Source organism: Stegodyphus dumicola, chromosome 2 (genome assembly GCF_044657685.1).
Source record: "Stegodyphus dumicola isolate Sdum_Otavi_A_Nest chromosome 2, ASM4465768v1".
Classification (NCBI taxonomy): domain Eukaryota; kingdom Metazoa; phylum Arthropoda; class Arachnida; order Araneae; family Eresidae; genus Stegodyphus; species Stegodyphus dumicola.
Genome location: NC_140769.1, coordinates 186,302,729 through 186,356,843, shown reverse-complemented (window position 1 = coordinate 186,356,843; position 54,115 = coordinate 186,302,729). Strand labels below are relative to the sequence as shown.

At 33.1% G+C, this 54,115-nt stretch overlaps 1 protein-coding gene across 1 annotated transcript; it reads right to left on the bottom strand.

The window, feature by feature from the left end:
• Positions 1 to 6,192: 6,192 nt before the first annotated feature.
• On the bottom strand, positions 6,193 to 52,966 carry LOC118200551 (uncharacterized). Its single transcript, XM_035372513.2, has 2 exons — positions 52,621 to 52,966; positions 6,193 to 13,570 (listed from the first exon to the last, which is right to left on the bottom strand). The coding sequence occupies exon 2, from the start codon at positions 13,568 to 13,570 to the stop codon at positions 11,588 to 11,590; it is 1,983 nt and encodes a 660-aa protein (XP_035228404.1). The 5' UTR covers positions 52,621 to 52,966; the 3' UTR covers positions 6,193 to 11,587.
• Between the last annotated feature and the right edge of the window lie 1,149 nt (positions 52,967 to 54,115).

Here is a 54,115-nt window from a genome sequence, read left to right as displayed (position 1 = left end):
AAACACTACTCTCAGTGTGCGAAAAAGTCTTGAAAAGGGAAAATTACTCAGCCCCGAAATACACCCCTTGGTGGAGCACCACTCTGACTGCTGAACGTAGCAAAGTCCGTGCCCTAAGGCGCAGAATGTAAGCATGCAAAGATCCCATAGAAAGAGAGGCACACTCGCTAATTTTTCGAAAGCAATAGACAGATTGCAATGAGATATAGTATCATAATAGACTAATAGACAGATTGCAAAAGCGAAGTTTTCATCCTGGAAAGAGTACTGTACAAACACTGCGAATAAGTTCGGAACTGTCTTCCGTATCGCACATAAGATGTTTACACCTACTAATCTTACTGCCACAATAAGCCACGGAGCAGCAACTAGCACAGAAGAAGTCGCGCACATTCTGGACAATATCTTCAGACCTGATAACGCAGATACAGATAATCACGCAAAAAGAAATATCAGAGCCAGTGTTGAGAAATATTACAATACCAAGAAAACAGATTTTGAACCGCTGCCAAACGCCAAAGAAATGAGCGACATTGTTAAAGCATTAAACACCAATAAAGCCCCAGGTCCTGATGGGATAGACAATGGCAGTCTGCAAGCCATTAACAATACGCATCCGGTGTTACTGTATGCCTGTCTACATTACTGCGTGTTGGCGCAATATATATTTTCCAGCCGGCACGAAACTTGGTGATGGTGCTCTTCCTTAAAGCGAAAAAAGACCCTAATGTACCAACGTCTTACCGGCCTATTTGCCTTCTTCCTGCCTTGGGTAAAGTACTAAAGAGAGTCTTCCTTCGAAGACTTAAACACTATATCCTGTCTGGACAAAGTATAAGTAACAAGCAATACGGCTTCATTCTTGGCAGATCGGTGGATCACGCGCTGCAGCACCTACGAAAATTAATAGCAAATAACAGAATAAATAACCAACATAGTCTCATTATCTCTGTGGATATACAGGGCGCTTTCGACTCGTTGTGGTGGCCCGATGTACTGAAGAGATTACAGAACATGGGTAGCCCTAAGATTCTCTTTGACCTTATTTACAGCTACCTAAGTGATCGCCGCTTACAAGCCACTACGGACGCAGGAGTGCACTCACGTTCCATCAATAGAGGCTGTCCTCAAGGATCCTGTCTGGGTCCACTGCTCTGGAATCTTGTAGCGGACACAGTGCTGACTCTCTTTAACACAGATCCTCACACGGAAATACTGGCTTATGCCGATGACTTTTTGTTGGTAACCAAAGGGCACAGCCGCAACGCATATGAGACTAGGGCACAACAAGCAATGGACAAGATGGCCAAATGGGCTAATGACCATAAGTTAACTATTGCCAACTCAAAAACCCAAGGTATGCTTATCTGTCCAGGTAAGCGCCATCGAAGAACCCCGTGCATCAACCTTCATGGGAAAAATATTAAAATAGTCAGAAACTTGAGGTACCTTGGAGTTATAATTGACGACACATTGACTTGGATGCCACATTTAAAGGAGGTCAAGGCACGACTTCACAGGATATTTCATTTCATGCTCAGAACAGCAGCACCAACATGGGGAGTTTCTTCGAGGATGCTTAAGACGTGGTACTCTGTAGTTGCTGAACGTATTGCACTATATGGAGCCTCCATGTGGGGCATAACGATCACTACTAAAATGGAGAATCTGCTACGCTCAGCACAAAGACCATTCCTCCTGAGCATTACCCGAGGATATAAAACCTCGCCCACTAATGCTCTAAACGTGATTTCAGGACTACCGCCTCTGCATCTCTTAGCTCATCGCGAGAGTGCAATAGTGCGAGTGCTCCGACTCAAAGAGACAATAAGTTTATGGGATAGGACTTATGTTTATACTGACTATGAGCAAAGCATTCCCGAGCCACCTTGCCACCCGGCCGAATTCAATATCTCGATTAACTGCAGGTCACCAACGTGGTTCAACGCCGCGCAATCTACACCGATGGTTCCAAAGGAGAATGTGGCACCGGTAGCGGATACTGTGTTCTACTTGGGAACCAGATCTTAAAGACCTGGGAAAGAAAGCTTAAGCACCACAACTCAGTTTTTCAGGCTGAACTGATTGCATTATCAGCTGCACTTGTCTACGCACTGGGAAATAACTATTCCAGTATATATTCAGACTCAGCCCCTAGCCTCCAGGCAATCCAAGGCACATGTAGTAAAAATCCAGTCATCAAGGCCATACAAAATCTCTTACTAAGAACACCAAAATACTATAGGCCTGAACTCCAGTGGGTACCTGCTCACATTGGAATACTGGGTAATGAAATTGCAGATGTAATAGTCAAAAGAGCAGCAACTGCCCCCACGTTCGCACACTTGACGTGCCTCTCCCGGGCTCGTTCTTAAAAGCTGAGCTCGAGAGAGAATTGTCAGCTGCCATCCTCGTCACCAGCTCTGCCCCTGTATGCTCTGGACTTGTAATGAATTAATTTTATCTTAAGTTAGGTTTTTTTGACTTTTCTTATTCCCTGTATATACTTATCTCCTTGAACTGTAAACCCTGAATTATGAACCTTAAAGTATTTTACCTTATTTTATGTATTGTTTTCACTGTTTTGCCTTTTTTTATGTATTATTTCGCTTTTTAGTATTTTACTTATTATTATTTTTAGTATTGCTATTTAGTATTTAGCCCTATTCTAGATATTATTTTTACTGTTTTATCAGTCACTTTGTTAATTGCTCATATATTGCACTGTACTCATTTATTGTTCATGTTGTGGATGCCTTTTGTAACCATCTATCCATAACTCTGTAAATGTGTAAATGGAAATTGTTCATCTCACCCGCAATGCACCCTTCTTCTATCACTGCACTACCGTCTCATCCAACAATTGTTTGCACTGCCCCCAGCACTCGTCTTAAGCACAAAATGTACCTAAGTGTGTTATGTTGATCAAGTTATTTCCGTCAGCGGGGCTACCTGGCCGATATGCTAACTGCCCCAGTGGACCGGATGCCTCGCTGTCGGTGAAAAGAAAGAAAAAAAAGTATATTTAAGCAAAAATAAAAATGTTATTCTTTTTCCACAGAGTTCATTGATCATATCCGAGAGATAAAGAATTCAGTTCTATTCTACAGCATTTTTGTTATCATTCTTTTCATTTTTGAGATAATCCTCTACGGGATAGCAAACAATGCTAGTGCAAAACCTACCAGGTATAAACCGTTTTCCTTATTATCGAAACTATGCAACAAAAATTATTTTTGTTAGCTTAATTTTGTTTTGTTGCTTAATTAGAATAGGAAGTATAGTAATTAGATTGAAGGCTGTTCTCTAGCATATCACCTCTTATTTATTAGCTATTCTGTGTCATATCGCCTGCAATTAATATACATATTGACAATATTAGTATGTCCCCAATATTATAAGGAAAGCGGAAAATTTTCTGTAAACCGCTTCTTAAATAAACTGACTTCGTAAAATGACATTTTTAAATAAAATATGATTCAATGAGAACTGATTCATAAAATGCATGAAGCTCTTCTGCACAGACCATACACTTAAAATGAGAAAAATTGCACATATCCACTATATAGCACATATACAAACAGCACATAAATAGCACATATACAAACAGCGATGAGCTTTAGGAGGCTTGAAAGGCTCATGGAAGCTCTTTGTTAAATTGTCTCTACTCTCTAGTCCTCCCTTTTTTCCCTTGTTTATTTATTCCAAGTAAAATCGTCTACTTGGTGCAGCTGCGCTTGAATCTGTTCTTCGTCCAGACTTTTATTGGAGGCAGTTGCCGCTACTGAAACTGGATATGCTAATTTTGGGCCAATATTCGGCAGCATAGGTTCTTTCAGATTCTAGCTAAATTAACTTTACTTTGCTGGCTAGATCTTTACTTGAAATGTAAAGCGACTATTCGCTAAGTTCAAACTGTATCAATGACAAAAGACTCTTTTTATTCAGTCAAGACGAAATTTACAGACGACACTGCTGGTGCTTACAAACTGAGCCAATAGTTCTGGCTGTAACTCAAAACAGAAATATAAAAATAAGAAAGAAGTTAAATATCAGCCGAAGCTGCACAAAAATAATGAACGCGAGTTGGCTCTTAGCCCTACCACCGACGTAGACAAACCGGCAATTAATACGCACGGCTGTAAAATAGCAAGCTTAAATCAGGGAAACAAAGTGGCAGAACACGCTCTGTCGGAAGTAACTCAGAACACCAGCTTAAATAGTATCTTTCTACCCTATAAGGTATTTCTCTCGCCTTCTTAGCGTGCCTTCGTGGTGTGGTGGTCTGCACGCTGGGCGCGTATTCCAGAGGTCCGCGGTTCGATTCCCTGCGAGGGCGTTGCTATTATTCATCTTTCCTGCTTCCAAAAAATACCTAATGTCTCTACAGTGGTGCCCGAACTAAAAAGGTGGTGGATGATGATTCTCCACACCCAGGATTTCTCGATTGGGTGCCCTAAAACAACAGTCGCTCTTTAAAAGGGGGAGTATATAATCTATTCCTCCCTCCTTCTTGGCATGCCTTCGTGGTGCGATGGTCTGCAAGCTGGGCGCGTATTTCAGAGGTCTGCGGTTCTATTCCCGGCGAAGGCGTTGCTCATTTTTCATCTTGTCTGCTTCCAAAAATACCTAATGTCTCTACAACCCTACTTGGCATATCATGCAAAACTGAAATATCATTCTGGCAGGAAATAGAAATGAGGGAAAATAGAAAAAAAAATGTAGCTAAACAAAACTGGTTAGTTTAAAGCTTACTTGCAAGGGATATTCCGCGCTTTCACAACCATTCAGGGAAAATTAATGTGTTTCTTCAAATTACTATTATACATTATAAAATTATTTTCATTCTAACGAAACATAAAAGTAAAACATATAGCAAAGAATACGAAAGTTGGTTTTATTAGATAATATTATTATAATGCTAATTGAAATGTTTCATTTTGTCAGACTTAGAGCTGGCCATCACAGAGGATTGAAAATTGAAAAACAGAGTAGGAAAACCTACAGGAACTGTGATAACTGCACGGACACAACTGATAACTGCACACATTTTTTATTATCCGGCCATCCTTGCTGAATTGCTAAAAATTTGTGTCTTGTTTAAGAGACTGAATCTCTATGATGATAACATTTTGAAAACTGGCAAGGCTGTCATCTTCGCCCACGACACTATTTTAGTAGGCTTTATCATAGACACGAGAACAATAACAACGACATTCTAATGTTAATTGAAATGTTTCATTTACGCCGATTACAATATTGGGTATTTAGTCAAGTCAGGCAGAATAAGGCGTCAGGTTTGTGCTGACTTTACACAAAAGCTTTATTCATATAGGGTAAGCCTGATATATGTTCTTGTTCTCCAAAGACTAGAATGCACTTTTTTAAACGTAGTTTAGAAGCATGAATTAATTTTAAGAAATCTGAAAAATGTTTCGTAATTTATGGCTCAAGAATAAACGTTTTAGTAATAATATAAAATTTCTTTTGTCTGTTTTAATTTTTTATGCTATTTTTAGGTATAACACTACTATGATTTATAGATCCATTTTGTCTGATTTATTTATTACAGTTATAAGGTATTTTTCCCGTCTTCCTAGTGTGCCTTCGTGGTGTAGTGTTTCTGCACGCTGGGCTGGTATTCCAAAAGGCCGTGGTTCGATTACCGGTGAAGGCGAGTGTTCATTTTTCAGCTTGCCTGCTTCCAAAAAGTACCTAATGTCTCTACAATGTTTCAAAAATTGAAGCAACATTAGCTGGTTCACGAAGCGATGACAGTTATTTTAAGAATGCTATTTAGGAAAGATTTTCTGAGTGTGATAAATCAATTTTTCTTTCTGTAATCGAACGATTAAAGTCGAAAAGAGCTATGTTGAAAATTTAGAAAGAAATTTTAAAACATTTATCTTGTGTAAATATATTAGTTTTAAAACATTTTGAATTCCATCGTCCATAAAACATTGGAATAAACTTTAAATAGCTAATCTGTTTTACAAGAAATGCCAGACTATTTATTCCTGTTTAAATTTGTGAGCTATTAATTATTTTTCCAGTTTTTCAGTTTGTTTGAGTTAAGATAAAGATATCATAATGATAGCTTAGTTTGACTCTAAAGCGTATACAGACCGTATGCAATTTTGAGCTTTATGTATCGTTTGTTAAATGTTAATATTCAACAAAACAGTAAAATAATAAAGCAATGAAAAAAATAATTTTTATTTTTACAATACAAAAATTATTCATATAACATAAACTTTTAATACTGAAAATTATTACAACCGTAGCATGTTTCTATTTACTCGCTAATGAGTTCTACAATCATTTTTTTGTCATATTTTTTATGAAAATAATCTTTACTGTACTATACTATTAAAAAAATTCAGACAAAATACTCATTGTGATTCGATCTGCAATACAAATATTGCAGTATAAATCTTTAGTACAACAGAACTCCAGTTATCCAGGATCTTAATATACTCAGTATAGAGTTACCCTGAATTAATTGAGAGTTTGAAAATAAATGTGCTTTTAATTTTTTAATTGTTTTCAGTAATATGAATTGAATAATATTAATCATTTGAACTAAATAAAATAAAATAAGATCTGGCTGTAAAAGCGGATTTGAGCAACAAAAGAGAGCATACATTTTTTTAAATATTTGTCTTTAAAACATAAATTTATCGGAAACTGTAAAGAACAAAACTTTAATAATGAATATTATATCATTAATTTGATTAGTTCATCATGTTACTCATAGAAAATAATGATTTAGTTTAATTTCTGTGCCTTTTATTTTATGCAAATAAAACATAATTTCAAATGGAACACGCTAATGTAAAATTTAAAGTTACTTAAAAAGCCATCTTTGTTTCGTGCAGATTTGGAATAAAACATTTTTGATTCTGATAGCGAATCAGGTGCAGGTCCTTCTCCTTTTTCCTTCTTTATTCAAAATCTCTGTCAAATTAAGGTTGCTTTTCTTTTTATTAAAAAAGTAATTTCTTTATTTGCACGGAACACTCAATTATCTGTGCTAAGTAAGTAACAAAATGATAACTGAAACGTGCGACTGATCTAAAACTTTTTTCTGGATGTAGAAAATATAAACTCTGCAAAACTTTCAGTGTTATAAATGAAGAGAATACTTCGTTCGAAGCGTTCTCTTCTTTTAAATATGGGTTTAATTAAAATAGTAATATAACTTATTATATATTTATTATTTATACTTTATTTATATTTTGAAAGCCTTAAACTATATTTTCAAATATAGATCGATTTATGTGCAATCCGAGAGGTAAGATTTAGCTGCAAAAATTAAGCTCAATTCGAAAACCGAGAATAGGCTGAAATTAAATTCCGCCTATAAATCCACCCAAATAGAAGATTGAAGAAAGAAAAAAAAAAGTTAATTGATTAAAATATGTTATGATTTTATTTCAGCTAGAGGGCCTCTAATGACTGAACACTGTCGCCTTCTTCAATTGCACTGCAGCTGAAGAAGCCTAAACCTACTATATGCTGCTAAACTTTCGAATAATTGATCATCTATACCTCTCATTTCTTCTTAGCTTTCTTTCAGACAAGCTAAAGGTCAATACCAAATCCTCATTCGTTCGAAAAGCTGGCCAGAAATCAGCGCCCGGTCGTTCGCAATATATTGCACCAGTAATGCTATAGACGAAACTGAGAATGATATAATTAATGAAGCGGATGATGGCGATGTTAATTGTAAAATGAAGGACGACTCTAGGTCACTCGGACTTGCTTGCAGCAGAGAGAGGTTTCCGAAGACTGGTAGAAAATTTTGAGTTCATTTTCTGATATTGAGAGGTTTGATTAATGTATTACGATTATATTAAATATATTCGTAATACATTATCAAACCTCTCTACCCTGTAAAATAAAATAAAAATAATTTTTACAGGCTATTTCAATTATTACTTTTCTTTCCTTTGTTCGTTTTTTTGGGATCGAATTATTTGTAAATCATTCTGAAAATTCAAAATTTTAGTTGCAAAAACTGTTAAAAATGCATATAGATGATAAGCATTTAATTTCATCCCAGGCGTTAACAATGAAATTTATTGCATCAAAAATATTCTGTAAAATTCATAACTTTATTGTCTTCTTAATATCCAGTCCTGGAAGCTATTATTTTTGTTTAAAGAGCGAAAAATCAACAAAAATGTATAAACCTCACGCGGATAATGAGGATTTTAGCATCAGTATTTCAAAACTATAAAAATTAAAGGAAGATTATGTGTTTAGAATCAGCATTTAAGAAAATCAAAATTAAATTCGTATATTTTTTTATTAAAATATTCTTTTTATTATATAAGGTATTTCTCCCGATTTCCTAGCGTGCCTTCGTGGTGTAGTGGTTCTGCACGCTGGACCGGTATTCCGTAGAGGTCCGCGGTTCGATTCCTGGCGAAGTTGTTGCTAATTTTTCATCTTTCCTGCTTCCGCAATACCTAATGTCTCTACAATTATAATTATTTTCGTAATAATAAAATATAAATGAGTTTTAATTTTAAGCGAATTATTGAAACTTGATTTCTTAATTTTATCAAAACAGATCGAGTTTCGTAATTTATTTTATCGAAATGAAAATACACTGAATGTAAAATATTTTTGAAATGCTCGTAAAATGTCATAAGCGTAATAACAAAAATTCTTTTTAACTTTCTATTTAAGAAGGAAATTTTGCTCTTCTTCTTTAATTCTTCTTTAAATAAAGTTTTAGAGTGATAATTGGCCTGCAGAAAAAAAAGCTCTCTTTTCAGAATTTTTTTTAATTCGAATGGCCCATTATTTCAGTTGTTTTGACTATTTAGAGTTCTACTGTATTTAGTGTATATTATGCAGTTAATTTACATATCAACAAAATCTTGAATTACTCTAGAAATTATAACAAGAAACAAATAATTTTTTCAAATTTGGTATGTCAAGAACATTAAAAAATTAAAAAGCACATTTTTTTTTAATATCCATTTAGGTATCTGAGGTTGATTTTATCATTTTTAAGCATAAGTATCAAAAGTGATGAAGCATTAATGTTTTTATGATGAACATTAAATGAACATTTTAGAAACATGATCTTCAAAATCTGTTATTTCAAACACAGCATCTCCTTCCCTTTTTTTTTTTTTTTTTTTTTTTGATATTTTTGAAAAATAATGGGACGTAAACTTCATGCACATACTACATTACATCTAATACATATATAAATCAAACCAGCAAATATATATATATTATACATGTGTGTAATGCACATGCGTATATACTTATATATGCATGTCTAATGTAAAAATAAAAATTAAAAAAACTTCTTGAGATTAGATATAAAAATGAGAAAAGACATAAAATATGATAAATTAAATGTTGCAAATATAACAAATATACACATTACTTCAAAAGAGACTCTTGCAAGACAAAAATACTGCTTATTATAAAATTCTCAACGCGTATCAAATTATAAATAAACGACATAACAAACACTTGATATATACTACTTCAAATAAGAAATCACAACCACAGCAATTACTTAATGCTGATAAATCTTCACTTGGAGTAACTACAAGTCTGGCGTCTTTTGGCAAAATATTTATTTGGCAGTAGTTATAAAAACGGTAATAAATAGAATACGGTAACTTGCTTCAAAATTAAATGAGAAAACTTATCATCTAAATTTTACAAATGTCTCCAAGTACCCAAATTATCCGAGTATCTCCAACTGAAGATTACACTAAATACTGTATATCGTTTTCAAGTAAAAAAACTGAAATCGATTGACGATATTCATATTCATGCTGATTACATATGGATACATTCGTATGCTATCTTAAATAAGCTGATTGCTCTGGAAAAGAATTGTCTTCTTTTCTACATTTATTTAATAACATAATGTCCAAAATGAAATATGCGTTTTATGAAGCTCAAAATATATTCCGGAATACAAATGTAGCTTTATTCTTACTAAACCTCGGAATTATATAATAGCGTTTGCCAAAACAAAATATCTGTAAAACTGTTAAGAGAATTGTAACAACTCCCACCAAAGTAGAATGATGTATAAGAGAATTGTAACAATTCCTATCAAAGTATAATGATGTATAGGGGCATTGCCTTATTAATTATTTATTTCTGAAAGGCAGTAAACTTTAACAAATTTTTTGCTGTAAAGTTGCCTTCTTATACTAGTTTAGAACGGTTTGATTTCATTTCTCTGAAAATGGAGTCCTCATTTTGATTGATATATCTACCTGAATGGTAAAAACTGTCTGATTTGCAATAAACCTGTAGAACTCTCAGTAAGACAGATTTTTTTAATTAATTGTGTATGGAGGGATAGAAATAATGTAAAAAGTGTATGGCACAGCAAAAAAATCCTGTGTTTTTTCCTAACTAGCAGTAACTAACATTTTACGATCATAAATTTGCTGCTCGCTAAAATTTGTGCACTTCGCAGCCATGATTCCTACTCAATCAGAAGATTTACTTGGTAGATTCACTACCAAAAACCATCTTTTTTTCTTACGAAGCAAAGCATGTTGAAATAAAGGTAATTCGCTCTGACAGCAGTTTTAAGATCCACTGTCTAGCGAGTTATTAGGGAAACTAAATTTACATAAGTCCACTCAAAGTCTTTTAATAGTAGAAACTAATAATAGATGCTTTCTGCTAATAGTAAAATGCCAAACTTCTCAGCTGTCACGACTATTTGAGGCACACGACTTTGTCACAACGCCATATTGTGAAAGCATTCCTTTACTGTTTGACATTAAATAAAATCCAAAAATCGCACAAGAAAGAGTGTTACACAATGAATGTTTCTACCAGACACCACAAAATCTGAACAATTCTGAGGAATTATCGGTTTATTCGGTTTTCAGATAGTATCTTAGTTTCTTTGTAATTACAATTATCAGTAGTCTTTTTTCATTCCAGCTCTACAGACATTTTCTTTCGTACATGAAAATATGTCTACTATTAATCTTCTATATGGATTTATTAACCCCAATTACAGCCGTTTTAAAGACATCATAGCTAATAATTATAAAAGAAATCATTCCAGATTTTTTTCCCTTTCATGTTCCATTCTCTGAAATTTGGGTACAGGTAAAACTATTGCAAAAATATTTCATATACAATAAAAAAATGAAGAAGCATGCGATTACATGTATCTATCTACACATCAGATTTTTTGGGGAATCGTAACCCAACACTAATATGAGTCTTGTCACTGATATGAAGTACACCGAATTCTTGTCTATCTTGTTTAGTGCCAGCTGCATGATGTATATATTATTTTTTTAATTCTCAACTATCAAGCGTTTAATTTAAAATACAAACTATTTCTATTGACATACAATGGCCAATGGAAAAGAAGTATAAAGTATTAAAGTTTTTAATTATTGTGTACGATTTCACTGGACATTGAATATTTCATAAAATAGTTTCCTTAATATACTTCAGTGAGCTGATAATAGCATTCTTAAATTTAAGTAGAGGACAAAATTGCACGTTTCCCGCATGTAATTTCATCAAATAAATACAAACTGGGTTATATTTGCGACAAATCGCGTTAAGGAAGTTTCCTCAGAACCGTTTGTAATACCCTCAAACCAGCTGGTTGATTTGAATTTTCATTAGTACTGATGACTGGCAAAGGTCGTTTTTCTACATATCCATGACTACTGGTTACTGGAAGCCACAAACGACCAACATCGTCATCAACTAGCTTATTTGGATCAGCCTCGGTTTCTGGTGGATGAGGAAGCGACTGAGCTGGTGCATAGGAAGGTTGTTTTGGTGATTTTCGTGAAGCATCGGGCTTGGGTTTTGTTTGGAAATTCCGGTAAATTGCAATCGGAAGCTTTCGATCCTGAGGTGCGACTGTTGGATGCATTAGGGGCACTTTATAATTAACAGTTGGCTTTTCTGAATTTATACTCGATTGCTTTGGCCCTTGGGTTTCATTTATCTTATTATCCTTATTCGCCGTATGGGATTTTTCGGGTCTAATTGTTCCTAACGGTAATGCAGGAGCATATGATGTATTTCCCATTGTAGATATTTTCACATCTTTTAAGATTTCCTTATCACTAGAAGATTTCATGTTTTTATGATCTTTAGCACTTACTTCGGGTTTCTTTTTCATTTCGTCTTCCATTCCGGGCTTTACTGTCATGAGTGGTACTTTCTTCATATCATTTGTTTTCTTCTCATCTTCTTTCTTCAGACTTATGCTTGATGTGGTATTGGTTAAGTTCATTTTAATTTTAAATTGTTCGGTGATGTCTTCGTGAAAAATCGGAAAATCTTCTATGTCATCTAAATGAGCCTGATTGCCGTAACCTGGATAAAAATCCAAAGATCTTGCTCGCGGAACAGAATCCATAGCTGCTAAGTCTGCACCTCCTCCAAATCCACCACCATCATCCATAGTAAATCCATCAGATGCTCCAAGACCCATCATTTTCAAAAAGTTATTGATGGAATGTCCAACGGATCCAAACCGCTGATTAACTTCAGGTCCGTGTTCTGGGGAATCTGCGAAATCAGCAAAAGCATTGCTAATTTCTAAGCTGGCAGCTTGAAGACCTTCAACGTTATTAAACAGAGGCTTGTGTCGTGGAACAGAAGAAACGTACCGGGCAAAGTTGTAATGCATAGGATGTGGAATTCGATGGCGAATGGGATTTAAATGTGGAATCGCTATATTACCCCCAAAATATTGTTGAGGTATTACATTATGCCTAAACGGATTAAACGCGGGGCGATTTCCATAAAATATTCTAGTTGGGTGAACATAAGATGCAGCACTCGAAAAATCCATAATTGGGGGTTGGAAGGGTCTCCTGATATTTCCAAAATGATGTGATTGAATCTGTTGATTTACACCTGGGTAATGATTCAGTGCCCCATTAAGCGGATTTGTGAATGGATAAAAAACTGGGGTATTAGTCGACGGCATTGCCGTGTGAAAAAAATTCGCATGCTGGGGTTTATTTAATGGTAAAGCATTGGAAAACGAGTTTTTGAATCTGTGAAACCAACCATCTGTTGAAGGACTAAGGAGAGATCTTGGTTCTTGGTTCACAGGTATTTTCTGAAATCTGTGGGAGAAGCTTTGATGATTGTTGGAAGGTAACGTCACAGTTGTTTGATATGGGTGATTTGCTGCCAGATTCATATTTCTGTTTTGTCTTCTGGTCTGTCTCGGGAGTGGATTGGATACGCTTGTTGGCAAACTGGATGTTGCAGATTTCAAAAGTTCCATAATTCTGTTAGGATTCAAAGATTTCTGCAAGTTAGATAAGTTGTCTCCGGGTAGGAGCTGGAAACGTATAGGAGTGTTTGGCTGCAGAACAATTAGAGGCATATTTCTCAAGGAGTTGATGTCCAGATGTCGAGGAAACGGTGACTCCTCGTTATGGTGTGATACAGTTCGTAATTTCTTATTCTCGATAGAATTGGACCTAATATTCACCTTTTCATTCCGTTCCCTCATTTCGGTTGCAAAGACACCAACCCACAACAGGACAGCAAAGACGTACAATTTCATCTGAAATTAAAGAAAAGAAAAGTTAAGAATGCTATTCTTAATTTATAATTTTATTTTTATTTTATGACTAATGCATATTTTAGTACAAGTTACGGTTGTAAATATCTCTTAAATGTCAAATTCAGATGAAAAGAGAAGCTTGAATCTTAAATTCAACTGAAAGCTCTAATAATTTTATATATGAAGATATGAGCTTAAAACACCTTCAGGAGGAAAAACATGCAATATTAAAAATTATTCATAACATAAGAACGGATACCACAAGGTAGGTTCTTTAAATGAAGGATAACTGCTTTTGAAAATTTCCGTTTTCAAAATACGAAACCTAGATTTGCTGAACCGTTAACAAAAATCGCTAAGTACTTAATCAAAATTAAATCATCTTGAATCACTTTAGACTAATTCCCAGTTGAATAATTGCTTCCATCACACTTGTGTTCATACAAAAGCCCAAGTGGATTGATAATGGCAGAACATAACTTAAAAATTCCATCTTTGAGCTTCTAAAATAGGCTTTAGCTAAACTTTCAAGTCCTCTTTATGAAAAATCATTAAATGTTGCTTTGGCGACAAAAATCGTCGGTTTTGCATGGTATAATTCAGTAGCCCATACCTTTAGTTCTTCTTAAATACTTTGCTTAATTCCAAGGTCTATATTTGCACATAATTACAAGTACTACAAAATAAGAAAACAATTAAACATATAAAAAAACAATTTGGAATAACAAATTGAAGACTGTACAAAAAACACAATAAATAGACATAAAATTGCTATTGAAGATTATTAAAATAATAAATAAAAACAAATTCACAAAAAATACTAAATAAAGAAATATCTCTATGCAAACACATATGTTTACATTAACATAATCAAAGGCTAAACACAAATGAAAAAAGGAACAAATCGCATTCTAATTATAGTAAAAAAATAATTGTAAGTATGAAATTATTTTAAGTATTGAATTAATGGAGAATCTAAAAACAGAAATGAACTGGCAGCAATGAGAAATTTAAATTTATGCGTTGCGCCCAGCAAAGAGGTTAGAATAGATGGAGTAAGCATCACGTTTCAAAAATGAAGCGCAAGAAATGTCAACAACGTGACATCACATCTTATCATGGCCGCCACACAGTGTAAGGATAAGACTACGAAACATATTGTTAAATAAAAATTACACTGACTACTATAGCAGATTTCAAATATGAACGTCCGGAGGCTCAGAAAATTGTCTCTAGGCGTAATTTGCGCAAAATATCGTTAAAATTTCCGCTGGTGTTCTAGGTTTTACTATGTCGTATACTTATCCTTTACAATTTTCGTGTGCCTTGATTTTATTGAATCTGAAACAGTTATTTGCAATTCTTGTGATTTTTTTCTGTACTAAGTAGCAAAATCATTTATGTTAAATATGAAAGTTAGAATAGGAGACTTATAAACATTCAATAATGAAAGCTAACTTGTAGACAACGCCGACTGGAATGTAAAGAATAAGTCGTGAAGTGATACCGTGACGTTTCATCGCTGCATTTTCATTGCACGGAGCGTACGGAGGAGGGGGGGGGGATCTTACTCCATCTATTCTAACCTCCTTGGTGCCCATGAAGTCCTTACGTGGCCTTTCGTGTTACGTTGTCATAGATATACATTTCCAGTTACAAAGGTGTTTTAAATAACGCAAATATTCATGTTTTTGCATTTTTAAATTTTAAAAAAAATGTATTTTATAAAAAGCATGAAATCTAGTTTTCATACTACCTGGTATCTATAATATTTAAGAAATTATATAATATTAATGTAATTTTTAATTTTATAATAATATTAATTATTATAATATTAAAAATTACGTACCATTGCAACAAGTTAATTATCTAATAAAGGTCTGAATATTATCAACTAATTCCAACTTCAACTGTATGCCGAGATTAGCATGAAAAGTTCATGCTGTGTTCCGGCTGTCAGAACTTCGTATCCCATAGATGGGCGCTTCAAATAGAATGTATCTCCAGGAGGACAGGATAGAAGATGGCGAAGGGGAAAAGACCTGCTACCTTGGGATAGTTGATATCAAGATAGCAGTTTTTCCCCCTAATAGATAATTTCTCCCTAATAATTTAGATAATTAATTTGTTGCAATCGTTTGCGAGGTTGAGACCTTGCCAACCAAAGATGTGCATTTGAGTGTTTTGCCATCAAATTAACACAACGCCACGTTTTCGGTTTCATCCGTTTTGTGCGCTCTTTGAGTTTTTCACTAAACTGATTGTGCAACTTTTGGTATCGTTCATTCGCTTTCCCAACACTGTTGTAAATTCAAGTTGGAATTCCAATATTCCTCTTTTCTGCCTTTCAGAGTGCAATACGACCCTAAGTTCTATGATAATTATTGCTCATCTGGATGAGTACTATCACCCCTTTTAATTTGTAAAAACAATTTAGAATCACCCTGTACATTGGAAATGCATTCGCATTAAATTGCTTCGCAGAGCACTAGTTTTAACCACTCCTGTGCAGGTCGCCATAAAATCGCACGAGATGAATGGATTCTTTACTCTTTTTCAATTTCTTCCTTCCTGACGTAAAATTTTTATCGCATACAGAGAATATAATGCATTGATTTTTCACTGCGTATTTTAATGATAAAATGTGGACATTTTATTGCAAAAAAAAGTTTAATATATTCGTGATAAAAAATTTTTAACATTCCAAAATAAATGGCATAAAATATCATAATACAGCTGGGTTGTTTCATAAGAATAAATTGAATTTAATTAAAAAAAATAAATTTAAATACATATTAAATTAAATTAAATTAAATATTCTTTGCGCCATTGCTGCAAGGAATGAAATTTAAATTTAAACAAATTTAAATTCTTAAATACGTATAAAAGTAAAAAAGCAAATTTAAATTATAAAAAAAGGAAAAAAGCCAAAATAATTTAAAATAATTTTAAAAAGTGTGCAAACATGTAAAAGATTTAATTCTCGAACTAATCTACAATATCATTTAAATTCAGAAGCATAAGCAAATCAAGTGCAAAATCTATTCATGAAAATAAATCTACTAATTTAATAAATTAAAATTAAATTAAACATTTTTTTTTAAAAATGCATATGTGAATGACCATAGAGTAGGCAGGAGACAGACTTATCAACGGGAAGTTGCCTCCAAACCTAACTCTCCAATCATTCAATTCGTGTTTCGTCATTCATGCAGGCAAGGGTAAAAGTCAAAACCAAAAGTAATTCCAATAAAGTGGTACCCTTAGAAATTAGCATTTAAGTATTAACATTTAAGAATTGAAGTTCAAAAAGGAAAATACTAATGAAGTCTTTTGAGTAACAAGCAAGTAAAGTCAAGAATTAAACATTTTCTTAAAAAATTAAATTTTTTAAAACTTAATTTTTTATAAAATAATAAAAAAATCTAGAAACCAATGTATTTTAGAAATCCTCGTCTACAGAAACTTCCCCTACACGAATATACATTTTTTAAAATTATTTTAAATTATTTTGGCTTTTTTCCTTTTTTTAGAATTTAAATTTGCTTTTTTACTTTTATACGTATTTGTTAAGAATTTAAATTTGTTTAAATAATACAGCTGGGTATATTTTCTTAATCGCCTTTAGGCAACATTACCACTTTTCTACTACATGACATTATACGTTAAAGTTATGAGTAAGAAACAGAGCACTGTGTAAAATGTTGTTATAGCCATTTAAAATATGGGATTGGACGGTACACACTCGAGCACTTAGGCATGTTTTTCGACTTCTCAACAACTATGTTATTTACGATATGCTGCGTCTGTTATCTCTCCTCTCTACAACTGCATTATTATCTCTCTTCTCTCGACTTCCAAGTTTCGGGGTGTTTTGTACTCTGTGTTGTGTCATAAATGATTTAGAGATTTTCTGTTCGCCTAAATGCACGTCAAAACCGCTGTACGGAGAGCAGAAAATCTCAGTTACCCTTGGTTCGTCGAAGATCTAAGGTTTTATTTTTACTCATTTCAAATTCTATTAATCATCATACAGGAAATCCGATTTTAGAGAAAAGTTAAGCGCAGGGAATGAAAATTATAGGAATTCTCGCTGAATTTAGTTAGATTTATTAGTGAGAGGTTAAAGCTTCAGGCCATTTTTTAGGTATATTACCGGCAGTGCTTAAATTCAGCCGTAACCAGTGTTGCCAAAAAGTTTTGGTTTATGACTCTGATGGCATTGAAATTACAGTATTCTTGGATTTCGTGACGAAAGCTGGTACAAAGATGGGGTAAGTGTGGGGAACAAATAAAAGGAGCACATAAAATTCAAAAATAAAATAAGTTAATTAATAAAAAAATAATAATAAATAAATCTGAAAGGTTTCAGATTTTAAATTACGTCTAAAGGGGCTTTTTTTAACATTTTGTGTGTTACCTTTATTTATTACATATCATGTTCTTCGCACTTAAACCATAAAATTCAGTTCAAGAGCAATATCGCGAAATAATTTTAAATTGAGCACATCTTTAGAATTTCCGATACACAGTCTTACGCGCTGGTGATATAAAGGTTTATTCTGTACAGCTTTGCCATTGCTCGCTTTGAAATTCTTGAGTTTGTTAATCAAAAATTCGTTAAAATTTTACAAAATATAAAATCGATAATAAAACAAATTCCAAATTTCAAATTTGGGCTTCCAGATGCTCATATTCGCAGTAAGATTACGTCATTCAAAATTGGATGGCTCTAGGTACCGTTGTTTTATGACATAGCGAGAAACATATATATATTTATGCAGATTCTTCATTATTTAATTTCTTCAAATATAATACAGGGCGATAATATTTGGTTGCAATAGTTTGAAAAGTGAAACGAACATTCAGAGTGATTCGACGCAAAATCGGAAAACGAAAACAATAGTCCCTCAGGGGCAAAGCTCGTTTGGACTAATAAGGAGTAAAAGTTATTTAAATGCGACATAAGTAATTTTTACCCTGTTCTCACAGATTTTATGAGCAGAAGTCAGCTTTTCTAATATATATATATAAGTATAAAATATGATTGCTACCCTAACATAATAATAATAATTGGCAATCTCTAAATTAACCCTTATATATTCCCCTTTCTCCCAAATTCCAGACCATTCTGATGTCATATGACTCTTACATAACGCTGGTTGCAAATGGTACTAAAAAGCAGTCAATAACAGCTTAGCTTTGCATACGCACACGCTCATTATAAATGCCGCCATTACTTTATATAATTTTCCTGCTTCTGCTCTCTATCTAGTATATTCTGATGTGGAGGGAAGTGGTTTTGAACCATAGATACTCCGTAAAACATAATCCTTGGTTACATCGCATTAACTTTCCTTGGCTCTCTTCAAATAGTCTGTGTCGCTCTGTTCGCATTTTTATTCCTTTTTTCATCGCATATTGTGATGCAGGTAAATTTTATAATGTGTGTAAAGCCCTGAATGAGTTTATATTCTAAATTACTCCAACAAGCTGTGTCATAAGAAAGCAAAATAAAGGAATGTGAAAAAAAAATGCTTTTTGAATCTTCAATGTCAGCTTCAGTTTCTCCACCACTCTCGCCGCCTGACTGCGTAATGTTAAAGGAATATATCCTCTAGAAAAACGTTTAGCTCAGCAGCTCCTTCCATCGGTCATCGCTTCCAAGTTCATCTGCTTCGAATAAATCACCATTACCAGAAATATATATGTATATATATAGAATTGTTTTTCCCACATTAATTGAGGTTTATGTTTCTTTTAAGTTTCGATTCATGACATGTTATTCTGTGAGTCGGTTCTTAATCAATGCTGAAAAATGAGTACTCATGCGCTACGATAGCAGGAAAGCCAATTTTCAACACTTATTTAAACCTAAATAAATTATTCCACGGTTATTCTAAATTAATTTTAATATATGTGTATTTTAAGATTGATAAAATGTGTTAAAGCAGAGAAAGCGGAATAAGGAAACGATGGAATCGAAAAAAATTCGCGAAATCGCATAGACATAAATTTTAGTAACACAGATTTATCCAAAGTAGCAAAATTTACACATTATTTTTTTTTTTTTTTTTTTTTTTTTTTAGCCCAAACGGCTGTTGTTAATTTCATTTTGGCATTTTGGGTTGGTTCACTATAAATGTCGGTTCACTTTTCAAATTGTTGCCACCAAATATTAGAGACCTGTATTATATTTAAAGAAATTAAATAATGAAAATTCTGCATAAATGTATGTACGTTTCTCGCATTGGTGATAAAACAAACGGTACCTAGAGCCATCCAATTTTGAATAACGTAATCTTCCACCGAATATGGGCATCTGGAAGCCCTAATTTGGAATTTGAAATTTGTTTATATTCGATTTCATATTTTGTAGCACTTCAACGAATTTTTGATTAACAAACTCAACGATTTCAAAGCGAGAAATTGCAAAACTGTACTGAAAAAAAAATATTTTTTTTTTCATCTCCAGGCGCGCGAGACTGTATCGGAACTTCTAAAGATGTGCTCATTTTAAAATTATTTTGCGATATTGCTGTTGAATTGAATTTTATGGTTTAAGTGCGAAGAACACGATGTTTAATAAATAAAGGTAACACACAAAAGTTTTAAAAAAGGTCCCTGTGGGCATAATGTAAAATCTAAAAGCTTTCAGATTTTATTATTAATATTGTTTTCTCCTGTCAAGCGCAAATCTCATGCCGCCAACCCCACATGGCCGCTGGTGGTCCGCTGGCCTGCAGGGAACAAGTGTTCTTTATACTGATTGGTAGAATTTAGTCGGTTTACAATAGCTCGGCAGACTTGTTGTTGTTATCTTGTCCATGTATTTCATGGAAGAATGGTTGCAGAGCCTTAAGAAGGTTGGTGAAGTAGTTCACCCCAATTTTGAGGGAGAGCAACCCGAGGGGGGAGGTCCGGGGGTCTCCCACCCCGAAAAAGCCCTCATGCCGCAAAGACACTATACATTTACAAACATCCATCCCTTCTTCGAAATTCGAACCTTGGTCCTTCTGTAGCACAGTAAAATCCCGTAATCACTATACCATCTGGGCGGTGTTCGGCAGAATTGCTTCCTAGTATTATTTTAGATAAAAAAAACGGTTATTAAAATTAAATTATAGCATTTATTCAAATAATTTCTCATTGCTTAGTTAGTAGCTAATTATTGTTTGTTTACGCATCAAATTCTTTTTTAAATTATGTAAATCCTACCGCTGACGATATCTCCAGCAATAATATAGTAACTTCTTACATCTTGAGTGTTAGTCGAACGGTTGCATTCTCACAATCTAATCAAAAGAATGATTCATTCTACAGTCACAACTTTCCTTGAATATTATCTTTCTTATCAGCATAGTACTTTATCCTGTAAGTTTGAGACACTAAAGTTTATTATTTATTTCATCGTGCATCTTCTATATTAAAACATTTTTTTATGCTGCCCTAGAGTTAACTAAAACATATGTAGTTAGAAGATGCAATATGAAATGCATATACTATAAGACTAGTATTCATTATAAAATATTACCAAGAAACCTGGCTAAGAATTGAAAGAAGAAAAATTTTTATATAAAATGTTAATAACAAAGTGTTGAATATATCAACGTAGGAAATACAAAACAAAATGGCAAAGAAAGTTTATCCTCATTTAATATTTTGTTGTCCCAGAATATTTTATACAAATAAGTCAAACTGATATATTAACTTCAAATGAAAATTTAAGTATGCATAAGAAGAAATTTATTGCCATTTATTTCGGTTAATGTTATGAGTGTTGGTTAATCAGTGCTAGTTAATGTTTCATCTACATTCTTCCGAAAGAAAGAATAGAGCATTTTTATCATAGCATGTAGTATGTTCTTTAAGAGCCAGTATGAAAAAAATTTAAAACAGTAATCAAATTGATAATAAACATAATAATGTATGATAAGATTTTGCGCAACTGAAACAGAAAAATGAAAAATAATGTACTTGACATACCCTATTTCATGAAGACATACCGTTTTCGCCCCGTAGTCCCCCCCCCCAGTGGCTTTATAGTTCCCAGTAGTTTATTCATAAATACTTTTTAGTTCGTATGTACAGATAAACATCATCAGGAATAAACTATATCAGGAACTAGCAAGAGCAGGATATTTTTTTTCCTGCTGATGGCCAGTATAGCCCCAAAGTTCCAAAGTAACAAATAAAAAATATTTATAAAGTACTGGTTATATCAAGATGAAACTTAGGAGGAAAATGTGAGAGGATGAAGGAAGAACGGTATACATTATATAGTTGCGCCATCTATCGAGGTCAGAAAGAACTACATAGTGCTGTGTATCAGATAGAGGTCGATTTTAAAGAGTAGCTGTATAACAGTCGAATACAGGTAATCGAAGATCTTATAGCATATTTTTTATTATATATTTTTTACTCAAAACTTGAGTTTTTAATATTCAGGAACTGAGTGACCCAGAAAATCTTAACCTCTAATAAAATATAAGTGTGGAGGTCAAAATCTGTGTTATTGAGAAAAAAGGAAATACGTATATGTCGCCAGAAATAAAGAATAATAAAGAAATTAGGATGAGATTTTGATTAAAATACCTCTCTTTTAATGAAAAAAAGAAAGTACTTTCAGACATACATGAAATAAAAGTAATTATGCAAGCAAAAGCATATGGCAAACTTCTCAGGAAAATTGTTTGGGAAAAGGAAAAAGGAATTTCGAAGTCTTATTTATTACAGGTTTCCTAAAGCAAATTCCCAGGTTAGTGAAGCAATTAAAAACCAAAAGTGTGATTCTTGAAAACAAACGTGTTATCATAAGTCAGAAATTACCTTGCTTGTAAGCAAAATAACATATAGTAATAGAAATTCCAATGTTTCTATGCTGTTTGTTATATCCAAGAAACACAGCAAAAGAAAAAAAAAAAAAAACAGACAATAAATAAAAAGTTTTAAATAACAAATCTCTGCAAGCTACCATATAAAAGAACAATTAAATAATAAGAATTAAAAAAAAAAAAAGAATTAAATAAAAATAAGCAATGACTAAAATCGCCATGATAAACAAATCCGTGCAGCTAACAGAGAAATTAAGAAAACACAAATAGAAAGCGGTGTTAATCAATATAATAAAGTGAAATATTATAAACAGAGAAAAAAATAAATGAACAATTGGATTTAAACAAAGAATAGGAAGAAAAGATAAATGAATGCTTACAGATATCCTGCGATAAAATATTAGAATACAAATGTATATAGAGTTAAGTTTAAGAAGAAAGATTCTATTTTTCTATTAGTATAATACAGCTGAGTATCTATTAGTATACAACTGATAAGAAAAGCAGAACTGATAATATTTCACTATATTAAATCTCATCCAAAACAACCAAAACTTTCAGACAGGAAAAGAAAAAATACTTTTTTCGAATACATTAAGCAAGCAATGCTAAATAAAATCAATATTTAACGTATTGATTGATTAATCAATGCTTAACGAAGCTTCCCAAACCATAGACCTGTTATATACTAGACGGAGCATCGCCATTCAAAACCGGGTGAAAAAGTGGCACAGGAATGAGCTGCAGGAGTTTGGGCATGAAATGGAACAGACTTTGGCGTACTATCGCCATGGCTGGCGATTTTTTTCTCTCTTTTCTCTCAGTTCGAAATGCGAACTTGGAAAGACGTCATTTCGTAGAAGCTGCCGTTGAATTTGCAGAAGAGGTTAGATCGATAAACACCAGCCAAAATTAATAATTTCCCTAAAATTGAACACTTTATTTTAAAATTTAACTTTATTTTAAATTTTAATTTTTAAAATTTAAATAATTTTCATGCTGTAGAATAATATTTTGCAAGATGTCCATCGGCGTCTACCAAATTTAAAATAAAATTAAAAAAACTGGAGAGAACAAACTAAATAATAAACTAATAACTAAATAATAAACTAATAGCAAACTAAAAAATAAATAAGTAAAATAAATAAATAAAAAAGAAGGCTTTTTAGTACTCAGGACAGAATAAAAAATAAAAAAAATAGATAACATAAGAAGAATGAGTGAAAACAGAAAATAGTACAAAAAGGAAATTTAATATTAATACGAAAAGGAAATTTAATGTTAATACGAAAAGGAAATTTAGTGTTAATACGGTGTATTACAGAGAACTACAGAGTAGGCAAATCAAAGTGAGAAAGATATTAAATAAAATGAACTAAAAATGAATGTCAATATAGCAGATATAAGTTAAAAGGAAGAGAGAGAGTGGTAAATAATTAAATTATGAAACAAAAAGGTGGTAAATTAAGACTTCCTTTTACTAGCAATATATATATTATGCACGTTGCACAATGTAGTCGCACTTATTTTAAATAATTTTAGAAGGTAAAATTTAAATAATGTTCATTATTTTTAAAAAGAAACTTAAAACTATTAAATTTTGAAATTTAACTGCTATATAATTGCTATTTTCTTAATACTTAACAAATTATTAATATTTGAATAAATGCCAGAAACATGATATAAGAAAGAAAATACGTGATTGAAGGTAAACAAATTTGTTATATTTGGATGCAATAAAAGGATATAAATAAAGTCATTCATGTCCCCCCCCCAAAAAAAAACATAATTTTATGCAGTTCTTACACAGTGTTACATCAACATTACCAAGTATTAAATACATACATTACTACTTCGCACATGTCCGCATGAGCAAACGCTAAGAATATATAAACAAACGCATTCAAAGCAGTCTGTTGGCGTATAAAAAATGTCGCGAAAGCAGAATACTAGACTAATTAAAATTACATAGTATTACTAAAATTTTAACATTTTTTTCAGAAAACAGTTATTAGAAACATACATATATATTAAGATACTTTTATTTAAATGTTATTTCAAGTATGCATATATTATATAAAATTAGAAAATCTATTTTTTATTAGAAAAAGGCAAGTAGAGTGGATAAAAAAACCTCTACATTTTATAAAATTAGGTTTTAAAACATTAGAAAAAGCTCAGTTGTGAAATGTTACTCCTCCATCTTTCACATATCTGGAATTACATCCATATGCGGAGCACGAAAGTATCATTTTTGAAGTCCGAAACAATGCGCTTACACGCAAAACACTTGCTTCTCACAAATTCTCCATAGAACTGTAATGGTAAGGAAGATTCGCGGGAAATACGATCTGGGAAATGTACCAAATGTCACGTGGTTCGTATTCCTGTTCCCCTTCAGGGTTGCCGTTTCTCTCTCTAGTACATTACAGCTCTATGTCCCAAACAAAATGCGGCATTACTGCGAGAACTGGAGAACAACATCAATGGTCCAAAAGCAAAACAATAATAATAATAATAATAATAATAATAATAATAATAATAAAAAGAAGAAATCGAAATGAAGAGTAAACATGAAACGTGAAAGGCAAGTGATATCGATTGGAGATGCTGTGTCATTTCCGAGAGTGAAACACATTTATTTGCGTCAATTAATTCCGTTTGTGGTAATGAATTTAAGAATTTTGTACGACAACATTTTATTTGCAGATAATTAATTGAAAGGCAAGTAATTTGCAGATAATTCTGTAAATGAATAAAATTAATTAAGTAATTTAAGATAAAATTTAAGCTGTACAAGATAAATCACTTCCCTGAATATATCTTCACATAGAGTAGAATGTTTATGAAATGATTAGGAACTGAAAACTAGTTTTGAAGATACTAAAACAAGAAGAATGAATGTAATTTATATAAATTTGCAGCACTAGTTTCGAAGGCTGAATAGAACTTGCTTCTTCAGCAGCAGGAATGAAAAAATCTTTAATCATTTTCCTTCTACAATTATTTTTCATTTTTTCCTCCTGCAGCTGAAGAAGAAGTTTTATTTCAAACCTTCGAAACAAGTCTTGCAAATTTATGCAACACATGCTGATTCTCGTTAAGTATCTCTAGACTTTGTTCTCGGCGTAGTATTTTAATTAATTTCGAAAACTCCGCTGTTTGAGAAATAATATCTACAATAGATGTTTGAAAATTTTATTATCATTCCAAGAATCTTTATAAGTATCTTATTGCGTTATAAAATATTGGATTTATTAGATCATTGAAAAGCCCTCAAAGGAAGCCTTTGTTGAGAATTAAAGGAAAGCGCGAACCGTATTCACATCACACATAGGGTAAACCATGAGAATACTCATATAGCCAGCCATTCGTGAGATTTGAACTTAAGTCGAACTACCAGAGTTCTTATCTACTCGACCGTTGGCAACAATGCTACTATATAAAAGAAAACGTGTGCTTAAAACTATGCTATCTTGCAAATAGAGGCGTAGATAGTGTTTTCAGCGCCTGGGGACAGTTAGAGATTTCGCGCCCCTACTGCTTGCTAAGAATGGAAAACATTTAATTCTAAAATTTCGTAACTTCAGTTTGGCGTCTTCTAAATGCTGCGCAAGGCAGATGTCTCTGCTTGCGAAGATAAATAGCTAGAGAACTCTACTATTAATCGTCTGCATTGCTCTGCCTGATTATGCTTGTAACACATGCTGATTCTCCACAGACACAACACAAAAATTTAATAATTTATAATGTTACAGGCTATTAAAACGTACTTCGACGTCATACAAAATGCACTATTTTGAAGATATTTATGAATAAGTCCTGAAATAATAAATACATGTTTTTCCAAGATAATAATAATATATATTTAAATTATTTACGGTAGGAATACTGCAGATAGAACAACACCGATACCAAATATGAAATTATATGCATAATGAATTTAAAATATCAAGTTAAGTATATTTTCCAATAAATTACTTCTATTTTAAGGCTTAAAATACAATTCTTGAAGGAAAAATGAGTTTTGTTAACTATCTTTCAAGGCAATTTATTTTCCTGTTATTTTTTAACTTGAATTTCTGTCTAGAATTCTGAAAATTAGTAGGACTGTGTAAATTCGAAATTCTGCTGATTTATTATTATCAGAAAATGTTAAGAATAGTAAAAAGCATTACATTAGTTCTCACACTTTTTTCGGAAAATGCACATATTTATAGTAACGCCATCTAGTGAAATGAAATGTAAGTAATTTACATATCCATGTTTAAGTCTGCAAATGTATAATAAATTGTATCAACTGCTTGAAAACACTGTTTGAAAAATTAAGAGAAAATCCCAGAAATGTGTTAGCGTTTGATTATAAAGTCTACTGCATTTCTAATTAATTTTGCTTCTTATGTTACAACAAACGTATTCTTAAATATTCCATGACAATTTGAAATAAGTTGTATGCATGGAGATTTATTGATCACCATGGTCATATGTAATGAAAGTTATGTTTCAAAACTTTAATTTATAATTCGGCTGAATCTTGGACTTGATATTTCATTTGGCTTAATCACGGGACCTAAATTTTACTTCGACTTAATCTTCGACGAGATACCAACAGCAAACTTTTATAAAAGTTTTGACCAGGAACAAAAGGAACTGATGTCGCGGAACAAGTGTGTATTAAGTGTTATGAAAAGGAAATAAGATCATTTATTAATTTTTTTAATAATTTTACTCGTGATTTCTGTAATTATTGTTTAATAATAATCACAGAAATAATAACTGACTTAGAATATTTTAACACTCATCACTCTTTCCTTTTTAAAATGAATTCAGTTATTTTTTAAACTTAAATTTACTTTGACTAAAGAAAATCTCAGTAATATTGAAACATGGGATTCACTACTAGAAAAATTCATGAAAATGTTTTAATTTTTCAACAGATTATTTTTCCCTCGCCTTCTAGTAGTGGCGCCGTCTATTGAAAAGACACATAACTAGAATTATAAAATTTTATCCAGATATCATCATACAAAATGAACGCGAAAAGTAAAGCAGTTGGTCTAATCTTCATAAATAATAATGCAGTTAATTTCTCCGCTATTTACCTCACATTGTGGTATATTATTTGGGAGGTAGAGAAAGTATTCAAATTATGACTCAATTAGTTTTTAAATATTTATTTATTTATTTACCAGTTTAATATAACTAAGTACAGGAAAGAAACTTATCATGATGATACAAACTCAAAAGTCAAAAATATAATTGTTTTTTCAAACTTATGAGCTCATCGTCACTATGGCAACTCGTTACTATGCGATGAATCTAATTGTTGCGAGAGTGGTCCCCTTCCAGTCCAGAGAACGATCTAAAAGAAGCTTGGCATGGTTGAACAATTTTTACGCGTCTCCCAGACTTAGTAAAAATTGGAAACGTTTGGTTTACCTTAGGATCAGGTTCAGACTCTTTGTTGTTACTTACATGATTTTCTTCTGGAGAGTCTACTAGTATGTATGTAGGCTTTAAGCGATCTACGGATACTGTAGGTTCTGGTGGCACCACAGTGATAATAGGAAGCCATCTAGAAGGTAAATGAACTTGAAGAAGTTTCAGAAAACATTTTTTTTTTTTTCCCTGAAGAAGAACTAAAAATACAAATTGTAATCTTGCATTCAAATGTGAAAAGAAGTGTTTAAATTCATTATATAGTTGACAATGCACTCAGAAGCTATAATGAAAATTAGGGAAAGAAAAGAATATAACAGTGTTAAATTAATTTAGATTTTTTAAGTTATAAATTAATTTTTATATGCATGTTATCGGGAAAATGTGAAAAGCAAATTTTCTATAATATGCGTATTTTTAGGCAAACTATGAAATGTCTGTCTTAAAATTTTACATATTTGCCTTATATATTGTATACATATTATCAGAAGTACAAAATATAAGATAAATACCAATGCTGAACTGCTAATTGATACAAAGTAGCCGACTAGAACGACACTTTGAATTGAATTTAGTTGCCTTTTACATATACAGCACTTGTAGTAACTATTTCCATTACCATTCAGAGATCATTAAATCCAGAGGTAAGTGTTATTGCATTTCGTTATTAATACACAAAATTTCATTTACAAATAATACAATATTCACAAGCATTATTATTAGGCCATATGCCTTCTTTTTATTAGACTTATCATCTTCATTCTTCCATCAAGCTCGTTAGCTAAGTTATAGACAGTGGGGTAGCTAGGATTCCAGCGCCCGGGGACAACTGAAGAATTTGCGCCCCTTTCTATGTGCCAAGAATGCAAAACATTCATTAAAAAATTTCGTAGCATTAATTTGGCGCCCTCTGGATGCTGCACCCGGGGACAGATGTCCCCTCTTGCCCCACCTTAGCTACGTCACTGGCTATAGAATAACAACAGAGACAAGACGCTTTGATTGCCACCTAACGGCGCTAGCTATTAATTTATAATAGTACTTCAAATTCAGCACTTGAACTTGCAAATACGTATCACAAATCTTTGGCCGTTACTCGTAGATTCAGCGAAAGCGGTTAACTAAAGAGTTATTTTGTATTTAGAAATATCTCCAAAACTCAGTAGCCCTTAGTACGGAAAATGACTTGTAATCTAGCACAAAATTTATTCAGAATTCCTCCAGCAAATCCAGGTCAGTAAAAATCATTTCAGTAATTACTGCCAACAGGTTGCGGAAGTCACCCTATCCCTTATCGATGTACGGCTTAGAAAGTAAAAGTACAGAAGAAAATATTTTAACAAAATTCCATTTTTCATTTCTCTTGGGACTGAATTACCAGATTCAAGTTTTACCTAGGATGGCATCATCAGTATTGAAGCAAAGAGTACACAAAATATTAACATCATGATCTTCCATATTATCACTCCTTTACTCTCATGTCTATAGATCGCATGAACGTTTTGGTGAGAACTTGCATTATACGGGCAGCACTGATTTCTTTCAAACAGATACACAGCAGGTAGAAGAATCGAAAGCATATTTAGTAGATATGTATTTATCATTACTTTACATTATGAACAACAGTTTTGTCTGTGTTTTCCGTCTTTTAGGCTAAGATGATTTGTTTCTTCTTGTATTGTTTGAATATTGTCTATTATTTTTTTTTTTCAGTTCCTTTTCCCTCTATACGTCTTGTAAAACATTTTGTGAAAAGAAAGTTGATGTTCTCAGACCCATTTTGGCTCTGTAGCTAAAGACAGCTTCATAAGGCTTTCTCTTAATCTCAGAATGAAATGAGATACTCTTCATAAGCTATATAAAACATTGCCCCCCATTACATCGGTCAGTTTTTCAGCTTGCATCCACGTACACAGTATATTTTCAATATTCTATTTAACTCTTTGGATACTTCCTTGGCTTTCTGGGATGTTTTTCTTTGGACGATCTTAAAGCCGGCCCATACTCCTTTACACTTCCTAATACATTATTAGCAAATTCTGTGCCATTGTAAAATCAATAACGTTCCAAGCGTAAATATATCCACGAAGTTACGTGCCACTTCTTACGTTGTCGTTGAACCTTGAGAACGACAAATTTAGTGAATCGATTTTTTATACTTCTATAAATTTGTATTTCTTCTCAGAATGTGACTGAAATTCGATAAGATCCATTTGATAATGACAAGAATTCAGAAAAAAAAGTTACAGACTTCATTACAACACTCTTTTTTAACCCCCCTCTTTGCATAACTCACAAAGATGAATGCACAATTAAATATTATGAAGAGAAGTTCTTGCGCTGTTATTAAATTTCCGTCAACATTTTGTCACTCCTCCATGGGCTAAAGCTAAATGAGCTTCATGAATTACATTTCATTACTTCGAATCTAAAGACGTAACACTGGATTTCGCTGTCGTCTTCTTTAACAAGATATATCAACTTATTTTTCTTCTGAGACCACCATTCACATTATAAACAATTCAGCAACCGAAAGTCCCGTGATTTCTTCTGAGTAATCTCTTAGTAAACTGCTGTCTATCTAAAATGCAGCACAGTGGAAGAAACGTACAAACGGCATGAAACTTGCATCGTGTGTATACTGAGATGAAACTTGCAAATGATTACGATTTCAGCTCCCACGCACATATCATGGGTTATTGCAGTGCTCTTTACAATCTGTATATAAAAGGAGGAAAAACTACCGTTTTGAACAGCGTGAATTGTTCTCGCGGAAGGATTTTTGCATGTGCAGCTTCAGTATGCCTGGTATTCTCATTCGAAAGTGTTTCTGAGTTCAACCGAGGCAGAATCGTTGCATACCAAAATTGCGGATTATCCTTCCGAAAAATCGGTCATCGTATCCAACGTAGCCAAGCAAGAGTCCTGCGAATAAGGAATCGGTGGATGCAGGAGGTAACGACTGACGGACCAGAGCAATTTCAACTGCCTCTTTGCACCACTCCACTGAAGACAAGCATATTATGTGCATGCCATTGATTCAGCGCACTGCCATATCCTCAACCATATCACAACGAATGTAGTTTGTAACACAACAATCGGTGTCTGCACGAACAATTCGACGTCATTTACTGTACGATGGCCTGTCCGCTAGGTGTCAGTTGCTTCGATTACCTTTAACTTCAAACCACAGGCGTTTATGTTTGCAATCGTGCGCTGAACGGCGGAGATGAAGATCCGAATGGCATGACAATGTGTTTTCTGATAAATCACACTTTCACTTTTTCCCATGATGGTTGGATAAGAGTTTGGAGACACTTTGGAGAGAGGCTGCTCGACTGTTGTGCTGTGCATTGTCATACTGGTCCTGCACCAGGTGTGGGATTATGTTGGATTCCATTCCTATACCCCCTACCACTCCCGCACCTTATCTTTTTACTTATCAGCCAACACTATATCTCTGAGGTTTTGCAGCCTGTTCTCTTTCCTTACCTTAAGCAATAAGGGCTTGATTGAGACCATATTTCAACAGGACACTGCGCCACCACATTTTGCAGGTAATGTTCAGGCTTTTTTCTTAGCCCACCATATTGCATTTTTACTCTTACCTGCCATTTCTCCAGATCTATCGACCACAACAGAGGTTATTGACAGACATGGAGGCAATACTCAATACTGATTTTCTCGTCTACTTCACCTCAAAGAAGGCTGTTTTTCAACTCTTCGTGCTCCATTTTGGATAATATTTTCCCCATTATTCACAAACTTATGGTAGATAGTTTCGGTAAAAAAAAAAAAAATCTGAAATGTTTCAGATTTTAAATTACGTCCTGTTACGAAGCGATTAACGATACTAATGCGTAGTTCGAAAGGCTAGTAATAACTTGACGATTCTTGTTCGAACGCTAATTTTGTTTCGACGAATTTGCATCAGTGGTAAATTTGATCTTGATTTGGATACAAAAATTTCATGACGATATCTTTCATTTATATTTAATGAAAGCACCAAAATATATCACAGCAATACACATACATCGCAATGGCGAACCACAGTTACATAATGTTAAAAACACAGAATTTTTTTGGCGCAACAGCGCCCTCTATACTATGAAAAGTTCTAACACACCCCACCTGTGCTCTTTTAAGAGCACATTAAATTTACATATCAATAATATATTTAGATATAATCAAAACCAATATGCACAAATTAATACTGAAAACTACATTGCAAATCAAATACAATACATGAAACAAACATATATATATCACTTTAAACTTCAAAAGGATAGATTAATTGGACGGGTCTTCGATAAAGTCCTTGAGAAGTAAGAATCAAACATGAACGCACATACCCATCCCTACCTTTATAAACTTCTTCTATAATTCCAATAGGCCATAAAAATTTTGATTTCGTGGACCCCTCCAGCAATACAACCTCACCCTTTTTAAGATTCCTTTCAGGAGATGGATTTAGAAAAGAATGCGCAGACCGTAATTCGAGGAGATAATTCTCCTTCCACTTTTTCCAAATTTGTTTCAAAAGATTAGTTTGATACAGTTTTCTCCTAGTCAAAGTCTGCCTGTTCAATGGTTCATTCCTGAAAAGGTCGGCGAAATATACAGGATAAGAAATATTTTCTTGCCCTGGAAACAAGAAATGGGCAGGTGTAAGAGCTTCTGGCTCTTTTATTTCATTATGGACATAAGTAAGAGGTCTATGATTTAAAGCTAACTCAATTTCTGATAGAATAGTCATCATTTCCTCAAAGTTAAGAAGAGCCCTTCCGAGAACCTTTCTCAAAGGATCTTTGATACTTTTCATAAGCCTTTCATAAAAACCACCCCACCAAGGCGCGTGAGGCGCAATATATTGCCAAGTTATGCCGTTTATTGATATGAAATCTTTCAATTTTGAATCTATTATAATTTTTGCAAATTCTTTAAGAATTTCATTAGTGGCTCTAAAGCTCTTAGCATTGTCGGAAATGATAACTTTACAATTTCCTCTCCTAGCTAAAAATCTCCTTAATGACAAAATAAAATTTTTTGTTGACATATTTGTGATTAATTGTATGTGCACAGCTCTAGTAACACTGCATGTAAATAATGTTATGTAAGCCTTTTGAGGCGTATCCTTTCCTGATTTTATTAAAACTGGGCCAGTGAAATCTATGCCAGTTACAGTAAAAGGAGGGTTTTCAGTAATTCTACATTTAGGTAGTTGACTAGTTATTTGTTTAGCTGGTTTCAACTTATACTTTCGACAAATTAGGCAGTTACCTAATACTCTTTTTATAATTTGTCTACCTCGTGGAATCCAAAATCTAGACCTAATTTTGGCTAGCGTAAATGTAACTCCACCATGAAAAATTTTATTATGTTCTCGAATAATAATTAACTCTGTAAATTTAGACTGCTTAGGAAGTAGTATAGGATGAGCTTCCTCCTTTGTAAACGCTCCTTGTTCTAACCTTTCTTTTATGCGCAATACACCATAACTGTCGAGAAATGGGGCTAAATTTGAAAGTGGAGAGTTTTTAGGAATCGATTTACCATTTTTAAGGTTCTGCAATTCTAAGTTGAACTCTATGTTTTGCTCATGTTTTATCCAGTCTATTTCAGCATTTTGAAGTTCTGCTGTGAGGGGACCTGCAATCGTTTGTCGTTTTTGAAGTTTATTAACAAACCGTTTAACTAGTGCAGTTACTCTTAGTACTTTTAACAAACAACTATATTTCTTTAAATCTAAAATAAATATCGAATTTTCTACCAAACAGTTATTTTGCACTGTACTTTCAAATTCTCTTTTTAGCTCTAAGTCTACGTCTGTAGATTTTAAGTTCTCTCTTTCAGTAGGCCAGTATTCAGGTGATTGGCTTAGCCACGGTGGACCGTGCCACCGAAGATGGTTTGTAGCTAAATTTGCTGCAGAAATTCCTCTGGACAAGATATCTGCAGGGTTATCCTTACCAGGGCAATGAGCCCAATTATTGGTATCTGATAAAGATTGAATTTCTTCTATTCTATTTTTTACGAAAGTTTTGTATTTACTAGCTTGTCCCTTAATCCAACATAATGTAATCATCGAGTTGGTCCAAAAATAACTAGAAGTATTAAATTTAAGACATTTACTTACTTGATGGACTAATCTTGCGGACAATAAAGCTCCCATTAATTCCAGTCTTGGTAATGTAAGACTTTTCAGAGGAGCTACACGACTTTTAGAACAAATAAAACTGATACTTATCCTCCCATATTCAGATATAGCTCTTAAATACAATACAGTTCCATAGGCTAAAAGAGATGAATCTGAAAAAGAATGAATTTCAAATGAAATAAATTTACAGTTCAAATTTGAAAAATAACATCTAGGAATCTGAAGATCTAAGTGTTTGATTTCACTGCACCACAACTGCCACTTGTGATCCAGTGACGGTGGAAGTTTATCATCCCAGTCTATGTCATGACTCCACAGTTCCTGTAGAATGCACTTCAGCTTTATGATGAAAGGCCCAAGAAATCCGATAGGATCATAAATACGACCCACTACTCGAAGAATAAACCTTTTCGAAGCAGTTCCGTTCTTGACAAACTTTGATAAATCTTTTACGTTAAAAGATATACTGTCTGCATCTGGATCCCAAACTAGATCCAACACCTTGATTGGTGAGTCAAGTCCCGTACTTGAGCTCTTTTCCTCATCGATGTCGAACTCAGCATCTTTCCACAGCTTACGCAGTTCCGTGGAATTGGTTTTCCATTTTCGTAATATCATGCCACATCTTTTGAGAATTTCTACACTTTCAGTCGTAATTTCCAAAGCCGCTTGCAAGACTTCTTCACCTCCAATCAAATCGTCGACATAAAACCATTCTGACAGTAATTTGCAAGTATCAGGAAATTCTTGTTTACATTTATCAAAATGATATTTCAGAGTTGCAGCTAATAAATATGGACTTGGTTTTAGTCCAAATAAAACTCTACTAAAGTTCATTTCTTGATATGAATTAGAACCGATATCATCAGTCCAGAAGAATCTAGTAAATTTTCTATCACTAGGATCGATCAAAATTTGTAGATACGCTTGCTTTATATCCGCTGTAAAGGCGATTGTATTTTGTCGAAACCTTAAAACCATTTCAAATAGATTTGGATACAAGTTCAGTCCTTTAAATAAACAGTCATTAATTGAAAGTTGTCCTCCTTCATGAGAAGAACCATCAAACACGATTCGAAGTCGACTAGTAGATTTGTCCTCGCGAATGACAGCGTGGTGGGGTAAGTAGAATGACTGCTCAGAATATGACACTTCAGTATCTGACGACGAATTCTCAATGATACCTTCCTTACGATAATCATCAATGACCTTTTTGTAATCCTCATAAAAAGCTGTATCATTTCTAAATCTCCTAACCAGACCATCGAAACGTTTCCGAGCTACTTCTCTATTATTTGCTAATTTCTCCTGCATACCTGGTTTCCACGGCAACTTTACACAATACCTTCCATCTACGAACCCAACAGAATTATTAAATTCATCAAGTATCTCCTGTTCCACTAAAGTCAAACACTCCGCTTCCTTGTTTTCAATACCTAAACTTTCCAGTTCCCAGAAACGCCTGAGTTCAGCTGATACAGTGCTTTGATCACCTAAAACTAAGTTCACAGCAGCCGCTTTACTCATATCACCACAATTTCCCTGCAAGGACCATCCAAGTTCTGTGTTTACAGCTACCAAAGACGTATTTAACCTTTCAAAACCTTTTGTCAACTTCCAATAAAAATCTATACCTATTAACAAGGAAATTTCATTATCATCTGACGCTTGATTATAACCCCACGTTAAAGTTAATCCCTTGGCTTCCATTTCAGCTCTTGTACGCTCATTCGGCAAATTAATCGCCGCCCTCGAAATTTCATCTGTTTCCAACGCCTGTATTACGACTTCATTTCCATCTAAAATATTTCGTAATCTCACTTCAACTCTGCGACATGTTTGCAACCTAGGATCCTTTGCTCCAAATGAATAAATCTTTAATGTTTCTGACCCTAGACATTTTAATCCCAACTTCATAGATACATTTCTTTTAATAAAACTCTTCTCACTACCGTTATCAAACATTGCAATAACTGTACCTGACGATTTACGACCAACAATTTCTGTCCTAACACACTGCAATAAAATCACATTCCTATCATTTACAACTGAATTCGAAACAGTAGACTGAATTTCCAATTCCTTTGGTTTTTCTTCTTCCGGTTTTGAATTAGATTTACACTTGCTAGAATTTTCAAATTTAAAACAAATAGCTTTGGCGTGTCTACCAAAGCAGAATGAACACTGTTTAGCATTACATTTTTTCACAAAACAGTTTGTGTTACAACATAACAGACATCTCCTTTCCTTAATTAATTTATCCCTTTTTTGTTGCACAGTCATGTTCTCACATTCAGTCTTACAGTGACCTTGACCGCAGAATAAACAAACTTCGGAAGTTTTCGCCATAAATTCTGTTACTGACGCGTGTTGATTATTGCGACTCGGATGAAAGTTTCGTTTCTGATTTCGAAAATTGTTTTGTTTGTGTTGGTTAGAATGAAAATTATTATAAGAAGATACATTATTAGAATTAATACGGAATGCCTTTTCTCTTGCACTAATAGCATTGTGTAAAAACTTCATCAATTCCTGTAAATCATGACAATTATTTATATTTTGCTTCGAAAATTCAAGAGTCAATTCTCCTGGCAGATTTTTTAGTATTATGTTAGTCAGTATTGTTGTGTATGTTTCCGATTTGACATTTAATTCCTCTAAACATCTAATTTGAGTTTGGGCTTCAAAATAAAGGTTACGAAGGGCCTGAATGTTAGAAGCATTTTTTACAGGTGCCAGATTTAATAAATTTGACAAGTGAGCATTTATTAAAATGTCTCTTTGGCCAAATGTTTCAGAAATTAATTTAACAGCCTGTTTATAATTCTCTGGAGTAATTGAGAATCCTTTAATGCTAGCTAGAGCTTTACCACCTAATAACGACTTTAAATAGCAAAATTTGTCAACCTCAGTTAAATTAAAATTATTATGCACAGAATTCTCAAACTGATTCCAAAAATCTAAATATTCTGAAGGCTCACCATAGAATCGAGGAAGCGAAAGTTTAGGAAGTTTAGTTCTGTTTCCTAAAGTTTTATTTTCTACGTGAACATTTTCTGGATTTACTGTTTGTTCACCTGACTGATATGGAACTTTTCCAATTGATTTAATTTTGTTTTCCAACTTTACTTTAACTGGTATTATTTTTTCGTTACATTCATCTACTGTGTTAATTTCATCCTTAATTTCTTGTTCTTCTTTCAACAATTCATCAATGTCACTATTTAGTATGTTAATAATTTCAATTTTACTATTCAACTGTTCTAAATATGAATCACATACATCTATATCAATATCTGATTCATTCAAATATATGTTTATTTTTTCTACTAACTTTAAAGTTTGTTCACGATGTGTGTCACGCTTAGTTCGAATCTTTAACAATTTAGCCATTTTCACAGTTTCTAGCAACAAATTTTACCCCTCAAATACTTTAACAATAAATTCTAATTCTAGAATTCTAAGAAAACAAACTGTAATTTTCAACAACAAATCACACTTCAAGCATTAAGAACAAATTATAATTTTAAGAAAGCACAACATTTTCTTACTTGCAAATACTAATGCAAATATTCAGTAAATGCGAAACCTAAAGTTGTAAATTTTTACCAAACAAGATCAACAACATCAAACAACCCTACTACTTCAACAATTACAAAATATTCTATTCAACCAAATTTTCAACAAAACTATTTACTCACCCCACCATTACGATAATTCCCGGCGACAGCACCACATGTTACGAAGCGATTAACGATACTAATGCGTAGTTCGAAAGGCTAGTAATAACTTGACGATTCTTGTTCGAACGCTAATTTTGTTTCGACGAATTTGCATCAGTGGTAAATTTGATCTTGATTTGGATACAAAAATTTCATGACGATATCTTTCATTTATATTTAATGAAAGCACCAAAATATATCACAGCAATACACATACATCGCAATGGCGAACCACAGTTACATAATGTTAAAAACACAGAATTCTTTTGGCGCAACAGCGCCCTCTATACTATGAAAAGTTCTAACACGTCCAAAGGGGCGTTTTTTAACATTTTGTGTGTTACCTTTCTTTATTAAATATCATGTTCCTCGCACTTAAACCATAAGATCCAGTGCAACAGCAATATCGCAAAATAGTTTTAAAACGAGCATATCTTTAGAATTTCCGATACAGAGACTCACGCGCTGGAGATAAAAATGTTTTTTCTGCACAACGTTGCCATTGCTCGCTTTGAAATCCTTGAGTTTGTTAATCAAAAATTCGTCAAAGTTTTAAAAAAATAGGAAATCGATCATAAAACAAATTTCAAATTTCAAATTTGGTCTTCCACATGCTCATATTCGTTGGAGGATTACGTTATTCAAAATTCGATGACTCTATGTACCGTTGTTTTATCACAATACGAGAAATATACATACATTTATGCAGATTTTTCATTCTTTAATTTCTTCAAATATAATGCAGGACTCTAACATTTTGTGGCGACAGTTTGAAAAGTGAACCGACATTTATGAGTCCGACGCAAAATGCCAAAACGAAACTAATAGTCCTTCGGGATTCAAATCCCTTTGGACTATAAAAAAAAAAAAAAAAAAAAAAAAATTCGTCTTATCCAGCACTGATTCGAACTTTAGATAGTTTTTATGAAATCGTGATCTATGCACAGATACTGTAGTTTATTCAGATATGTTTCGTGCAACAAGTCCAACAGAAATCGTGTTACAGCCCAACAATTTAGCAGTGCAAATAGCAGAAATGGTCTGGCTATCCCTTGTCGTGAGCGTCACAAAACTAACTAGCGTAACATGACTTCCCTTGCAACATAAGCGTCATTACCGAAATCATTTTATACGTTGTAGTTTGCTTTTTTGACATTCTACGGAAGACTTAGGAAATGCGCGAAATCTAAGCTATTTATGCTCCCCTTACTTTCAGTATTCTGTATGTTTAATTGTATATTTTATCGTTAATATGTGTACATTGCTTTTACAAAAGTCCTTACCATTGCTTTTACAAAAGTCCTTACCTTTATTTTCTCAGCCATTGCTCGTAAGCATACACTTCCTGTTCCAAAAATATTTTAAACGACACACAGATTCATGTTTTGCCATTTTCAAATTAAAAAAAAATCAGTGTAATAAAAAAAATTATAATACAAATCTGAAAACTTTCAGATTTTACATTACGCTCAGAAGGACGTTTTTTAAAGTTTTCTGTGTTACCTTTATTTATTAAATATCATGTTTCTCGCACTTGAACAACCATAAAATTCAATTCAGCAACAATATCGTAAAATAATTTTAAAATGAGCATATCTTTAGAATTTCCGATACACAGTCTCGCGCGCTGGAGATAAAAATGTTTTTAGTCCAAAGGGATTTGAATCCCGAAGGACTGTTAGTTTCGTTTTGGCATTTTGCGTCGGACGGATAAATGTCGGTTCACTTTTCAAACAGTTGCCACAAAATGTTAGAGTCCTGCATTATATTTGAAGAAATTAAATAATGAAAAATCTGCATAAATGTATGTATATTTCTCGTATTGTGATAAAACAACGGTACATAGAGTCATCGAATTTTGAATAACGTAATCCTCCAACGAATATGATCATGTAGAAGACCAAATTTGAAATTTGAAATTTGTTTTATGATCGATTTCCTATTTTTTAAAACTTTGACGAATTTTTGATTAACAAACTCAAGGATTTCAAAGCGAGCAATGGCAACGTTGTGCAGAAAAAACATTTTTATCTCCAGCGCGTGAGTCTCTGTATCGGAAATTCTAAAGATATTCTCGTTTTAAAACTATTTTGCGATATTGCTGTTGCACTGGATCTTATGGTTTAAGTGCGAGGAACATGATATTTAATAAAGAAAGGTAACACACAAAATGTTAAAAAACGCCCCTTTGGACGTAATTTAAAATCTGAAACATTTCAGATTTTTTTTTTTTTTTTTTTCCGAACAGTGTTGCCATTGCCAAGCTGTTGAGTTTGTTAATCCAAAATCCGTTAAGGTGTTACAAAATATGAAATCAATAATAAAACAAATTCCAAATTCTAAATTAGGCTTTTCAGATACCCATATTCGGAAAATTACGTTATTCGAAATTTGATGGCTCTAGATACCATTGTTTTATCACAATGCGAGAAACAAAAATAATTTTATGCAAATTCTTCATTATTTAAATTTCTCTAAATCTAACACAGGGCGATAATATTTGGTGGCAACAGTTTGAAAAGTGAATCAATAACGCAGAAAGTGAATCGACGAAAAATGCCAAAACGAAATTAATAGCCCTTCTGAGTTAACGCCCCTTTGGGCTAAAAATTACGAAATCTAACTTTTTAAATGTTTTTCTGGTCTGTATACTTATATTTAGAAAACTTTTGTACTGTTTGTATAAAATAAAATACAAAAAGTGTGACTCCCATACCACAAATATTAATCAGATATCAAAATTGCGGATAATATTCACAAATTGAAGGGGGAAAATATTTGTATTTGAAGTAATTAAAAATAAAATATCACTTAAGAGAAACGGATTTCGATTGTTAATAGATAATTCGAGGTTACTATTAACAGTATGAAAAATCAACCTTGAACTATACTAATTTATTTATTAACCGAACATTTTCGTACGATTATTTTTCATAAAATTCGACGTCGATTATCAAGACAAGAGTGGTTCGATGAACTTAATTCTTTATATAGTGATAATGCATCATCCTACAGCAATGTAAAAAACTGGTATAAACTAATTCATTCGCGTCGGCATTCGCTCCAGGACGAAATTTGTGAAGGTTATCCAAAATCAGTTGTTGTGCCAGAAAATATCGCTGTTATGCGTGAACTGATAAAGCAAGATCGTCATGTGACATACCGTGAGATTGAGGTATCTTTGGCCATTATATGGACAAGCATCAATAAGATATTACTTGAATATTTGGCCGTAAAAAAGATTTGTTCGCGTTGGATTCCGCATAATCTGACAAACGCTCAGGAAAAGTCTCGTGTCGATTGGTGCAAGGAAAGGTTAAAAAATGCGTTCAAGGTGCATCAAAGGCTGTGTATAACATCTACACAGATGACGAATCATGGATGTATACGCAGTCGACTGTATGGGTCTTCCAAGACGTGCCCAAATCCAACGAAAGTTGTTCGCAGAGGAAGCACATCGAAGCAAATGTTTACCTGTTTCTTCGGCATTACCAAGTGAATAATTTTAAAAGTCATTTCGTATGTACTTCTTAATAATATTTTGCAACAAATTTTCAATTTTTATTTTATACTATAATACATTAAATAAATTTAGTAAATATATACTCTATAATATATCCATTTCGTAATTTCTAATTGTACTTTCATATACTATAATCTTCAACTAAAATAAAATTGAACAGTTGTGGCGAAATTCTATACCATTATTACACATTATTATAGTAATGTACAGAATACAAGATCTTAGATATTTCTATTTTGCTTCCTTCTACGAAGTAAAGGAAGTATTGTAATTGCGAAAAATTTCGGGTATCATATTTCAACGAAAATATGCCTTTTGACCGCTATCGAATGCAATTTAACGAAACTTTTGAGTGATATCTGTACGTAAGAAGAGAATGAAGGACTCATTTTCCCAAAACGGGTTATAAAATGGATTCAGAAGTATATTTTTGTGACGTGTTTTTACGTGCATACGTACATATGTATGTATCTCACATAACTCAAAAACGAGTAGCCTCAGCACATTGAGATTTTGTATATAGGACTGATACAACATGTTTTTGTGCATCTCCCTTTTTGGTTGTAACTGGCCGTACCAAAAGTATATATATACCCGCTCTTACTCGACTCGGTTAGCTCAGTTTTTTTATTTTTGTATGTTGGTAAATTGTGCATTTTTTGCTTTAAAAGTGATTGAAATCTGTTGTTCTTATATTCCGGTTAAGGTTTTTATGCATTTAGTTAATCTGCATGCAATAGCTGTAGATTTATCAAAAATTTAAAACTTTAAGTGGCAAGTTAAGCCTAACGAACTGCCATTTGTTTACGTTTGGAACTCAGTAGAATAGTGAATTAAGTCAGTTTCTGCATCTCCAGTGTCTTTTTGCCGAGTGAAACCAAAAGTAAACTTTTAGTTTGCTCACCGAAAACTCTGCATTCTTGCCCGCGGGTCGAATTGCCTGTTTTTGCGTAGAAACTCTAATTTTATTTGTAAAAAGTATTTTTTTTAAAATTGTTTGAACTGGATTTGATGTCTTATGTTTTTCTACATTTTTCGATTTTTAATGAAGATATTTTGCGTTTTCGTGTATTTTTGCCTTGCTGTGAAGTGAGAACTGAATTAATTGAATGAGAAATAATATCTCAAATTAAATTCAAGGAAACAAGTCTTAATGAAATGCAGCAAAAAATGTGTATAATTTAATAGACCGTACAAGGAAGTTGTGTGGTGTTGTTCACATCAGATTTTTTAACTTTTCAAATGGTAATATTCAGTTTGAACATTCTGATATTTCTTGTTTCATTTTATGTATCTTGCCCCCCCCCTAAAAAAAAGAACGGAAGAAAAAAACAAACGTTTTTTTTAACGTAAAATTTAAAAAAAAAAATTGTGCACAAAAGTGCAACCCTAAGTAAATAATTTATTATTTTTTTCATCATAAGTTTTAATTTAGGCTAAAATTACTAAAATTAAATTTTAATTCAGTGACCTCAAACCCGAAGCCCGCGAATACATTTTATTATGTATTTGTTGCAAATGCGGTGCTTATAGTTTTAGAGACAGTAAATTTACTGAATTAGTAAATCAGTCAGTAAATTTAGCAGCCAGCAGGGTTTCAGCATTCTGATAGGCTTCATTCTGACTTTTCCCGGTTTAGATTGAAAGTTAAATTATTTATTCAGCCAGAAAATAAATATAAATTGGAATTTTTTTTGTGTTATTATTATTATTGCTTATGTATGTTCTGATTAACATTTAGTAAGTAAAATTTAAAATTTAGGTTTTTTGTTTAAAATGTTTTTAAATTTTGTTGAAAAAATTGTTTTGGATAGTCAGCTGCTTTCATATTTTGCATGCAATTTGAGTTTTAAATCACTGTTCTAATTGAAATTTCTAAAATTTCGGATAACAAGAAATGAACAAAAAGGTGTTCACACATTTTTGTAAAGATTTTGATTTTCTCCATGAATTTTTTGTAAATACAAACGTGACTGGCATCAAATTGGAATAAGGGTTTAATTATCGTCTGCGGCAATAAAAATATTCTTTTTCTTTAAAATGGCGCTGAAAAATAAACAAGGGATCGAAGACTATATTTTTGCGCTGTCCAAAAAGAAATACTCTTACTAAAAAAAGATGCGAAAAGCATGCATGACTTTTATATTTCTACACGTAAAATAAGTGACAGAATTAATAAGAAAGGAAAGAAACGTCAAAGTTTACATCTGACTGGGAAAAAGGTAAAAAATGCATACCCAACAAAGGTACGTACAGTTCTCATTAAATCAAAAGTCGTATCTCATACTTTAAATGAAAATCCATACCCCAAAGAGCTGCTGCAAAATCTTTAAACATCTCTGTAGGAACTATGAACAAAATTATAAAAATTTAAAGCTAATCAAAACAAAACAAAACAAAAACACGATGTTCATCGCCTAACGCCGAAACATGTTTCGCAGCGTAAGACTATATACAAATTGCTGTATGAAAATTATTTGGCAGTTGAAAAATGGAAATATATAGTTACAGTTGATGAGGCTTGGATATACTTATCTGATTGCAATAGAAAAAGATTCACCACCGAAAAAGAGGAGAAAAATACTTATGTTGGTTCAGAGAAAACAAGGAAATCTTTTAAAAGTTTTATGGTTAGTACTGGATTTTCTTATAACGAAAGACTTAAAATAAGGAAAGTAGAAAAAAATGTCAAAATTAATTCAGATTACTATAAGAAATATATTTCAACACCTATTTTTAAAGAAGAAATTCCATCTCTTTATCCAAAGAATCTTCACTGTGTTAAGTTTCATCAAGATAAGACTCCCCAGCCATACCTCTAAATCTACTGGTCTACTGAAATCTACTGAATCTACTGAAAAAAATGTGAAATGAAACCAGAATTGAAGCTACTCTCTTTAAATACATCCCGTGCCCACCAGCGGCCTAGCGGTAAAGTCGCTGAACACTGGTAGTTCGGTCCGAGGTTCGAATCCCGCGAACGGGCTGGCTGCATGGGTGTTTTCGTGGTTTTCCCCATGTGTAACGTGTATACGAGCCAGTTTCTCTTAGAAAGTCCTCCACGAAAGGCATCCCTCCCCTTTGGCAGATAGCCCTAGTGTGCTTTGCCGTAATTAAATACACCACTAACACCTTAAATGCATCCCACCCAAGTCCCCTGATGTATCGCCTATGGATTAAAGTGCATTTGGACTTGTAAAACAATCTCTTTATAAGCAGCATCCCAAAACATTGGATGGACTCTGGAAGATTGTGAAGGAGTAGTGGAATAAAACTAACCTTGATGTTTTAAGAAAAGGACTTTTATCTTGGAAATCAAGATGTAATACGACAGTTCAACAAAAGGGCTATCAGACTGAAGATATTAGAAAATAAAATTCTAAGGTTAATATATATATATCTTTGCAAAAATGTGTGAATAAAATTGTATGTAATGATTAATTTGCTCAGGAACTGAATTTATTGTATCGACCTTAATAATGCTCTAAGGAATAAGGTAAAATATCTATTGTAATATGGACTGTTTGATTTATTGAACTTTAATTATGGCTTAAAATTTGGCATTATCATGTTGAGAATAAATTGAGATATTATGATAATTTTTTTAATTTTATTATCATGGACATTGCACAGTTGTTTAGATGTCTCCGGACATTACATTCTTATTTTATCTATTACACCTTTTTACTACCGCTGCAAAACTATTAGGTTTTTGGAGCAGGAAATCAGCTGTGTTTCCACCGCAGCGCAAGTCACGGAACTTCCAACTGCAATCGAATATATTAACCACTTAAACCACAACAGCACACATGGAGGAATGCGATAGTACCTCGAAAGTTTTTAAATTTTAAATTATTTTTTAGTTGACTTTTAATTTTATTCAACAATAAAGATCAAGTTTGACGATTTTATGACAGCAGATATTACTTTAAGAAAAATTTAAAAACATTTCTATGTTTGTGTGTGTTTTTTTTTTACTAATACCTCGTGTCATTGTTTTCATAAATGTATATTTCGTGTCCAGGCAACATATAAATTGATGACATCTCATTTGCGGAAAATATGTATTGCAAACTTTGGGCAGAAGGGATTCAGTCAACAAAGTGAATAGCTGCGTACTGGATAGTTAATTTTTTTTTTTTTTTTATGTTGCTAAAAAGTGCAAATGCTCCATCTATAACAGAACAATATAACAGCGAGTCTTCTCCCGCAGTCTCTGGTAATGTTTAAAATAAATTATTTTAAAGATGCTATTTTATGTTGTTGTACTTTTATTTATAGATTAGGTTAACCCAGAGCCGGTTTAGGCGAACCTATGAGAACGCCTATGAGAAGCAAAGAAAAGTGAATAATTATATTTTTCGGTTTTGTAATTTTTGCAAAATATTTTTCATTAATTTCAATAATATTATGCGAATATTATAAGCATATATATATATATATATATATATATTGATTTTGATTTTAGTCTAGATTTAAGATGTTTCGGTATAGTTTAACATATTTTAACACCTTAATGTGTCATTTTGTGCGGACGCGTCGGGAAATTGGAACAGAGAATTGAGACTATTAAAATTTCCAAGACACTTTGTCTAAATTTTTAAAAAAATTTTGTAGCGAAAAAGTTTCAATTATCTGTTTCGGCGAAACGCGTAATGGGGTTAGCTTGATTCGACGTTCAAATAAATTAAATTTCCCTTGAAAAGCCAGTTTAAGCCAGTTTGAAAAGCCAGTTTAGTCGAGTTGGGCTAATTATTTTACTTATTTTGCAGCATATTGCGCAAGATGTTTTCTAGACCAAAATTAGTTTTTCAAAATTGTAATTACTATCTTGCTTGATATATATATATATATATATATATATATAATATTTATATTTAACTCATGTAAACTCGTTGTTGTTGTTTCTTATGCTCCATAGAGGTAGGAAGTAAGATGGAGTGGTCCTAACCGGTTTCCCCCATACCCTGCTTTGAAGCACTGGCGATCCCTTCGTGGTGACCAAAACATTGGGTTATTTACCATTAAGTTCAATGGGTTTGAACACGATCGGATGTAAATATTTTGTAATTACGTCGTAAATATACACATAAATGTATATTATTTTCTTTTTCTAAAATACTTCAGAATCCTAAGTATATGAAAAGAATACATTTTTAAACAACATTTCATTCTGAACGGAATTAAATGCTATACTTTTCACAGAACAATTTGTTCAGAACGGTTTAATTTGAATGAAATATTTTCACAAGTTTTCGTTAATTATATTAGAAAATTTTTTTTTAAGTAATTCGATTTTATTCAGTTAAGGATTACAAAAATTAAGATCAAAGTTTGTTGTATTATTAATATTAAAATTATGCATTATTTCTTTTCTGTTTATAGAGCTCTTCCTAAAATACCTTCTCAAATATGACATGATTTTTTAACTTCTGAGCTTTTAGCTTTTAAATCGAAGCTTTTAGCTTTTAGCTTTCAAACCGAAAACTATAAGTGAATTTATAATTAATGCTCTATTCGGTCCATTTCAAATTAGAGTTTAATAGCGATATACTTTAAATGGTACTTAACTTTCTCTGAATATTTCTGAAAGGGAATAAAATAATGATTTTTTTTAAATATTATTTAAAAGTTGTAACTAAGTTATTATAAAATGTAAGGGGAATACTTTTAATTATACTTATCAGATTCGAATTCGCAAATGTATCCGAAATTCACAGATTTATCCGTCTTCTGTTCCACACATTTGTGTAAAACTGTACATAATTTTGCACAAATGTGTGGTTACAAATCAAGGAAAAGTTAACTTATTCACATATCTGTGTGTATATTCATTAATTTTGACGAGGATTAGAGCATTTGGGGGTAATTTTATTTTTAATTAACGCAAATAAGTAATTAACCCAAATAAGTAAAACGTGTAAGCCCAAAGTGATTATTTTTCAGATTTATAAAAATAAAATGATGAGTTTAAAATGAGCAACAGTAAAACCTCTCCTCTAAAAATTCTTTTTTAAAGTACATGTTACAATAATATATGGATGTGAAAAAAATTAATTTTATTTAACACATTTTGGCGTTTGGAATATAAAATAAAAGTAGCGAATACTCTATCAAGGGTATCGGAAGACGTATACAATTTTAAAGGTACCGTAAGGTATTTTTCATTCTTTAAGCATAACAATTTTGCTAAAATTTATATTTTTGTAGTTCAGCAGCTTAGAATTTTATAAAACAAATTCATAATCAAAATCGCTGTTGTTAGTTATCGAAAAACAACCAAGATGTGATTTTTGCGTAAATGTCACTAAACTATACAAACTGCTATTATCCATCACACTATGAATGTTTCTTTTATGAATGTTTTATGCCGAAGTGTCCCGTTTTTCGATTTGTATGGAAATGTCGTCTGTCGAAGCTGTCAAGCGAGCTTCTGAATGTAAACAAAAACACCACATCTGGTGACCGAAGCTTCGGAGCAGTGTTTCACTAGTAGTGCCGGTTTGGCCACTCCTTCCTTTCTTACCTCCATGTTATGCTCAGTTGTCTGACGCAATCAGCCCAAGCCCACGAAATACCTCGTGGCAAGGAGCGCTAGATTACGCCTACCGTTGGCAACAGCCTTGAGCACCATTCACGTAACACGTGATTTTAGCTCAGTCACGTGATTTTAGCACACGTGCGATTTAGCTCAGTTCCGCCAAAGAATCTCTATTCTTTGGTTCCGCCTCCAATTTTGATGGAGAGCACTCCGGTGGTGACGGTCCGAAAGTCTCCCATGGCACTCCGCTTCCACCTATTTAGAGTGTCGCCATGCCGCACCGACACTATACATTGCAAGCATCCATGCCGTCTCCGGGATTCGAACCAGGGCCCTTCGGCATAGTAGTCAGCAACGCTAACCACTATACCGTTTATTAACTCGTAAAACCAAAAAACAGCCTTATCTGTGTTTTACTGTTAATTGAGATTTTTGGAATGCTTATGATGATCTTATTTTTTTTTTTTTTAAATATTTTAGTATAACAATATAAATACGTAAAGACTATGTATAGGGTCGCCTAAATGTTCTTTGCCTAGGGACACCAGGTATTCTAGCAGAAGCTCTGCTGAAATTAGTAACTTTCTTAACCACTTAGCTTAAAACTGACGAAGAACCAAGGCGTTTTGTTTACGAAGTACCTTTGCAGTGAAATGCAATTACCTCCACATAATCGTTAATAAAAAGAAACAACACTCGCTAAAGAAAGATGAAAACAAAAGACATTAGAGCTAAAGAACGGAGTTCGATAAGAGATCCGCTGAAGACAAGAGTAGTAACTGTCTGCGGTTTACCACAATGAAAGGAGCGATTAGCCGTCCATTGATGTGTAAGACGTAAAACGGTGCCCATCAAAAACACCGTGGCACAAACGCTCTAATCACGTCCGCTGCAGCCACACCACCGCACAAACATCGTAGTCGAAAATATCGCGGAGAGAACAACAAAAGGCGAAAACATCGTGGGAGAAAAGAAAGCAAAGCGAAAACATCGTGAGATAAAATACTGTAGTCGAAAATAAAGCGGTTCAGAAACATCGGTTTTTAAAAGAACATGGTAAAAAATATCATGGTAAAAATAAAGCATCTGCAAATCATCGCGTAACGATACATCGCAGACAGGTGTTTTTCAGGCATTAAAAGTTGTAAATGTATATTCGCATAATGATTTGTGGACATTGGAAGGAAGGAGCTATATATTTACCTGTGTATGTTTTATATTTATGAAATAACTGAAAAAATTTTGGTAAAAAGGCAAGAAGGAAAATTAAGCATTCAAAAATTAATAGAAAATCAATGCTATGCATAACAGTTAAAGGAATTTTAAACTTATGTAATTAAATATTAAAGGTCATTATTCAATTAATCTTCGTTCGTTATAAAGCCGTATTGGTTCATAAAAAATGTTGTCTAAAAAAGATTAGAAAAGGGAGGAGAGTGACTGTCTGAGGTTACCTATATATAAAAATTGTCTAATGAACTATCAAATTGCAACACAACTTTCTTTCACTTTGTTATCTGATATTTTTTGTTAGACTATATTTGTCATAGAAAACTCCAATGCAACTTTATAAAAGAGATTAGTTAAACAATGATTTTTAACTGTTAAAAACATAACTTTATAATTCTATTAACTGTTGAGCTTAGCATTAATTTTCTACTTATTTTCAGTTTCTGAATGCTTAACTTTCCTTCTAGCTTTTTTACCAAAAATTTATTAGTTAATTTAAAAATATAAATGCATTCCTCATTACTTCGAGCGCTCACAAATCATTACATTGTAGAAACATTAGATGATTTTTTTTCGAAGCCAGAGAGATGAAAAATGAGCAGTCGCCTTCGCCGAAACTCGAACTACGGACCTCTGGAATACCGGGCCCAGCTGCAGATCTACCAGGAAGGCACGCTAAAAAGGCAGGAGAAATACCTTATATACGCCCCCTTTTAAGGGGCGACTGGGGTTTTTAGAGGACCCAATCGCCAAATCTTGGGTGTGGAAAAACCTCATCAAACACCCTTTTTTAGTTCGGGCGCCACTGTAGAGAACATAAGGTGATTTTTTTCGAAGCCAGAGAGATGAAAAATGAGCAATCGTCTTCGCCGGGAATCGAACCACGGACCTCTGGGATACCGGCCCAGAGTGCAGAACCAATACACCACGAAGGCACGCTAGGAAGGCGGGAGAAATACCTTATAACATGAATAAACATTTGCAACTTTTAAAGCCTAAAAGCATGTCTGCGATGTTATCATCATGCAATGATTTGTAGGTGCTTTATATTTTGCCACGATATTTTCTCCGTCGATGTTTTAATACTGCGATGCTTTTGAATCGGTTTATTTTCGATGACGATATTTTACCCCACGATGTTTTAGAGCTATGTTTTCTCTTTGCTTTCTTTTTTCCCACGATGTTTTAGAGGTCCAATGTTTTCGCTTTGTTTTCTTCCCCCCCCCACGATGTTTTTGTCTTGCGTTGATTTCTCCGCGATGTTTTCGTCTGTACTCTTTTCTCCTGCAACACTAAAACTGTTCCAAGTTGTTAAACTAGACTCGAATTTGAAAATTATGATTTAATTTTCTTATCCAAATTTATGCTACTTATATGTTTTAACGTTTTCAAATTTTTAGTAAATTTTTCTTTGAAGTGTTAGACAGAAATCTGAAGTTTTTAGATTACAAATTATTTTTTTATTTCATAAATAGTTTAAAATAAGTAATAATAATATAGTTTAAAATAAGATAATCGAGATTAGATGAGTCATTTTATTAATACGTGCTGCCAAACCCTTTCCGGAAGGAACTCGAAAAAATATATTCGCCGACTTTTAAGGTGCTACGGCGAACTCTGGACAATGCCCTCGACGATGACCTCTGATCGGCTGAATGAACGGTGAATTCGGCCATTCCGGATAGATGCTTGAGAAGCAAGGATCAAGCCAATAGAGGGGGAGGGGATTGCGGACATTGTCTGCGCTATGAAAATGATTTTAATCATTAGAAGAGTAAAGTAAAGCTTTTTAATTTTTACAAACATTGCACGAAATGTTTTCACCCCTTCCATTATGTCTTGGTATATTCTAAAAGCTTACATATTTTTAATTAACCAATTTCCAAATGGCGAGCCGCCGAGACGATATAGGGTTAGGGAAGCCTGGTTGCGATATCGAAGGGGCTGGGTTCGAATTCCGAAGAAGGCATGGTTGTAAATGTCCCTCCCTTCCTAGGAGGCGATGGTGGCCCACCTATTAGGTGTCTCCATAATAATGAGACCACCACATCTGGCCTTGTATAAATTAATGGACTGGGTTACACTAGAACTGTTCACAATCTGCCATTGGAAAAATAAAAATTCCAAATGGCAACAGTATACATCTCACATATCATTATACACACATATACATGCACAATTTTTTATTTATTAGGTATCAAGTTCATTTATCACTATTGTAAAATTTTGTCTCATCTTGTTTTTGACCCTTTGATCTTACTGAATTCGAGGCTATTAAAGATCTCGTAAGTGATATATTCCTTTATTTGAAATCGAGTGGAATCTCAGATCATTAATATTATAAGATATTTCTCCCGCCTTCTTAGCATGCCTTAGTGGTGTAATGGCCAGCTTACTCGGGGCGTATTCGAGAGTTCCATGGCTCGAGTACCGGCGAAGGCATTGCTCATTTTTCCTCTCTCCTGCTTTCAAAAGTTACCTGATGTCTGTATAATATATTTATGAAATAATTATTTGCTTAATTTATTTAATTAATTGAATAAATTACGTGGATTTCTGCATTTAAATTTTGATCCCATATTTTTGTAAATTTTAATCTTGATCCCCTTTTTCTCAAATTAAGCCCCAGAGAAACAGTATTATAAATTAATTATTTATATGTTATAAATTTACATGAAAGAGAAGAAAATTTCTACTTTTTATTACACTAAAAAATTATTGTATTTTAATTTAAGCGACTTAATAACCTATAACTTTTAATTAAAACATTTAAAATTAAATGCGAATAGGAATTAAACGATTTCTAAATATAAAACTTAAGTTATTTTAAGGTCTTCAAGTATTCATCTATAATACCATATTTATTCAGTTCTATGTGTACCATTTTTCGCATATAATGTAGGGTGCTTGCTTCTAAGAACGCATAATGCGAGGTGCTTTTAAGACATATAATGTGAGGTGCTTTTAAGACATATAATGTGAGGTGCTATTAAAAATATGAGTAGCATACATAACACATGTAATGTGAGGTGCTTCTAAGAATTAACGGTGTTTGAGAATGTAATTCTCCGAGTAACTAATTATTCTAAATTAATTTATTTTCCCAAATATTATTTTTAATAAATATATTGTTGTTGTTAATAAATCGAAGTTGATTATTAAAGTAATATATGCTAAATATTTTTGAACATATAGTAAATATTTTTTAAATAATTTACTAAAGCATATAGAATACTATTCTTAACATGTAGACTTTGATTCTAAAAATGTAACTTAATTCTAAATGTGCAATATAAATGAAACATGTAATTTTTCATTTACAGAAGGAAACATGCTTAGAATTAAATAGAATTAAAATCTTTAATTGTCCATCGGAGGTCTAAAATTAAAGGGTTGCTTCTTAGAACGATGATGTCTTAGAATCGAAGAAATGTGGTAATTTTTTTAATTATACCTTTTACTCTTAAAAATCAATTAATTAATGAAAGCTAAATTATGCCGATTAATTAATAAGCACTAAAATTCCTTTAGATTACTGAGAAAAATTACTGAAACTAACGATATTAATACACAAACACAAAAGGAATAAAAATGAAAAATTTACCTTTCCAGACCCTCTTTTAGCGCCTCAGAACAGCGATCCTCAACAGCACCAATAGATTTTAGATTTACTTTTCAGGTGTATTTAAAAGTCTCCAAAGTTTGCTAACAACAAACAGCACACCAGTGTCAGCAGAAATTTCTCTCCTGTTTTCTTGAAGCAGTCATATCCGCTTCCTATTTCTTCTGAGCCTTGTTAGCAGTCATAATTTCGAGGGAACCACGTGACGGATCCAATTTTATAACCTGCGCCGAGGAGAATGCGGGTCACGTTCCGTATTCGACCACAATTCGGCGCTGAGCTTCCTTAACGAACTCTTGACCTCTTCTGTCGCCATTGAACTTGAAACTGCGAAAAAAAGAACTTCCCCCTTCATTCTCGTATTTGCTTGTTCCTTATTAAATTGAAATAATCGTGTTTCATAGCGCTTTCCTTTTAGTGAAATGAGAAAGGCCTACAAACGGAAACTTAGAAGGATGTCTTGTCTTGAATCCTTCCTCGCTGCGGACATTTCTAATGAGCATAATTTAGGTAACTGTGATATTTTTAAGGGTTAATGAGAATAAGAGAGTTCTGACATGGAAAGTACGATAGGTACCATAATTTATATATAAGAATGAATTCGTTACAGCATTGGAATAGAAATGATATCGATGCTATAGTACAGCGTGTTTCAAAAAAACGTAACATATATTTATTAAACTGTACGACATACGAATATGAAACTTTGCACACATGTACGAACTTCTCAAGTTCAGATTACAGATGCTTAATATGTCCTCCATGAGGACACGAACAATATCACATCGATACTCAAATTTCTTCTGTACTCGGCCAAGCATTTCCGTCGTCACTGATGTTATGACAGTACGGATCCGGCTCTTCACCTCTTCCAGGTTCTGTGGGAGTGGTGATACATAAACGTGGTCTTTAAGGAAGAGGTCACAGAGTGTCAAACTCGAGAACACAAAATAATTTCTGCTACGGAGTAGCCATTTTAAACATGTGACGGTTACTACGCAAAACAGAAGACAACTGACATCTAGCGGCTATTAATATAAACTAGACTATAAAACGCCAATAGCCGAGCCGAGGGGAAGTGATCGATAGTTTGGACAAAATAACACTTTGTAATACGTATATTCTTTTTGAAACACGGTGTATAAGAGGATTCGAGCATTAAACTAAGATATCGTAACTTATTTCCAAGGTACAATAACTTATCGAAACAATGAAACTACGATGACTCATTCATTATACAATTTATTACTTTTTTAGCCCAGTAGGGCTATTTTTCTCGAAATGGCATTTTGCGTCGAATCACTACAAACGGCTGTATCACTTTTCAAACTGTTGCCACCAAATGATATCGCCCTGTATTATACTTAAAGAAATTAAATAACGAGATACTGCGTAAATGTATGTATGGTTCTCGCAATTTGAGAAAACAATGATACCTAGAGCCATCGAATTTTGAATAACGTAGTCCTCCAAGCGA

Coding starts and splice junctions, on each gene's coding strand:
- LOC118200551 (XM_035372513.2), bottom strand. CDS start 13,570: ATGAAATTGTACGTCTTTGCTGTCCTGTTGTGGGTTGGTGTCTTTGCA.